At 34.6% G+C, this 72089-nt stretch overlaps 6 protein-coding genes across 20 annotated transcripts in view; 1 reads left to right on the top strand and 5 right to left on the bottom strand.

Annotated features, from left to right (window-relative positions):
* Window positions 1–18057: 18057 nt before the first annotated feature.
* LOC131637619 (Bowman-Birk type wound-induced trypsin inhibitor-like) lies at window positions 18058–18396 on the bottom strand. The gene has a single exon (XM_058908227.1). It carries the CDS (start codon window positions 18394–18396, stop codon window positions 18058–18060), a length of 339 nt encoding a protein of 112 aa, XP_058764210.1.
* Window positions 18397–21932: 3536 nt separating this feature from the next.
* LOC131637607 (uncharacterized) lies at window positions 21933–26126 on the top strand. The gene is made up of 3 exons (XM_058908203.1): window positions 21933–22146; window positions 25276–25330; window positions 25512–26126. Exons 1-3 carry the CDS (start codon window positions 21979–21981, stop codon window positions 25772–25774), a joined length of 486 nt encoding a protein of 161 aa, XP_058764186.1. The 5' UTR covers window positions 21933–21978; the 3' UTR covers window positions 25775–26126.
* Window positions 26127–32226: 6100 nt separating this feature from the next.
* Window positions 32227–35808, bottom strand: LOC131637620 (acyl-CoA hydrolase 2-like). Its single transcript, XM_058908228.1, has 17 exons — window positions 35790–35808; window positions 35503–35595; window positions 35340–35407; window positions 35175–35265; window positions 35057–35103; window positions 34814–34939; window positions 34642–34719; window positions 34470–34557; window positions 34285–34397; window positions 34105–34170; window positions 33964–34019; window positions 33763–33867; window positions 33600–33656; window positions 33421–33522; window positions 33269–33317; window positions 33095–33163; window positions 32227–33004 (listed from the first exon to the last, which is right to left on the bottom strand). Exons 1-17 carry the CDS (start codon window positions 35806–35808, stop codon window positions 32927–32929), a joined length of 1305 nt encoding a protein of 434 aa, XP_058764211.1. The 3' UTR covers window positions 32227–32926.
* A 96-nt stretch (window positions 35809–35904) lies between these two features.
* Window positions 35905–41358, bottom strand: LOC131637615 (acyl-CoA hydrolase 2-like). 13 transcript variants are annotated; one of them, XR_009294372.1, is made up of 18 exons: window positions 40960–41210; window positions 40667–40734; window positions 40502–40607; window positions 40388–40434; window positions 40162–40287; window positions 39978–40055; window positions 39807–39894; window positions 39541–39653; window positions 39355–39417; window positions 39215–39270; window positions 39012–39116; window positions 38849–38905; window positions 38450–38551; window positions 38297–38345; window positions 38127–38195; window positions 37939–38035; window positions 37337–37449; window positions 35905–37205 (listed from the first exon to the last, which is right to left on the bottom strand). XR_009294372.1 is itself a non-coding variant. In XM_058908218.1 (17 exons), the coding sequence occupies exons 1-16, from the start codon at window positions 41102–41104 to the stop codon at window positions 37958–37960; spliced, it is 1350 nt and encodes a 449-aa protein (XP_058764201.1). In that variant the 5' UTR covers window positions 41105–41210; the 3' UTR covers window positions 35907–37449; window positions 37939–37957. The 13 variants fall into 13 exon arrangements, 7 of the variants coding, with proteins under 7 accessions (XP_058764201.1, XP_058764205.1, XP_058764202.1 ...); XR_009294371.1 differs by having other exon boundaries at window positions 35906–37205; window positions 37888–38035; window positions 40960–41209; XR_009294370.1 differs by having other exon boundaries at window positions 35910–37103; window positions 37177–37205; window positions 37337–38035; window positions 40960–41209.
* Window positions 41359–46034: 4676 nt separating this feature from the next.
* LOC131637606 (acyl-CoA hydrolase 2-like) lies at window positions 46035–49143 on the bottom strand. Its single transcript, XM_058908202.1, has 17 exons — window positions 49128–49143; window positions 48765–48857; window positions 48608–48675; window positions 48453–48534; window positions 48317–48363; window positions 48077–48202; window positions 47837–47914; window positions 47670–47757; window positions 47483–47595; window positions 47305–47367; window positions 47165–47220; window positions 46911–47015; window positions 46761–46817; window positions 46527–46628; window positions 46378–46426; window positions 46208–46276; window positions 46035–46112 (listed from the first exon to the last, which is right to left on the bottom strand). The coding sequence occupies exons 1-17, from the start codon at window positions 49141–49143 to the stop codon at window positions 46035–46037; spliced, it is 1290 nt and encodes a 429-aa protein (XP_058764185.1).
* An 18178-nt stretch (window positions 49144–67321) lies between these two features.
* LOC131637625 (acyl-CoA hydrolase 2-like) overlaps window positions 67322–72089 on the bottom strand; it is a 7582-nt gene continuing 2814 nt past the window's right edge. The window contains exons 7-17 of one of the 3 annotated variants that reach the window (XM_058908232.1): window positions 72024–72089; window positions 71857–71944; window positions 71185–71297; window positions 69410–69472; window positions 69270–69325; window positions 69027–69131; window positions 68748–68804; window positions 68123–68224; window positions 67943–67991; window positions 67653–67721; window positions 67322–67563 (exon numbers count right to left, since the gene is read on the bottom strand). The exon at window positions 72024–72089 is cut by the window's right edge and continues 12 nt beyond it. In XM_058908232.1, coding sequence (XP_058764215.1) covers window positions 67486–67563; window positions 67653–67721; window positions 67943–67991; window positions 68123–68224; window positions 68748–68804; window positions 69027–69131; window positions 69270–69325; window positions 69410–69472; window positions 71185–71297; window positions 71857–71944; window positions 72024–72089 — 846 coding nt within the window. In that variant the 3' untranslated portion in view covers window positions 67322–67485. The other 2 variants (XM_058908233.1, XM_058908234.1) reach the window with 2 other exon arrangements.

Genomic DNA, 72089 nt, shown 5'->3' on the forward strand with positions numbered 1-72089 from the left:
AAGAGCAATGAGTGTTTCATAGACGCTTGGGTCATATTAGCATGAGAAAAATATCTCATCTAAATAAACTTGAGTTAGTCAGAGGTTTGCCTAAGATGAATTCTCTACAGATGCTCTTTGTGAAGCATGTCAGAAAGGAAAATTTTCTAAAACATCTTTTAAATTTAAAAGTGTTGTTTCCACCTCCAGACCTTTGGAGCTTCTACATATTGATTTGTTCGGTCCAGTAAAAACTGCATCTGTCAATGGTAATAAGTATGGACTTGTCATAGTTGATGACTATAATCGTTGGACATGGGTGATATTCCTAAACCATAAGGATGAGTCACATTACGTATTCATCACTTTCTATTCCAAAGTGCAAAATGAATTTGATTCTAAGATTGTTAGAGTCGGAAGTGATCATGGAGGTGAATTTGAAAACCAACAGTTTGAAGAACTATTCGATTGTAATGGCAAATATCATGATTTATCATGTTGTTGAAGCGGTAAAGCGGCAAACAAAAAGTAATAGGTTTATTATTACCGGGTGATATAGGTTATATCGTATCGTAGTCCACAGATATTGGTAGAGAAAAACTGCCGTCCAATGTTCTCGCGTTCTAAGTTTCATGATTGGGTGCGGAAAGGTAAATGCGGGAAAAGTAAATAAAAGCAAATAAACAATCTTAATAGTCTAAGAGAAATAGTTATGGAATTGCATTTCGTTCTACCCGTCGAATACTTAAATCTGAAGATCTATCGCTCAACACTCACAATACGCATCAAAATCACCAGGCATCATTCGAGACGCCGCATCAATGTCCATTTTTGCAACACCGACAAAAGCTCAACTGTATCATTTACATCGACGATTTCTCCACCGACACAAACAACACGGAGGCATTAAACTCGATACCCATTACGATTATTAGCTTCAAATCTATTTCTACAATTCATAAACTAATGGTTATCATTCCTAATCAAGATCTATGATGTCCATTTCTGCAACAACACAAATCCAGAGCATTTAAGCAAAAAGATCAAGAACAACAACAATGATAATTTGTAAAGTGTATATATAAATGATCCCAAGATCAACAAATGTACATACAATAACAGTAGAAATATACTCCCTCTGGCCTTATTTACAAGCAAAGATTCTCTTTTTAGGTTCATTGGATAATGAATGTATCTTGTCTTTTATGTAGACTAGATACATTCATTATTCAATGAACCTAAAAAGAGAATTTTGCTTATAAATCAGGCCGGAGTAGTACATACAAAACCCACCATTGGAATGAAACATAGGGAAGAAAGAAGATGAACCGGAAACTTTCACCGTGTCAAGGCAATCGAGACAAATCCATAGTCAAACGAGACAAATCCTAAACCTCTAAGTAATGATCATAGCTAGTGATGTAAGTGACTCACACTTGTGAAAAAACTATTATGATTCAAGTAACGATCATAGCTAGTGATGTAAGTGACTCACACTTGTGAAAAAACTATTATGATTCAAGTATAAGTGACTAAATTTCACACCGACTAGAAATCGAGGAAATTTTTAATATATACGAGAAAAGACTCACTCCTACTGCGTTTAGATTTTGCGTGAATAAAGTGTTTGTGTTTTAAATTTGGAACGTTTAGTCTATTGAAACTTCTAAACGTTTAGTCTATTAACCCTTATGGCACTCCCTATACTCTCTAACGACATTTTATATAAAAAAATTCTAATAATTATTTTCTACTCTTTGGTATAAATTGAGTTTAAAAAGAACAAAAATTTAATTAATATCACAACATTTTTGCCTAATTAAACATGTTTTTATTTCATGTTATTGTCACTAGTTGCAAGTTGCAACAATTCAACTCCTTATGGAGAAAAAGACGGAAGATGAATTTGACGTACTGGTCCCCTATGCTGAAATATATATATATATATATATATATATATATATATATATATATATATATATATATATATATATATATATATATATATATATATATATATATATATATATATATATATATATATATATATATATATATATATATATATATATATATATATATATATATATATATATATTCCTCCAAAAAGTGCTTTGAGTGGAGAATGAAGATGTTAGATAATTTTCTAAAAACAGAATGTGTAAGGTTAAAATGCTTTAATTAGAAAATCATAATAGATACTTTAAAGATGAGACATGTAAGGGCTAAGTAATTTGAATTGAAGACCAAAGTAAATAAAGAAAAAAACAGAGTCTAAGTGAATATCATCACACACATTATACATATGATGATATACATAACATAGTTATTATACTGAAATAAACTTTGCTCAATATTCTTAATGAGGTAGCTTCTTCACCTTTTTTGGTTTACTAATTACATCTTTCATAGCAGAAGCCATTGACATCATCGCAACCGCACAGTGAAGTACCAAGCTGTCCACAAACGCAGTTTCTGCAAGCTGAGTGACACGTTTTAACAAGATCAAAACAGCGACACTGAGGAGTAAGGGTGGCTACTTTGCAAATACATCTATCACAGCATACTGAGGTGTGCGGTCCACCATTGGAGAGCACTTGAGTTATCAACGATGTTGAGTCGAAACGAGCATTGAGAGATGGAGCTGTGAAGGACAAGAGGAAAAGCAACAAAGATAACCTCATCAATATTCTCTTCATGTTAAGCTCCATTATTACTCTCTCTCTCTCTTTCTGATTAATTTCTGTATTTCTTTTCCTTTTCCGTGTGAAGAGATATACAGCTACAAGGGTCAATTTATAATATAGTTTTTACGAATAAAAGAAAGATATTAAAATGATATTAAGATAAGAAAGTTATCATTGATTTTTTATTTTAAAATAGCAAAGTAAATTATATATTAATAAATATAAATTTAAAGTTTAGAAATCGAACAACTCAAATTAAGAGCATCGGTACTCAAAAATCCAAGCAAACAAAAAATTCAAAACTTAAACGATAAAACTTGGAGTGTGGGCATGAATTCACTTTCACGCTAGGCTAATAATCATAGTCATTCAGTGATTTACCAACCAACTTTCATGTCAAAAAATAACTTTATTCTGAATTTTCTATATCGTCTAAACCACTGAATGCCAGAATGTAAAAGTTTAAAGAGGATTGTTTTCCTTGTCCTAGACCCTAAAACAACTCAAGGACCCATAAGATCGAATGTGACAAAGACCTATACTAGCCCATCCAAGTAAAAAATCAATACGAGAAAGCTAACGCAATATCACACAAGACAAAAAGATGGCTAGTCGACTCCTCCTGGCCAATACAAAGCACACACCCAACGTTACTGGAACAAGACACGATTTGATGCCTCAGAAGATTTTGCCTAGATGGTAACTTGTTATGAAGTAGCTTCCAAGAGAATACAACTACTTTGAAAGGCGCATAGCTCTTCCAAACCTTGGAAAGTCCCCTCAAAACCCTCTCTGATCTTCCTTCCGGAAAGTTAGTTGTGACCAATAGGGTATTGTAATCATATCTAATCGAGAAGCACCTATTTAGATAAGGTTTCCAAATCGAAGAGTCTTCTTGGTCAACCTTGACCACTCCATTATTAAGACTAAGTAAACCCTATAAAACTTCATCCTCCCAACCCCGGAAAAATATCCTCCAACTAAAATTCCAAACCCAAACATCTCCTTCTCCAAACCCCAAGGAGCCCACCACTTGAAACTTCTTCTCTGAGATAAGGAACAACCATTCAAATGTGACACACAAAGGGGTTGACCCAACTTAAACATCATGCTAAAATCTGGTCCTTTGATCTTCCCTACCACCTTAACACAAGAAAAGGTGAACCAGTTCCTCGCTTGATCTGTCGGAACCAAGAAGAGAAACATTTTTACCCCAAGGAGACACCCACAAAATATTGCATGTCCTAAACTCCCCCCCCCCCCCCCCCCAAATTGTGAAACGAAACTATGTTGACCGTAGTGAACCAAGAAAATGTCTTTCTGTCATACCACAAAATTTGCCCAACATATTTATTCATATTTCAGTCCATCTGACTTTCAAATGCTCAAAGATACACAAGAAGGAAGCATGCAGTCTCTCTCCTAAACATCAGCCTCTAAATTAGGGTTTCTAATTTAATCAAGGAATTTGAACTTCTGATCCCTCAAGTGGATTCCATGGTCTCTCACATGATTCAAAGTATCCTCATGCCAAGTATCATGCCCTGATTCAAAAGATTGCTCACTCAATGGCCCAAACGATTAATAATCGACTAGTTGACCTAAAAGTCAAATTATGGTCAAATCACAGTCAAAGTTCCTAATTTTTGGTCAACATCCTCATTATGAAGTATCATTCATCATTTGATCAAAGGTTTGATCATGATTCATCAAGGAGAGCTCAGAAATCATCAAAATCCCAAGTTACTAATTTAGGGTTTTAACTAAAAGTCAACCCAACTTTGACTAATCATATCTCTCTCATACTTTATCAGAAATTACCCAATCAAAGCTCATTATCAAGGAAATTCAATTCTCTACAACTTTGATGTTGGGTCCAAGATCCAGAAATGCTTCCGCATAAGAGATATAAGTCAAAACATTACAGGTCCTTCTATGAGCTCGCAAAAAGCTGTTTTTTGTCAGGAGCTATATCATTAAGATAAAATCTCCAAATGCAAAATATGTTCCAAAGTGGATTGTAGGGGACATCTTGAGCTTTCCAAAAAGTCCTAGAACACTTCCATACCATAAAAAATGAGAGAGATATGCTTGGTACAAGGTGGTCAATTTTCAAGAAAAGTGTGAAACCTTAATTGGTAAAATACATACTTTTGAGTAATGGGCCTTAACATTTGTTTTGACCACGTGATCTTAAGTCCAAAGGAGGCCCAATGGTCAATTTATATTATTATTATGATATTTATCTTATTTTTATTTGATTTTTTATCATTTAAAAGTCAAATAAAATCAAATAAAAATCATCAAATAATTATATGATTGACACACCATATTTTTCCCTTGATTTATTCAGATCAAATACAACCTAATGGCTAGGATTAAATGGAGAATATACAAGAAATAGAATTGGTGCAAAAATAGAAAGATTTGGAGAAATTTTCATTCAAATATTCTCATATTTCCAAGTCACCAAATTTCATGATTTCTTTCCTTATTTCCAACCCTAATCTCACCCTCTATATAATCCTAAACATCACTCAATAGCAAGGACGAAAATTGGAGGAGAGGGCAAGGGTTCTCAATATTCAAAAATATCAAAGAAAATTGGAAAATTCGTGGAGATCATTCCAAGCATTGTCAAAGCCTTTCAATCGTTTCATTCCTCTCCTAAGGTGATATAAGGTAAGTATATTCGGTTTATAGCGTGGGAAAGCATCCATAATTCATATACCATGTTCATCATATTTCCATGCCTCTTGAATTTTGTTTTTCGCATATAGCTATAATATGATGAGATTTGATGATTTTTTTTGAGTTCATGAAATGTTTTAGAGGAGATTTGAACCACCTTTCATAAGCTTGGAGCCTAAATCGCATTATGCCATTGGTAGGGCATAACAAAGCTTCGGCCTCGAATCCACGTCTACGAGTATTTTCAGAGAAAAATAAGGCTTCCATTGAATTCGTAGCAGTCGGTTCAGTGGATCTGGGTGCTTTTGATTGTGGCTAACATGCTTCCTTTTAGTTTTGATTTTTCAGAATATTTTGCTACGAAAATTTTAACAGGTATCGTAGCTAACCAGTGGCAAATCTATAGCGAAATTCTGGGTCCAATGTTGAAGGAGATGAACAGTACCTCCTTGACTTTTTGACTGATGGCGTGGCAATTCCAGGCGTTTCGATTGGCCATTCAAACGAACTCATCCTCTCTCCAACCACAATTGGACAGTCAAAACGCACCTGGGGCCCGCGTGTAGAAAATACAATTTCATTTAATTTCTTTATCATGTTTTATTATATATTGATTATGGTTGGTTACTTATGCAACAAAGCTACGTGGATCAGCTGGCAATGTATGGGATCCTATTACCTGGAGGGCCTTGGATCGATTCTAGGTTCTTTCATATTTATTTTTTTATTTATTCCTAACCTCTCCTTTATCTTAATTATTTGTTTTATTAGCCATTTAACCCTTGATTATTCAGCCATTTAAATAACAATTAGGATTAATAGAATTAGGTTTTAATCTTTTTTTCTTTTCACATTTAATTTTAACTTAGGACAATTAGGATTTAATTTAATTCAAATTATATATCACAAAAAACTGGCAAAAATATTAGGATTAGGTTTTTACCCAATTTAATTAATTTAGGTTTTTTAGTCAAATGAGATTAAGTCGATTAATTAGGTTTTAACCAATAATTAATTAATTAGGGTTTAATTGATTAATTTTAATTTAGACTTTTAAGTTAGGATTAATTTTTATTAACGTTCTATTTTTTCATATTTTACTTATTTTTGATCCCTCTTATTTGTAACTGTCCAGGGTTTGTAACATTTTAACCTTTATTTTCGCGCCCAATTCTTCCTTTATTTTCCCTGCAGGTGTTTATTGTAATAGTTTAGGTTTATATATCTGCCTTTATTTTTCTGCCCACAGGTGTTTATTGTAATAGCGTAGGACTTTTAAATTCTGCCTTTAATTTTTGTTTATTTTAAACTGCGTGGTTAGTAACCTTAGGGAGTGATAAACCATCACTAATACTACAAGATAAATGTAATCGAAGTTAACCACGTGATTGTGCACCCACACACCTTTAGGGTAATCCCTTCTTGTTGCCTGTTGCCTTATTACTGTTGATTGTGCACCCACACACCTTTAGGGTAATCCCTTCTTGTTGCCTGTTGCCTTATTACTGTTGCCTTGTTGCCTCTAAGTATACTAAATAGTCAAGTCCCTTCGATTCCGAGGATACCTAAAGCAATGTTGCCTTAAAGTTATTGAAACTCCCTCGAAGCTGCCTTATAAAAATGATGGTCCCTCTCCCTCGAAGCTGCCTTATAAAAATGATGGTTCCTATTGCTAAGGTATTCTCGCATGATGCCTAAACAGAATGATTATTATATCCTTCCCTTAGACTACCTGCCCTCTTTATGGCAAGGGACAGTCTTATGGCGAACGATATCTCGATGACCCTTAAACTAGGGGTGATCAAAACCAAACCAACCCAATAGAAAACCGCAAACCAAACCAAACCAAACCAAACCGAAACCGCAAAAAACCGCATTTGGTTCGGATTAGTTTGAGTCACCTTTTAACAAAACCGCACGGTTTGGTTCGGTTTGCGGTTTGTGTTTTGTAAACCGAACCAAACCGAATCAAACCGCATTATGTTACAACCTAAATTTTACTTAACTCACATCCAACCAAAAATTAAACCTATTATACCTTAGCCTTATGATTACCAACAATTTTCTCATCCTTACACATATAATTTTAGTCCCGATCTTCTCAAATCTCTAATAACATTATCGCACCTTCTTTGCCACATACATCTTCCTTCTTCTTCTATAATCTCTACTCTCTTATATTCTTTCTTTTTTACCTTCTATTTTTATGTAAATGTTCCGTAATTCAGTTTCGTTTTTATCGCACATTTTCTTCTCTAATCTCTCAACACTTTTTTCTTTTTCTCCTTCACTAATCTCTTGTCTCTTATATTATTTTGTTTCATTATAATATTTTTTATATTGTTTTATGTTATTATTTTATATTTAATATTCCACTTTTTTCTAATTTAATTTTTACATATTAAATGGAAAATTGTTGTCAAAATATGACGAGTTTTGTTGTTATTTGATAGTGTATGAATGTCTAAATACAAAATTATGTTGTCATCTATATGTGTATTATGGCTCAATAGAATATTTGTAAAAAACCGAACCAACTGAACCGAACCAAACCGCATTAATTTGGTTTGGTTTGGTTCGGATTTTTTTTAAAAGCCAACCGAACCAAACCAAACCGCACGATTTTTTCTCTTGCGGTTCGGATGATTTTTTCCGTCAAAACCGCCCAAACCGCACCGCGAACACCCCTACCTTAAACATCCAATTGAAAGACTTCCTGCCCCCTTATGGTATGGATAGACCCTTTCGCCCGAAAGGCTAAAAGAACGAATTTTCAAACTTAGGGTAAGTAGCGTTTAATTGCTTGCTCAATTCAAATTCAAAATTCAAACTCTTTTTCCCACTAATTTTCAAATATTTTTCAAAAAGACTACGCTTATTTACAAGCTAAAGTTCTTATTCGAATTTCTATTCACACCCTCCTTTTTAAGCAATTCAAACATTTTGAAAACAAAAGTGAGCAAAGCAATTAAGAGCCCATGGATAACCATGGATGCAAAGGGTGCTTTACACCTTCCCTTTGTATAACTTACCCCCCGAACTCAAAATCTTTAAAAGGTCTTTTTCTGTTCTTTAAGCCTTTCTTATTGGATAAAATAAAAGTCGGTGGCGACTCTTGCTATCCGCAACATTTTCTTTAAAAGTCAGTTCACCGTATTACACTTTCCTTAGGGAAGGCACGTCCGAAAGCATACGCCATATCCACTTACTTAACAAAATAAGATATACCAATCTAAGATCCTTCACTCCTAAACCATTTGCCCTATTTACCTTTAAACACATCAGCCTACTCAACTCTGGCGACCTTTGCTCCACCTTTTAAACCCAAAAAAAAAACCTTCTCTGCATATTTACCAACTTTTTCTAGACCGAGCTCGACATCTTCATGAAAGACAACAAGAACTCTAGTATTGAATTCAACACAGGATTTAACAAGACCGATCTTCAGAGAGAATATTAGTGAAAGATTGGATTCAGTTCCCCCTCATTTGAGTGATTTCCATTATAAACAAACATGATTATAAATTAGTATTATCACAACTTAGTCTTAGATTTGCTTGCTTCTTACTAGATAATTTTCTTGCCTTACAACTTGTAGGGATTGATGCTTATAATATTAATCGTTGCACTAGCATATCTTTCATTATGTGACCATTGAGAACATTCTTCGTAATAACATAGCACAACAGGTCTTCATCAATGATGTATAAGTGATATGTTTTTCATCTAGGCACATTTCTGGTATAAATGATCGTGTATGTCTAAGTTTAGACAGTAATTTTTTCCTCGAGGTATAGATGATTGCCTTAGTCTTGGTACGGCTACTCCATTATTTGTACACATGTGATCATTATTTTTTCTAGGAACAGATGATAATTTCATTTATCAAATTGCGTAAAATCATTTGTCAAACTTGCTAACTTATGTACATATGATCATTTCTTTCATCTAGGTTCAAATGACCATTTAAAATTTAGGTTTATTGGTAAATCCTTTTAACTATGATACATATAATCAAACAAAATCGAGTATTATACAAATTTCAGTGCCAATAGTTCTTAATTATATTGTTATCATTAAAATTCTACAAAAATAAAGTTATTATTCTTCAAATCATATTTGATAGGAAAAGAAGGATAGAAAAAAAATGTTGAATTGATATTTTTAAATTAGAGTTGTCAAAATATAAGTTTTTTTATAAACAAAAAAATATACAAGACTCACCCATATTTTTCTTTAGAGGTGATATTGTATTGCAGATGTGGGAGATGGAATTGTTAATATCAAAGACTTAGTGATGGCATGACATATGATTAGCTTAAAGTTTAGAGGGTGTTTAAACTTTTATGAATGGAGCAAAGCTTCCTTTATTGTATCTTAATTAACTTGACTTGAGTTTTGTATCTTTGATTGACTACACCTAATGCTTCCTTTTCTCCTTTTAGAAATAATATATACCATTCATCATTCGTAAACACAAAACTCTGGGATGTCGGTATGCAAGTTGCAATGTACTCCTATTAGATAAATGTGCATGGATAATCTTGGTGGGATATTTCATGATATTTCCGTATCTTTGGCAGCGATGTGGATAATCTCCCTTATCCGCCCAACTCAACAAATCAGACTCCCACATGCAAGTTTGGAGTTCCACACGACACATGTGGATAATGCTCGTAGATTTTTTTTATAATAGATCAAAATATATTAAAAGAGGAAAAGTAAACAAAAATATACCCAAGATCAAAATATATTGGAATAAGTTAGTCTTTTATATTTTTTTTTCCTACAAGATGGTTCTTTATGTTTTTTTTTAATAAGTAAAGATGGTATTATAAAAAAGCACAAGAAGTGCTAACCAACAATTACAAGAGAGGAGTAAAGAAAAAACTCCCCCAACCCCCTATCACACATCATCTAATACAAACATATGGATTGACACACCAATCACCCCAAAAGATGGATTCTACTCCTTTAAAAGATGAAAGAAACCATTCCCAAGCAAAAAACTTAACCATACCTAAGGTGTCAATATCCCTCAAAGATACACCCTCAAACACAATTGCATTCCTACAATTCCAAACTCCCCAACAAAAAGCCAAGCCAAATAACCAACTAGTATCAACCTTAAATTTGGTTTTACAAGACGGATCCAAAAGAGAAAGACGATTGAAACAATTACCCAGAAAAAAGGTGTTACCCAATCCGAGCCAATCACACATCTTGGTCCACCAAAGAGAAGAAGTCGGACAAGAAGCAAAGAGGTGATCCAAATCCTCCTCCTCCACAACCCACAGAAAGGGCAAAGAATCTCCGAAGAAGCTAACAAAATGTTTCGCTTAACTAAATTAACCTTTGTTGGAAGTTAGTCAAGAAGAAGTCTCCAACCAAAAATTAAAAACTTACTAGGAATTTTGGCCTTCCAAAGGCGAACCAAGGCATTCACAAGGTCGACACTGAGACTACCACCCTGTCATACCCCAAAATTTGCCTTCCATATTCCAATCACAATGATTCAAAGTTCAAGAGATTCATCCAGTCATTCTCCTGAGCAAGAGTCTCCTAAAGCTAGGGTTTGGTACTCTCCTGAGGGAATTAACAAGACAAGATCCCTAATCAAGTTCTCCATGGCCCATGATGATCTAAGATGCCTCTATGATAAAAGTCAAGACCCAACTATAAAAGTTACCTGTTCAAACAAACTCCAAGATGCACAGTCAACTGATTAAACCTAAAAGTCAACCACAATCAAAGCATGGTCCAAACCTCTGATCATCGATCAAACATCAAGTACAAGGGTGTATATCCATAATTTGATCAAAGTTTGATCAGGATTTATCAGTAGAAACTCAGAGATGAACAAATACAAAAAGGTTCAAATTAGGGTCTCTCTAGGAGAAAGTCAACTCAACTTTGACTGGCCATAACTTTCACATGGAACATCAAAAATTCCCCACTCAAAGCCTATTTGGAAGGAAATTGGATTCCCTACAACTTTGTCTCTCACAAGCCAAGGCTAGAAATGATTCATTTGAGAGGTACAATGCAAACGATTATAGGTCCTTTTCAAGCATCCTCCAAAAGCAGTTTTTTTCAAAGAGGATATGATCAAGATAAAAGCCCCAAATGAAAAATATGTTCCAAAGTGGCTTATAGAGGACCTCTTGAGGTTTCCAAAAAGTCTTAGAACTCCTTCATATCTTAAAAATTGAGTGAGATATGCTTGGTTAAAGTTGGGTGATTTTGGAGGCAAAATATGAAACAAAGGAGGTTCAAATTGGGATTTTTAGCAAATGGGCCTATATTTTTATGATTCAACCTTGGTCCACAAGTCACTTATGTTACCCAAACCAAGTGCCACGAATTTACCTTTTTATTTAATTTCATATGATTTTTATTATTTAAAATAATATAATTGAAGGAAAAATCAAATATTGTGTTAAAATATTCACATGAGCCAATTCCAATCACATTTATGACATATTATCATATAATTTTCGTGGTATATTGATTGGGAAAAGATTGATATAAGATTTGGCCAAAATAGAAAGTTTTCATTTAAGATTTGAATCAACTTTACAAACTTTGCAAGATTGGGTTTCAAGAGGCCTTGGGCTATAATTTGTGACCTAATCTGTTGCCTATAAATACCTAACACATGCCACATGAATAAGGGTTGGAAATTCTGCAGAGAAAGCATATTCATGCACAAGAAATTTTCCAAAAAAAACTCACATTCGGTTTTTGCGAATTAGAAGGTTCCAACCATATTTAAAGGATGCAAAAGCTTCCTTGAGGGTCTCTGAAGGTGAATGGACATTGGCATAGCATCAACACCCCCAGATTGTTCTCCACCGAGCCAAGGTATGTGGTTTTAAAATTGTGGCCGATTAGAATAATTCATATGCATCCATGGTAAATTGATCGTATGTTCTGATTGTTCTTGGTGCCCTGAACGTTTCTGTTTGATTTATTTAGGGTTTGTATGCTTGAAACGCAAATCACCATTGATAGGTGAATTAGGGTTCTTAATTTTAATTTGGGGGTTTTTGTTAGAGGAAAAATTAGGACAAAACAAGGGTGTCTTCAGGTTCGCATGCTTCAGACGAGGGGTTTTGATGGGTTGCGAAATATTTATATGTACATATGTGGTAATCGCTATTTTCTAGGTGCATATGCTACGAAACAATTCGTAGCAGATTCGTAGCAAAACTTCTTAGGAATTTGCAGGTTCTTTTGGGACGATGATGATGTGTCATCATGGCACTGGCTTGTTTGAATTTTCGCGCGCGTTATTTCCATATTGTTTTGGTTTCTTACATATTTTATTGGATGCGTGGGGTAAGCAAACGAGTGCGTTTGGTGGGTTGGCAAGGTGAAAGAGCATTGAGTAAAGGGACGAGGGTTCGATCCCTCGCTCCCATGTTATTTTTATAAAAAGGTTTGTTCAGTTATCCCATGCGCTGCCAACCATATAGTCTACCGTACACCCTTAGTACCTGTCCATTGGATCAATAGCCATCTTAGATCTAACGCCCCAGGATAAATACCCATACCATGAACCTCAAACCAACCATATTGAATCATGACCCTAATAAACTAAATAATTTTAATTAGTTTATTTGTTTTAATCAAACCTTTTTAATATATTTTTGTTAATAATTATTTTTATAGATAAATATATATAATATTCATATTAAAATACAATTTGTTGTTTGTGTCGATTAAATCGATTAATCACTATGGTCAATAATAATTTTAATTAAAATGCTATTTAATTAAAATGTAATTAATTTCTATTTGGTTAAATGGTTTCAACTATTTCATTAGTTGCGATGATTAACTTTTCTATTTTTCCTTCCATTCTAATTCGTTGTTCTTTTTAATCGAATCAATCGATTACGAGGGGTAACGATACAAATTAATTCATAAAATTATAAAAATACCATTATTCATTATTAGTGATAATTGAATCAATCAATTAGAATTGGTAATGATACAACTATTAATCTGTTAACTATGGTAATTGAATCAATCGATTATCGCGGTTAATAGTATAAATTAAAATCAGGGTTGTACGCCCAAATCTAAAACATTCAAACACTGCGAATCAAACTACGGATTTTCATCCTTATTCAAAACTGCGATAGGCCATTCAAAAAGCCTCTAAAACCATCTCAAATCAAATTTCAACTCTAAGGGCGTACAACCCTTTCTCCGAACTACGTAGACTCTGATCCTCCATAAGGAGGTACGTAGGCACTTGGCAACAAGGCGAGCCCCTTCCCTCTAAATCTCTTTTTTTCCCGTTTCATTTCCCTTAATTATTTAACCCTCGAAAGCATAAACCTTACCTTAGTACTCTTAGCCATAAAACTGTTAACCTTAGATTCAAAGCCATAGGAAAGGGTTGAGGGTGCCTAACACCTTCCCTCGACCTGAATATAGTATCTTACCCTAATCTCTTAACTGCGTGAGGTTTCTTATTCGCCTTGGTAGAATAGGTGGCGACTCTAATCTTTAATTTTTAGGGCAGGTTGCTACACACCCCGAATTCGACCTTCCAACAACAATTCACAAGCCGCCTTCACTGAATAACCTGAAGAATGTTTCCACCAAATGTAAGTATCATCCAAATCATTTGTAGGCTTTCTTCCATCTAAAACCCGCATGAAATCCCCCACACTACCACATTCGCCTTCTTCTACAAAGAAATCGTCAAAGTTAACTCGCCATTCCCACACACCCGAAATCCAAAACCCGTTGTCAACCACTCTAGATCCGAGAGGCTCCGCAAACCGGTAAAGAGACGGAAAACGGTCACAAAGAGGAGGACCTCCCGTTAGCCATCTATCTAACCAAAAATCAATGTGCTCTCCATTTCCCAGCTTGCATATAATAGCAGATGGAAACCAATTCTCCAACGGACCACTTCCTCCCGAACCCACCGAGCAAAGATCTTTCCACCAAAGCGACGTCTTGTTTCTTTTATGAGTCACATAATTGGAAAGCATAGCTCTCCTTATATCACCGTACCTGCAAGAAAGAACGTTAGTCCATAAAAAGTTCTCCCCACTCAGAATCCTCCATCTCCACTTACTCAACAAGGCCTCATTAAACAAACCACAATGTTTGACTCCTAAACCTCCTTCCTTCTTAGAAAGACAAACTTTATCCCACCCAATCCAATTAATCTTCTTCTTATCCTCCGAACCTCCCCACAAAAAATTCCTTTGAATCTTAATCATTTCTTTAATAACCACTTTTGGCGCCTTAAAGAAAGAAAAAATAAAGATTGGAATGCTAGACAACACTGAATTTAAGAGCACAACTCGCCCACCAATCGATAAATGCTTAAATCTCCAAGACTCCAACCTTTTCCTTAACTTGGAAACCACCGGCCTCCAAACCTCCCTCCTCCTATGATTGCAACCCACTGGTATTCCCAAGAAAGAAAAGGAAGAAGTTCCTACCAAACAATTAAGAAAGGTAGATGCCTCTTGAAGAAAATATGTTTCTAGATTCACCCCCACCAACCTACTTTTAGAAAGATTAACTCGAAGACCAGAAACCAATTCGAAGCCCCTAAGCATGGCCTTTATACTCCATAAGTTATTCCACGATCCATCACCAATCAAGAGAGTGTCATCCGCAAATTGGAGAATCTCAAAATGAACATCATTACCCACCTTAAAACCAACATAATCACCCATGCTTGTTGCTTTCTTCATCAACGCCGTTAAACCTTCCGCTACTAAAAGGAAAAGAAACGAAGAAAGAGGATCCCCTTGACGAATCCCCCGAGAAACCACAAAGTATTTAGTCGGACTTCCATTCACTAGAATTGACATTGAACTAGTAAAAACCAAGGCTTTCATCCATTTTCTCCATCTAACACCAAAACCCATCCTTCTCAACAAGAATCTCAAGTAGTCCCACGAAACACAATCGTAAGCTTTCTCAAAATCTACCTTCACCATCATACAACTCCTTTTTTTCCCTCTTTGCCATATCCAAAATCTCATTAACAATCAAAACACCATCAAGCATATTCCTTTCCGCTAGAAAAGCCGATTGAGAATTCGAAATCAATTTACCAATCACCTTTTTCAACCTTTGAGCTAATAACTTAGACAAAATTCGGTACAAACTACCAATAAGGCAAATTGGTCTAAAATCATCCAAGTTATTAGGATTCTCCACCTTTGGAATGTTAACTAATGTGTTAGTGCGTGAGACACTTTTGATTCCTAAGGTCGAAAACCCTCAAGGGTTGGAGGAATTTCGTCCAATTTGTTTGATTGGAAGTATGTATAAAGTCATTTCTAAGTTCTTAGTATCAAGACTTAGAAGGGTAATAGGGAAGATTATCCAACAATCAAACAACCTTCATTCCGGGGAGACAAATTTTGGATGGTATCTTGTTGACGAATGAAATAATTAACTATGCTAAGAGAGAACACAAAAATTGTATGCTATTTAAGGTGGACTTTGCTCAAGCATATGATTGTGTGGATTGGAATTATTTGAGAGCGATTTTGAAGAAAGTTGGGTTTGGTCAAAGGTGGATGAGATGGTTAGAAGCTGGAATTTTCACAAATGAGATGTCGGTACTGATTAACGAAAGTCCAACAGGTGAATTTTCTGTTAAGCGTGGTTTGAGGCAAGGGGATCCCCTTTCCCCCTATTTGTTTGCTATTGCAGCAGAAGGTTTGGCTAGAATTGTCAACAAGGCAGTCGAAATTGGTAATTTTAAGGAATTTAAGGTGAATGAGGAGGAAGCTTTCAGTTTATTGCAGTTTGCGGACGACACGATAATAGTGGGGGAAGGAACCTGGAGTAACCTTTGGTCGTTGAAAGCAATTTTGCGAGGATTTGAAATGGTCTCTAGTTTACGAATTAACATGTGCAAGAGCAAAATATATGGGATATGGATTGAGGATTACTTTCTGCCAGCAGCTGCACAATTTCTTTCTTGCAGGATTGAACGAATTCCTTTCAAATTTCTTAGAATAGTTGTTGGTGGGAATCACGGAAGATTGGAATTTTGGAAGCCAATTGTTAACAGGCTGAAGGCTAAGATATCAACATGGAAGGGTAGATTGTTGTCAATGGGAGGACGTGCCACTTTGATCAATTTAGCGTTGTCAAACTTACCTGTCTATTACTTCTCATTCTTCAAAGTGCTGGCACAGATAATTCATGAAATTACGTGTATTCAAAGGAACTTTTTATTAATGGTTCGGTTGATAAATGTGGCATATCGTGGCTGAATTGGAATTTTGTTTGTCGATCTAAAGAAGAAGGTGGTTTGGGTATCAAAGATGTGAATTCTTTCAATCAAGCTTTGTTATGCAAATGGCTTTGGAGATTATGTGTTGACCCCAATGCTATCTGGGCGGCTCTGTTGAGGCAGCGTTACGGTGACTTGGGGAATTGCATCTGGAACGACATTGAAATAGGATCAAAGGAAAAACAACCTCTTTGGTGGCGAGATTTAATGTCATTTAAGGGGACTGAATCAAATAATGGTTTTAAGCATATTGTATCATGGAGGCTGGGTGATGGTGCGCTGATTCCTTTTTGGAATTCAAAATGGATTGGTAATACATCACTATTAAATCTCTTACCATATCTATATGTTGTTGTGTCCGACATGGGCTATACTGTTGCGAAAAATGGTTATTGGACGAACAATCGATGGAATTGGAAGATTGAGCGGAACTTGGATGTGAGTAATCCAGATTTAATGTTGCAAGCGAGGGAGTTGGGTGAACTATTGCTAAAAGTGCAGCCGATCCAGTTCAAAGATGACGTTTTAGTGTGGCCTTTTATAGAAGGAAACTGTTACTCTGTGAAATTATATTATGCTAGATTGGTGCAGGGCCAGTAGGAGAATTGGAGGAATGTGGCGATGATGAAAGCAGTGAAGAAGATCTGGAAGGCTAAAGTGCCTCAAAAGGAGAGGAATAATTACTAATGAGATTGATAAGGTGTGTGTTTTATGTAATGAATTGTCGGAGGAAGCTGACCACATTATGTGAAACTACAAGTTTGGCAACTTGTGCTGGATTGGTTAGGCATGGCTACAAGATCCTATAACAATCAAACATGCTGAGAGAATTTCTTGCATTTTCTAGAGTGTTTAAAAGGAAAAGTGTCAAGACGAAGGGAGGGGGCTGTTTGGTTGGCAACAACTTGGTGCATATGGAAGTTTAGAAATGGTAAAATCTTTAACAATGAAGAAGATGATGTGGAAGGCATTGTTATCAAAATCAAGATGTTTACTTGGTGGTGGCTTCAAATTGGAGCGAATAGATTAAATTGTAATTTCTACGAGTGGTGTAAATATCCGTTGGATTTTCTTTGATGATTTTGTCAGCTACTCATTGTATTTGGGTTTGAATACCTCTAATACTCATTGTTGAATATAATGTTGGTTATAAAAAAAAAAAAAAACATATGCTAAACTCAAACACTCACACACAACAAAGAGAGTGAGCAAGAGAAAATGAAACTCTTAATTGTATTTAATTTCTAAAAGGTATAGTTTACAAACATAACATACATGCCTTTATATAGGCTTTGATGAAAACAAGCTACACGGTCAAGCACTAGTTTTTATAGTGAACTTTTTCTCTTCACATGGTACATAATTATTGAAGTTCCTCGTTTATGTCCTTAGGTTGGAGCTTGAGCTTTAATTTGTGTTACAATTGTCATAGCAGAAGTCGGTGAAATCACGGCAAAGACACCATGTTGGATGTAACTTTGAACAAAAACAATCTTTGCAAGCAGAATGACATGTGGTTCCGGCATCAGCACAACGATATCGAGGAGGGTTAGAACCGGTGCTAAGGCACAATTCACAGCATGCTGTTGTTGTGGATTTGGCATTGTAATTTGTAGCCTTATCACCATTGGAAAGCACTTGAGTGATGAAAGATGTTGAATCGAGATGAGCATTAATTCCAATGACGTTTAAGAGGAAAAGCAACAAAGCTAACTTCATCATTGCTTTCTTCTTCATCGACTCCATTATTACTCTATACCTCGTTTTCTCTTTCTGCTTGATATAATTTAATATGAAGAGCCAAGTTTTACATGGCTCTATTCATAAATGAGTGCATATATTAAGGTAGAATAATAATGCTATATTTAAACAATTACATATTTGTTTTATCGTTTTAGTGGCCAGCCTCCGTTTTCGGTTTACGATACCAGTAGAGAATCTTTTTCTTTTTAAAACATACTGTATATATTTTTTTAAGAGTTTAATTTAAAAAATTTATTTCATCTATGTATTATAATTATTCAATGAAATTATTTAAAAAAAATAAAAATAAAAGTCAAAATATCAAACATATCAACAGTTTTGATTAAATGATAGTGTAAAATATATTTACATTGCGAGTACATTTTAATTAAATTCTTTTTATAATAGAAAATCTAATAATAATCTAATAAATCAGAGACCAGAATTTTATACATGACAACTCATCTAATCTTAATTTTTCATGTCAATTATGTGGATAATGTAATTCCTTGTGTCAGAGCATGTTGGTCGACAAAAGCAATGTGGTGTCGAAATAGCTGAGTGTGTTGAAGTTGTGTAGTTGTCGAAATGTCGAAGGGGTTAGCCTCGACAAGAATGAATAACAAGTGGCGAAATCGATCGTCGTGGTTGATTCTTGTTCATCAAGATTGATCGGAATTCTTCAAGTTCGGGTGTAATTCTAACATCTGGTATCAGAGCACTAGTTGTGTGATTCTTGGGAAGCATATTGCGATTAATCATCTGATAAATCATTTGAATGGACATTTTCCAGCGACTCTCCCAATTCTAAGGAATCAGAATTATGATAATTAGTGTAAACAGATGAAGATTGTTTTTTGCTATCAAGATCTTTGGGATCTTGTGAAGAAATAAATAACACCACTTGCTGAAAACACAACGGATGAACAAAAGGTTGCACACAAAGAATTGAAAAAGAAAGATTATAAAGCCCTCTTTATAATTCATCAATATGTTGATTCAGGTAATTTTGAAAAATTGAATGATGTTGAATCAACAAAAGAAGCATGAGAAATTTTGGAAAAAATCGTTTGGAGGCATTGAGAAGGTGAAAGAGGTGAGGTTACAAACTCACAAAAGAGCATATGAATTGCTTCAGATGGAAGAAAGTGAAAGCATAACTGATTTCTTCACTAGGGTTACAAAATTGGTGAATCAAATTAAGGTATGTCGAGAAGTGTTGACATTAAGATCACTTGTTACAAAGATCTTGAGGTCATTGGCTCCAAAGTTCGACCACGTGGTAGTTTCCATAGAAAAGTCGAAAGAGTTGTCAACACTAACAAAAGAAGAGCGTCGAGGTACACTTGAATCTCATGAACAAAGAATGGTTGAAAGAGCCGCAGGCAAGTTGAAAAGTGATATGGCTTTGCAGGTGCAATTAGTAAAAGAAAAGAAAGGCAATGGAAAATGGTTCGACAACAAAGGTAGAGGAGGCTACAACAATTCGACTGGTAGAGGAAACTAGCAAGATGGAAATTCGTCGAATCAAATAAGACCCTCATACCAAAGCAACCAAATAGATGGTGTTGTAGAAAGAGGAAGAGGTGGTAGTCGAAAACTTGACAAAAGTCACATTTTTCAGAAGTATGGACACTACTCTAGTGATTGTCTTAAAAAATAAAAAAATCAGGAGAGTGATGCAAAGCATGAAGAAGAAGAGATGTTGTTGATGGTCACAACAAGAGATAAAGAACGTTTCAAGGACCAATGGTACTTGAATCCAGGATGCTCATCACACATGACTGGTAGGAAAGATTGGTTTGTTAACATAAAACCCTCGATGAAGAACATGTTGAAATTTGCAAATGACAATACTCTAGCAGACGAAGGTATTAGTGATGTTCTGATAATGAGGAGAGATGCAAAAGGTCAGTAATTTCCAATGCATTGTATATACTAGGAATGAAAAGCAATTGGCTCGGCATTGGGTAGTTGGTCGAAAAGAATTATAAGGTATCTATTAAAGATAAGATAATGAGAGTTCTCGACTCAGGTGGATGGTTAATCTTGAAGGCTCATATGTCTCAGAATAGAACCTTCAAGATTGAACTAAATATGATGGAGTACAAGTGTCTTACAACTGCAGCTAGTAGATATTAATGGATATGACACTATAGGCTTGAGTATCTCAACTTTAAAGACATTAGAGATTTGAAAATAAATATGGTTTCAGGGTTACCAGAAATCGACATTCCAAATGAATTATGTGATGAATGTGTGCAGGCAAAGCAACACAAGAATAGCTTCAACAAAGATGCAGGAAGCAAGTCGAAGGTAATTCTTGAAATCATATTATGTGATGTGTGTGGTCCTATCCAAGTGGATTTAATTGGAGGTAACAAATACTTTATCACATTCATAGATGATTTTAGTTAAAAACTCTGGACTTACGTGATCAAGAAGAAAAGTAAAGTGATTGAGGTATTTTCCAAGTTTAAATTTATGGTCAAAAGAAAAAATGGTTGAAAGCTAAAGATTTTGAAGATTAATGGTGATGGAGAATATGTGTCGAAAGACTTTGACACATTATGTGTGAAAGAAAGGATTATGCAAGAGGTGGTGCCACCCTACACACCACAACAAAATGGAATTGCTGAAAGGAAGAATAGAACCTTCATGAATATGGTGAGAAGTATGTTGAAAGGAAAGCATTTACCTAAAGAATTTAGGGGAGAAGAAGTGTCGACTACAACATATATATTTTGAATAGATGTCCGACGAAGAAACTAGAAGGAATCACACTAGATGAATGTTGGCCTGATGTTAAGCCTAACTTAAGTCATCTGAAAGTATATGGATCTATAACACATAGACATATGCCTGATCAATTGAGAAGAAAACTTGATGACAAGTCGAGTCAAATGATCCTAATAAAATATATTTGACTAGTGGGATTCAAGTTGTTCGACCTAGTGAACAAACAATTTTAAAGTAAGTTGCTGGATTGGGGTTATGATTTCGTGTAAACGGTCAGATTCATTCCCCGTTCTTTACATTCTCCAATCTTCGGGTGATTGTTCTTTTATCATATTGGCTCCTCTGACGGGTTGGATTGAGTGTTGTTCTATTTTTAAACCAATTCAATATTTGTTTGTTTGGTGCTGTTTTGTGTGATGGGTCTTCTTCATCCTCAGATTTGTGCCTCGGTTGATGGGCCAGAAATGACTTCATTACTTGCTCATCAGTAAGTTTTTAGCTAATGGTTTTGTTACCGTGTTGGCGATCAATTTCATTAATCATTTCTACAATCTGGATTCATTTCTACGATCTAAATTCACTGCTAATCAGCCCGTTCTTCATATATTTTGCAATTTGGTTTCGCTCTCAATTGCGAGTAAGCAGGTTTTGCGCGTTTGATGGGTATGTATTTTAGTTTCATTGGGTTAGGTCTCATGTCCCCGAATTTTCTCTATATTTTTTTTTTTTTTTTATATATCAATGGCGTTTATTAAAAAAAAAATTCCTAGAACAAAACATGTAAGAGTAAAGAGTGAAATATAACCACTATTCAAGAAAGAGAAAAATCATTTCACTTCATCAGCTATGGAACAACCAGCCAAACCACACGTAACTGTCGCTCCAACTCAACACACTCTTCAAACTCAAATTCCCACATCCAAGAAGAGACCTTTCGACTCTCTTTCCAATTCCACTTCCAATTACTTCAAGATTCGTGCCCTAATTCGTGACCTTCGCCCTCATTTCATCCAGGTACGTACATATTACTACCCCTATTAAAGATTCTAGCTTTCCGTTCTTTTGTCCATTGTAGAGTGTTGTTAATATCAAATTTGTAATCTTTTTAGCTGTTCCAACTTTTTCATTTTTATTTTGGATTTAGGGCTGAATTTGTGTGAAAAAGATTCTAGCTTTCTGTTCTTTTGTTCATTGTAGAGTGTTGTTAATATCAAATTTGGTATGTGTGTGCTTACCAATGTTAGGGATTTTATTAGATCTTTAGGGTTTTCCATTGATTGTCAATAACATGTAAGTAGGACAAGTTATTTGCAGAAGGACAAGTTATAGGATAGTTAGGTTTTTCTAATCTCACTATCTTATGTATAGAATTTTCTTGGATTACTCTCTTTTTATGGCTTAGTATTGGTAGTGTATTGATTTTACGGTATGAAGACCTAGGTTAGGTTGCGTTTGGATACTTGGATTGTAAGCTTCTTCTTACTAACGTGATAAAGAGTTGATTTATTTTGGCATGATTTAAAGGAATTGATTGAAAAGGTAACGGTATTTGAGTGCGGTGTGCTTTCTAGAAGTAGAACCAATTTATGGAAATTAAGATATTATATATATGCGTTATATTGTTGGTTTTTATTTTACTTTAAACTTTTGCATCATCATAGGAGACCCGAAACCGTTGAAATTAAATGCTATTTCCTACGGGCCTTTTCTGGTCATACTTTGCTGACGTGTCCTAAAAATGAGTAAGGTACTAAGATGGGAAAACGAATGATTTGGTTGAGTTGCAATCTGTGTTAGAACAACCTAGGTTTTTCGGTGGCTTCCCAATCACAACCTGGGGTTTTCCAGCCTGTTTAGTCAGTGGCGGATTGGGGGATCGTTACAGCTTTTGCCCCAAAATGCTATTGCCTATTGCGGTGAAATGGGTGGCGGTATGACCGCTAACCGAGCCTTAGGGAAACAAGACGAGCAGTTTATGATCATACACATATACGAGTTCAAAAATAGAAGAATACACAAAATTAATCACATATTCTGTTCATAACTAACAGTCAAAGTTCTTTGTTACTTATTTTCAAAACTGATATAAAGCAAAAAAGAAAATATGCAGAGAGAATGGATGGGTTCTGTTGCAAAGAGAAGAGAGAATGTGACATCAACGCTGTTGGAGTTTATTTTCTCCAATCAGACTTTCTGTTTTTTGGGGATACAAAATGTCCAAAAAAACGTCTTTAAAATGAGGGTATTTTTGGGTTTTTATTTCATCTTCAGTGTTGCGGCCAGTGCATCCACGCTTTGGCCGCAATTTGGGGTGCTATGGCCACTGCTCTAAATCGCAATGTCTAAATCTGTACTGCAGTGCCCTGCCTTCACTGCTGTTAAATACGGCCATGGCACCGCCATGAAGGAATGACGTGGCAGGGTTTTTTGATGATAGCCATAGGCAATTTCTGAAGACTGAAGAGTACCCTCCATGGCAGTGTTATAGGCCGCAATAGCAAGTTTATACGGAAAACTTTTGACCTTATTCCATGTTCTGGAATCAACAACAATGCCTGCCTCTGCTATGCAATGCCTCAGTTGCGGTCACTGCAGGTGCAATTAAGTACATAGTTTCAGACCAGCTCCATCGCGTAAAGAGAGAAAATGAAGATTCATGAAGAAGAAAATAAATAGAAAATTATGGCCCCATTTCCTTCTTTGTTAATTATGAAGATAAATAGAAATTTTTTATATTTTACTAATTATTTGGTCTTAAATATTTAATAAATTGAATTTATTATTTATAGTTATACGCCATACTGTTGTTCTAGTTTCGGGTTTGGCTATCCGGGATTAACAACATAGCATATATTATATATGTTTATTATTCACAATCCTAAGCTAGTTGATCTCTTTTGCTTCAATTTATAAAAATAATTGATGAAGTCCTCAATTAGACATGAAGGTGACTAATCTTGAAAACTTATAGTTTAAAACTTTATTATCATAAACATATATCGAGGATAATATTATATACACAGAAATGGAAGGCTAGCGGGCAACCAGCTGCGCCGCTACCCAATAAAGAGAGGAATCTTGAAAACTTTGAAGATTCAAAATCTTTAATGCAAGTAGAAAACAGTAGAGGGTATCAACTGAACAGAGCAAACTAGTCCGCGCTTGCATATTGGGTAAATAACCCTCAAATTACAACTATTTGAAAGTAATAATTAGAGGGTCTAATAAAGACCCACAAAAGGGAAAAAAAAAACAACTACAGTCTTTCCTCACCCTCGAAGCCTGAATACTGCAAAACAAATGGGATAAGTATTGCATTGGATACGTATCGTAACCGATACTCTTGGTATACTCTCAAATGTGTCCTAGAAGTATTCAAATTGTGTTTTTACTTTTTGAACAATGCATTACATGATACATTTGAGATTTGATGTTGCATGGCTGGATATGACATTACATTTTTTAAACTATTTTTACAAGTCTTTTGTGACGCTTTTTTTAACCATTTATTTTTTACATTTTGAAAGGAAAAAAATCTCACCCCAATAAACATAGAAAATCTCCACAACCTCCTTTCGACATTACAGCGTCTGTGTTTATGTTGATGTTAAATATATTTTGATTTAGGTGAAAATCCTACAATTTTTGTTATGATCACAGCTATCTTTTCATTAACTGTGATCATTATAGATATATATTAATAAGAAATAATAAATGTTTCTTTCTTTACAAGTATTTTGCTTCTATATAAATTTTTTTGTTAACATATCAAAACTGAATATTATCTTGAATTTCAAAAATAATCTATACCTGTGTCGGTCGTATTGTCCCCGTCCCCGTGGTAAATATCTGAGCATTATAGTTCTTCAGTACACATTTTGGGACTTCCCTTTTTTTGTCTCTTTTCTTTCATGGTAGCAAGCGTATGCTCCTCTTAAGATGATGTATCATTAATTATGATAAACTCTTTCATTGACTATATGATGTACTGGATTATTATGTATTGAACTATTGAAGGATGATGTCTCAAATATTTGAACTTTTTCGTCATCTCATTCCCTTTATCTTGATTCATTAATGACTATTTCTTTGTTGCTAAAAATTCTATAACAAGTGCCTAATAATTGCGGTTTGATCTTGCAGGTTCTCCAAACTCCTGACTACAAAAACTGCAAGGCGTCACATGAAATTCGAGACAGTAAGTTGACCAAATTTTCAAATCATAGTTCAAATTACGAATACCAGTTATACTTCTGACGTGTTGAATACACTTTCTCCATGTTTAAAGTTTCTTATACTTATAGATTAGGTAGTAGTGTAAAATATATTTGTTTGTGTGGTTTCTTGAATTGCAATATGCTTTTGGCTTGTAATTGCAGAGCTGAAAACCATACTGAAGGTATACAATGATCTGAAAGCGGATGTAGCTTCAGTAGGGAAGCAGCAGCAACCTCAACGTTTCAAGTCGTCGGAGCAGACTCATGTAGCACGGCAATCCGTGGCTGAAGAAAGTCAGACATCCAGCACATACGTTATTGGAGGATCAGCTTTTGGCTGGAATTTCATCACTTTTCCAGTCGCCAATTCCGTCTATTATGGTAGGACGAAGGAACAATTTCGATCAGATAAAATGACCGAGTAATTCTTTGGTGCCATGGCGCAGTAAAGGACTTACCACCTGTGCAACCTGTCTGTCCATTGGAACACCTATTCATTGAACCGAAAGTATTGTGTATCAGCTTCCTTAAACTTACCTTTTTTTTGGAAGTTCTTTTGGCAGTGTCTGTTATATTTTTACTATTAGTTGCACTTCATCTTGAAAGCAAATCATATGATTTTTTTTTTTTACAAATTTACCGAAAGGTTTTTTCTTGTATCCTATGCAAGTTATCTTGCTCTTTTACAATGAACTCCTATTATATTATCCCATACTAAGATCATTTTAGCAGTGTTATTATTTACTCTATACTTTCTTTCTAATTTCCGGGCTCCTATTTTTCAGTCTAATAATATATGAAAAATATACATTCTTACATATGCTATTTCTATTTACAGTTTTTGAATCTTGAAAATGGAAATATATGAGTGTACTTTTTACAATATTCTATTTCTATTGTTCTGGTTTCAAACTGAATTAGATGAACATGAATTCTATTCAGATGAACATGAATTCTAAGAGTTTTCTCAATTGCACCACTTTGATGCGAGGCCTTAGGCCTTGCACTTTATCTTCATCACTTCTATCCCTTTCTCTAAGCATTAAAATGTTACTATTTAGAGGATATATGGTAGCACATCCATTATAAACTGAAAAAAACAATTATCGCAAATTTCTTATGGCAGTTCTTCTTCACACACTGCAGTTTTGATGAAAAATATACATATAATAAATAGATATTGTTTTTCTAAATAGTGATTTTTAAAAAAATTAAAAGTAAAACCAAATTTATTCATTAAACACTATGGAGCAGAGACCCGATGATGAAGACTATGTTGATGGTAAGGGAGATGAGGAAAGGGTCCTCATTTAAGGGCTGCGCTAAAAGAAGAGGATTTTTTATTACATCCTATATAGTTTAAAAGAATCCTTTAAAAAACTGAAATTGTCCCTCAGTTTTCAGAATTATATTTTTGAATGCACCCTTTGCATTATACAAAATCGAGCAAATTTGGTGTCACCCTCGAGTTAAATTAAAAAATATTTCGGAGATATATCTCTGGAAATGTAATATAATAAATTACTTCAAAACCATTACAAGAATAATTCCGTAGATGTAACTGTAGTGAAATTGTGTGGAAAATTGAAATTCTGTCACCTTTGCATGTCAGATTATTTCGGAGATGCATTTTCAGAAAAATCAAAAGTGAAATTGCTAAAAACAGAAACCTGCATGATCAATTTCATTTGCCATATTTTTCTTAAACCCTCTCCAAAAATTCTTCTATTCTCAATCAAGTTTTTCACTCTAAATCTCCAGTCTTGTGTTTCAACAAATCAAAAGGAGCTAAAGGAAGCGGAATTTAAGGTAAAGTTCATTCATTTCAACCCTCATTCCTCGTATTTATATGGTTTTGAAACAAAAAAAAGTCACACTTTTACCAGAAGTGTAGTTCCGAAATTTCTATGAACACGTCCAGAGATACATTTCTAGAAGCTGTCTGTGCGGATTTACCATCAATCTTTTTTCGTGTTTTGGATGTTTCTTAATTTTTATGTTTTTGTTTACATTAGGTATGCTGCATCCTGATGCTATCCCCAACCCTATTGTGTCTTAAGATGCTTCACTTGTCCTAGTGAAGGTTCTAGATATTCAGAACCATTTTATAAAAAACAAGAGTATGAATTTCGTGATGACATGTTGCAATGGATTCATACAGAGCCACCAAACTGGGGTTTGGTGTTGATTGGAAGGTTCGATAATGGTTCGGATAGAAGAAGTGCATTCGTGACATTTGGATGCGAAAGAAGTCGTAAATATAGACCTCCCCTCCGAAATTTCAAACGAGATGAAACCGGTTCAAGAAAATATGAATGCCTATTTAATTTGTGTGGTTATCGCTTGACAAATAATAAATGGAGATCTAATGTGATACGTGGTTTACATAACCATGATTTATATGCAAAGTTAGTCGGGCATCCAATTGTATGTCGCCTCTTGTCGAAAGAGAAAGAATGTGTTTCCGACATGACATTGAATTTGGTACCTCCCAAAAATATACTTCCGGCCTTGAAGCGCAAAAGACCTAGGAATATCTCAATATCAAGCAAGTGTACAATAGGCGCTATCCATACAAATTAGTGTTTAGGAGGGATAGAACCGAAATGCAACACCTCTTGAAACTTCTAAATGATAACAATTACGTATCTAGGCACCAGATATGCAAGGATGGAGAAACAATAAGAGATATATATTGGACTAATCCTGATTCCATAAAATTGTTCAATATGTTTCCCACCGTGCTTATAATTAATTCAACGTATTAGCCAAAAAGTACATACTTTCATTATTGAAAATTGTTGGTGTTATGTCTACTAAGAAGACATATTCTATCAGTTTTGCATTTCCAGAGTGCGAAAAAAAAAACAATTTTGCTTGGGCTTTAGAGGAGATGTTAGTTTTTATGCACAATTACATTAGAGGAGATGCTTAATCCCTACACCGCCTCCACCGAAAATCCCATTCATTGAGGAGATGCCAGATTTTATGCACAATTACATTGAACGGGTCGTCAATGTCAAGGGTGACGGTAACTGTGGTTTTCGGGTTGTTTCTGCTTTACTCAGTAAAGAGGAAGAGGATCACACACTTGTCCGTCATACTCTTATCCAAAAGTTGAGGAGCAATAACGAATTATACACACGGGTGTTCTGGAATAAAGAAAAAGTTAAAGAAATTTATCACTCTCTTGTACCTTGCATTAGTGAACATGCACCGGAGGATAAATGGACGCGATTCCTTAAGATGGGTCATTTCATAGAAAATGCGTATGAGAGTATGTATTGATCTTACAAGATACGGTTTCTCGTAAAAAAAATTCACACTGCGCACTGCTCCACCACCAAATCCCAGTGATTGTATCATCTGTATTAGGTGGGTTTCATATCAGTGACATTTTATTCAAGTGTATTTGAAACCGAGATGCCCTATACCACTTTCATCACCGAAATGAAATGCTCATTATACAATCAAATTTGAGACCTTCACGAACCAATTTATTGAAAGGATGCAAGAGTACATCAAATTCAGCAAGGTTGAAAAAGAAGAAAAAAATAAAGAAAAGTCAAAGGGGGTACCACCTATAGATTTGGCCAGCGACAATTATTTCGGTTCATTTAAGTAGTTATTTATCATTTTATTGTAAGTGACATTTCATTAATGTGTCATGGTTTCTAATATATACATTTTGTAGTTTGTCAAAAAAAATCTTCATTCAATACAAGTTTCTGCTTGTTCTGTTTTTGTTTGCTATGCTAGGAAAGATTCCGAAAATACACTTTCGAAATAAAGGAATAAAGGGTGGTTCCGGAGTTACATTTTCGAAACGTTTTCTCTTGCAAGATGGGATTTGTGAGGTCCACGTTAGCCTTCAACTACTATAAATCAGCTCACTTAGCATATTGTTTCATACCAAAACCCCAAAAGACAGAATATATCATTTGTCATGTTGGAGATGTTCACTTTACCGACAATACACTATTAAGAGAATTTAAGATCACAGAGTACACTCCTCTTGAAGATCTGCAATACACACTGCATGACCTTCTACTGAGGAGGAATTCATGGAGGGAGCATCTCAATTTTTATTGTTATCTTTATTGTTAACATTGCATTAGAGTTGGTTTAAAAGTTGCAATCAAGGAGGAATTCATGGAGGGAGCATCTCAATTTATATGTTGCTGTAGGGATGAGCTTCTATTTAAATTCGTAGGCATCACAGTAGGATCCAATCCAAGAAGATGTGACTCTTGGAATCATGTGGTTCGCTCTCTCAAAATTAAACTTTCAAATTGGAAGGCACGATTTTTATCTATAGGGGGAAGAGTAACATTATTGAACTCTGTTTTATCAAGCATCCCGATTTATACAATGTCCTTCTATCGAGCGCCGGTCAGAATTATCAAGGAGATTATTCAAATTCAGAGTAGATTCCTATGGTGTGGAAATGAAGACAAAAAATGTATTAGCTGGGTTAGCTGGGACAATATCTGTAAACCGAAGGTGGAAGGGGGTCTTGGTATCAAACATATTGGAGCTTTCAACAAAGCTTTATTGTGCAAGTGGAAATGGCGGGTTCTTAGTGAAGAGGGAACTTTATGGAAACAAATTCTGGTTACGAGATATAGTGATGTGATAAAGGCTATTCTATTGGGTTTTGAATCTAAGGCAAACCAAAAGGCTTCAACTTGGTGGAAAGATCTCATGCAGATTAACATGGAAAAAACTAACATGTTTGACTATTTTGCAGGTAGCATTACTTGTGGCCTTGGAAAGGGTAATTCGATCCTGTTCTGGATCAGTCAATGGTTCGGTGGGTCTCCCCTAAAAGATTGCTTTCCCACTCTTTTCAGTTTGACACAAGTTCCATTTGGAAAGGTGAACGAGATGGGAGAATGGATCGCAGAGGAGTGGCAGTGGGATTTTAGGATAGATGCAGATGCAATTCTTGATAATCCGGTGGCACCCTCGAAAGCGTTAGAGCTGTTGGAACTTTCAACAATCCAAAAACCGTTGGTTGATGAAGAGGACACATACAAGTGGTGGCCTTGTCTAGATGGTTTGTTTTCTGTTAAAACCTGCTACACTTTGCTGCGCAACAATCATCTGAAGGTCGCGACAAATGGGTTTTCGCTTTGGGCTCTGAATCAATTTTGGCTCTCAAACGTTCCTTCAAAGCTCAAAATTTTTGGATGGAGATTTGTCCTCAATCGTCTTCCAACGAAGAATCAGTTGGTAAAGAGAAACATCATTCACAATGAAAATGACAAGGTATGTCCTCTTTGCGGTGTTGAGGGTGAAGATCGTGATCATCTTTTCTTTTTGTGTGATTTTTCGAGGAAAATCTGGCTGTGCATTTCTGTTTGGTTGGATGTAAAGGGGCTTGATGGGTTACAGGGGCTTAACCATTTTGATTTTTTCTGCAATTCTCTAGCTGGGAGGATTAAACAGAAGCAAGTCTCAATGTTTTGGTTAGCCACTTTGTGGTCTGTTTGGTTGGCTAGAAACAACCTCTTATTCAAGGGTATCTTGGTTGTTTTAGATGATATAGCGGAAAACATTAAATTTGTGTCTTGGCCTTGGTTTTCCATTGGTAACAAGGGGGTAAAATGTCCCTTGTGGTACAATTGATTCCATGCACCATTAACTTGTTTTTCTTCTTGCTGATTGTATTTTTCTTGAGTACTATTTGTACTCCTTTATGATACATCTCTTTTGCTTATCAAAAAAAAAAAAGAATTGGATTTAGGTTCCCGTTTGACGTGAGTAAGTGTTAAAGTTGAATTAAAGTCTCACATTGTTTAATTTTATGAATTGTTGGGTGTTGAAGTTGTATTAAAGTCCTACATTTCATATGTTAAGAGAAAAATAAATCATAGACAAAAAAAGGAACACAATCACAACACAAAACATAACGTAGAAACTCTCAAACCGGAGGAAAAATCACAGTCATTGTCAATAGACAATGAGAGAATAACATAATATATGAAAATTATTACAACACATAATATAACCTCAACTAACTCAGACCCCCAGTACACGAACACCCTCCAAAACAAATATTTAACTACATCTCACAACACTCTAGTATAAGAGTATAAGAAAACAAAGAAAATCAAATGCAAACTTAAAGTGCTTTTGATTGATGCATTTGGTAATGAAGAATTTAAATCCTATATATAAGTTTGGACTTCATCTTCCTTCAAAAAGTTAAGCGATGCGGGACTTTAAAGAACGTGTATCCTATATATAGCCTTGAAATCCCTCTTCATTCTGAAAATTAAGTGATGTGAGACTTCATCAACATGTTTATTTTCAACAAGTCCCAACAATCTCCACCTTGATTGAAAATATTACATAAACTTTTATTGTCTTCACCGACAATCATACTCAACTATAACGAATATAGTCACTTGAAGCTACAACACTCCAAGAGTTTTCACATTGTCTTCACCGACAGTCATAGTTTTAAAAACTATCATACTCTACCTAAAGAGTATAGTCACTTGAAGCTACACCACTCCAAGAATTTTCACATTGTCTTCACCTACGATCATAGATTTAAAAACTATCATACTCTCTCACGAAAAATATATTTCACTTAAAGACAAACCACTTCAAGAATTTCACATTGTCATCACCAACCATCATATGTTTTATCATGAAGAATAAACTTCACTTGAAGTTAAATCACTCCAAAAATTTCACATGTCAAAAACTAGGTTGAAAACTTATGGGGCTACTTCCTAGTTGGCAGGAAGCTCTTGTGGTCCTGGCGCGTTAGTTCCATTAGTGCTCTGGATTCTCTCTGACTCCCCAAGAGTAGTATCAGAGCCGCAGTTCAGCTTGGTGGGTGAACGGGAGCTGGATCCGACGTTGGATCCTATTATAGGATGTGAGGGACTTAGATATGTGGGGAAGAATCTTAAGTGCAAGTGTGAGTGATTAAATTTCCACATTGCTTATGAATGAGTGAAATGTTGAATTTATAAGAAAGAGAACTCATATACCTAACACGTTAAGGTTTTAGGTAGAGACGTGACGTGTCTCTCTCTTATGATCCTAGAGCATTGGTTCCATTTGTACTCCCGACTACCCCGGAGTCCCCAACACCGTAGTCGGATTAAGAATTGCGATGTGAGAATTAAACTCAAACTCATGCTTGACATGAGGATGTCTGTTAAAGATGTATATGAGTCTCAAATTGTTTAAGTTCATGAAACATTTTTAAATGTATAAGTGTGTTTGAACAATTTCATCTATTAAGCAGTTTCTGGATGAAAACTAAACTCATTTAAGAAGTTGAACTAGATCTCAGGATAAAAAAAAACACTATATAATCTGAAAAGTTACTGCTATAATCATTACATTAAATGACAGGAAATAATCTCCCGGACTATTCTTGTTTCTTATTTCTTATTACTACTCACTGACTGCATCCATACATAATCTAGTCACATGTAATCAATTTTCATATAACACCTGCATCAAAAGAGAACTAAAAAGAAAACCACTTATCATGTGAATTTTCAGTTGTTCAAACCTCAGGAGTTTTTACTTATTTTTTTGGCAGAAATTCACAGCTTAGAGTTAGTAGCTGATCTTTTCGGAATATATTTCATCGTAAGGCCTTCTTGAACCAATGATATAAGTAGCTGCAATTCAACAATGAAAAATCTTAGACTAGCTGAACTAAGGAAAAGAAATGGAGATAGAGGTATAGATGAAATGATGTGATCCTTTACCTCTCCCTTCTGATTGAACATTTGGCCTGTAACAAAGCTGCGCGCATTAAAGGAGGTAGGACTTAAGATCTGAAGAACAAATTTTGTTCAGACTATTAACAAATTTACAACACTCTACAAACAATTTTGTTGTTGCAGGTTTACTTTCCCAAAATAATGAAAACACTCACTCACCACATATAACACCCATTCATCAGCTCTAAAAGGTCTGTGAAACCACATGCTGAAAGAAAAAGTACAAATTGAAACATCAAATACTAATAAGCTACAAATCTTGAAAATTTTGCTAGGCAGGTTTGTAAAATCAAAAGGACTGTGATTCTTACGAGTGGTCCAAACTCAAGGCGCGCATCTTTATACCCCTCCCGCGATGAGGATTCTTACTTACATGAAGAAATATTAGATCAGAAGTAAATGCAGCCACACACCTGCAATCAAACCAAACGTAGATTGTTTGATATATGAATTTTAACATAAACTCAACACTTTCAAAGATATGTAATACCTATGCAAGGCCTGATCATCTGACAACTTTCCCTTTGATCTAAACCAGAATCTCAAACTGCATTCAACTTTCAAATAAGTTTAGATGATGATTAACAGAAGAATGAAAGCAAGGGATTGCTGTATAAATGTAAGCAAAAATCAGGTGACAGCACCCAACCAACCTAGGAGGAGTCTTGGTCTGATTTGTAGCAGGTATAGGTTCACAGAACCGTATCTCTATCGGCCAGGGAATGAATTCAGATGTAGCAACTTTGTTGCGGTAAGTTCTGAAGCAACCAAATTTGTAAATACATCATAGAAAATCATCATATAGACACTCACACGCACATCCTTATCTGGATATGCAGGATAATAAATCTTACCTTGGAAGACGAGGATCAGTAAGACGTTGCTCTCTTAACTCTTCCATTGATAAAAGCTATAACAGAAAGCAAAATCTATTAGTCCAAATTCCGAAGCAGCATTTGGCCTTTTTTTCATTAAATAAAACTTGTGTTACTTGCCTCATCTGGAGCAGGGACAGATGGCATAGACACTTCCTGGTGGTGATGAAACCCTGATTCCTCTTTCTGTAGAATTAACATAAGAACAAAAATAAATGTACCTACTAGAAATCATCGACTAGTTATATTTTTAAATCATGAAAAACTGAAACTGCAACTACAACGAAGAACGAGGAATACCTGAAATGAAGCAAGCAAAGTGAATATGACCTTTTCCTTTTGAATGGCATCCACTTTCCTAGTAGCAAAACACCTCCCATCACGCAGACGCTTAACTTTATATTGAATTGGTACTGAAACAAGAAAGATCATACAATGTATGACTATTGTAAGCAAACTATAGTAGTTAACATAAACATGCTTACTGTTAAAATCCCCTTCTCGAAGAAAATACGAATGCAAGCTATGCGCAACTTTTAGACGATCAACAGACTTTGAAGCTGCAGCCAGTGCCTGGGGATTACGCATTACCTCATAAGAAGTCTAACATTAGAAAGTACTATTATATGTAGAAGAAAAAATAATTTTACCGCACACCTGTCCAACTAACTGCCCTCCAATCACGTTTCCATAGTTTGGAGCATATGAAGGGGTTATTCCTTGAAAAATATCTACCTTTGAAAGAGAAAGAGTTGAAAAATGTAAAAGGCTTAATGCTGTAGTAACAGAAATCAATTATAACATATCATGTGTGTTATTTATTAAGCACCTCTATTGGTTCCAAATGCAATATATGCTCTACAAGTGAGCCTGTCGCAAGAGATTTTTCTGCACTACCGATAGACTTTGCCTGCAACAGTGTCGAGTGCTTGCTGGGAAGCACTAGACAAGATAGCTGCATAGCAAGCAAAATAAAAAAAAAAAAAAAAAAGAGTTGCTGTTATTTTATTTACAACTATGTCATGTTGATATCGGAAGGCAATAATATGGCAATAAACCGAAAATGGAGAACCTTAGTCAAAGCTACGATATCAGCACGGTGAACTGCATTCGATAAACCTGCAAGTTGCAAGTTCATATTAAAGAGCAGTTTTGAACATAGCTGCATAAGCGCGAAGTTTATTATTTACCAGTAATGGTAGATCCAAAATAGTCATGTCTTTTAAGATGAAAATCTTGATCCTTTTCATCATTGGCGATACCAGGTCTAATAACTCGAGCCTGCAAACCAAGAAACCAAAACGTTAGACACAAAACAGTAAAAATTTATAGAATAATTCAAGTACTGAGCATACCTCTCCTTCCGAAATGAAGTAAAGACCTTCCCCGGGCTCACCCTCGCGAACAACATACTCTCCTGCCTCTACACAACAACCAACCATTCAAGAACTGAAAACATTACTGCATGCAGAACAAAGTATAATTATCAAAATTAAAATATCATTAGTGATTAATTACCATAGTTTTTGATGATAACATGTTGAGATAAATTTTTTAAAGACGACGTAGGAAGCCTCTGAAGCAGAGGAACACGACCGAGGAACTCCAAAACTGCAACAAGATCAAACAAACTGAACCAAACTAACTGAAATTCAAATGCATACAAAATAAAGGTTTAAATGTAATTTTAAATATTTATTAAAAAATAACAAAATTTTGATATTTCATTTTAAAGACCATCTACCTAGACCAATTTAATGACATAGCCTATATTACATTAACAAAATATTTGCAGTGAGTCTCACCTTCTTCTTCTGTTGCCATTAAACTGAGATAATGGATTCAAGGATTAATATAGTGATTTTTTTAGATATTAACGCCTTTGCTAAGATTTTAAAACAAAGCCATAGATTTCAAATTATTATCCTCGGATTATGTCTATAAACAACAACATTTTTTTAATAATTTAAAATATAAATAAAATTATTATAGATATGAATAAATATGGTTGACAATGTGTATTTATAATAAAATATTTATTAAATATGTATATTTTATAAATGTTACTTTTATTCATTAAACGGTTACATTTTAATTTTCTTAATAAAATTAAATTTTTAGTTAATTTATATTAATATAATAAAATTAAGTAAATTATTGATTTTTTGTTTTTTTATAGAGACTAATCTTAATGCATCAATTTTTTTCCATCAAAATTTTTCTTTTTTTCTTCAATTCCAACAAAATCCTCACCGTCCATCTACTACTCTGTGCCACTTCAAATGTTAGGTTCACTGAATTTGAAGATTAGTATGAAGATAATAGTAGAGTTGGAAATTGGGAGTGCTCTAAATGCATGACATACTACAAACTTTTAGAAACAGATGGGTTTTAACATTAGATTTGAATTTGAAAGTACTCTAATTTTGAATGTCTGGATTTTAATTTTACTGAAACACTACATTATTTTGATACGTCTTTAAAAACAGTTCATTTAGTGGATCTGCAAAAATATTCACTTAAAAGGATATGAATTCGAGTTCATAACATCTTATTCACCTTTTAAGAGATAAATTATAATCACGAGACTATTACACTAAAAAAATTTACTCTAATACCTTTATAATTATACAATCATTTGAAACGTATATAAAGTAAGAATATTGTATATTTATTTGCGAACTATTTCTTATAAGAATTTTTTTTTCAACATACCTTATATTATATAAAACAGTAAAATTGAGTTGATAAAAAATACATCATTTCTCCATGATTAACACACCATTTTTTTTAATGACAAATAAATTATAGTAATAGAAAGACAAAAACAAATACAATTAAAAAGTGTAGTTATAAAGGCACAAGATGTGCACTACAAGCTCATCAACAAGTACAAGGCTAGAGAAAATAAAATAAATAAACATATAAAAAGAAAAAGGACAAATATAGTAACAATAACAACCAAAGCTACCAGTAGAAGAATCAGGTTAGATCTCAGAAAAACAAACCACTATCAACAAAACAGGAGTCTCCGCATCCAGCTTAGGACCACACCTCAAGGGAACCGGAAGACACACTCGAAGCGCTATTGGCTCATGCAAAGAATAGGATCTTCTACCCTATAGGAGAAAGAACAAGCACACCTCAACGACATACCAAGAAACCATTTCTAGGCAAGCGAGATGCACTTACCTTCCAAAGCCTCCTCGCTATTCGGCATCCTGAAAAGATTAAATATTTTCTGGTTTTCCAAAGAGTCCACACCACTAAATGTTAAATCATGATAAGACTACCTCTAATCCTAGCCAAGTATCCGAGGGAGGTAAAAAGCTCGTACAAAGATACAATTCACCTGGTAAGACAACTATCTTCCTCAGCCACCGAAAAATCCTATACCACAAAGAAGTAGAGATAGAACAAGAGACAAACAAGTGGGAAGCCGGCTATAAAGACCCAACACATAACCTACAGGAACAACCAGCATGATTCAAAACAACCCACTTGATACGAAGATTCTCCCTAGTTATGACCTTATCTTAAAGCAACTGCCAAGAAAAGTAATGGATTCTTTGTATGTGCAAATATACGCTGTCAAACTGGTAGGAAGTGTTAAAAGTAAGAATATCGATCACACAAAGATTGTATTAACTTAAGTTCATTTTCAAGTCAAAAGTTGTGAATAGTCATGAGCAGAAAATAATAATAGTTGGATTTTTCACTGGTTTAGAATGAATAGTATTATCTAAATGTAAGGAGGTTTAACAGAATTGAGAGCATGTTGAGCAAGGATCTATTTAATGAGTTTCACCTAGCTTGTTATTGTGATGAGGATATATTGTGACAACTGAGATCACAACGTGACCTAGTGGTGTATGCCTACAACAGATTAAATGCATCAAATACCTATGTAACAAATTCCTAAGTCTCACAGTAACATTAGTGCATGTCTTTTACTTATTTTTTTGGCAGAAGTTCACAACTTAGAGTTAGCGGCTGATCTTTCCGGAATATACTTCATCGTCAGGCCTTCTTGAACCAATGAAACAAGAAGCTGCAATTCAACAATGGAAAAACTTAGACAAGCTGAACCAAGGAAAAGAAACGGAGATAGAGGTAATAGATGAAATGATGTGATCCTTTACCTCTCCCTTCTGATTGAACATTTGGCCTGTAACGAAGCCGCGCATATTAAAGGAGGTAGGACTAAAGATCTGTAAAACAAATTTGGTTCATGGTATTAATAACTTTACAACACACCATACACAATATTGTTGTTGCAGGTTTACTTTCCCAAAATAATGAAGATGCTCACCACATATAGCACCCAGTCATCAGCTCTAAAAGGTCTGTGAAACCACATGCTGAAAGAAAAATAACAATTGAAACATCAAATAATAAGCTACAAAGCCTGGAAACTTGCTAGGCAGGCGCAGGTCGGTAAAACCAAAAGGACCGTGATACTTACGAGTGGTTCAAACTCAAGGCACGCAACTTTATACCCCTCCCGCGGTGAGGATTCATACTTACATTAAGAAATATTAGATCAGAAGTAAATGCAGCCACACATCTGCAATGCAAACCATACTCAGATTGTTTGATAAAGACCATTTGTAAGCCATAAGCTCAAAGGGTTCTTCTAGTTAACGGAACTTGTTAAATGTAAAACCAGTCATGTGCATTCACCGTACAACTCGCAACTTAAGGCTTTGGGATTCGTAACTTAGATGCATATGTACAATAAAATCAAATTTTCTGCAATCTCACTTTTCACAAATTCTTCAATCAAGTTCTTTCTCATAGCAAAAGTTTTTCATGACAAAACAAATTTTAACATAAACACAACACTTTCAAAGATATGTAGTACCTATGCAAGGCCTGATCATCTGACAACTTTCCCTTTGATCTAAACCAGTATCTCAAACTGCATTCAAATTTCGAATAAGTTTAGATAATGATTTACAGAAGAACGAAAGCATAGGATTGCTGTATAAATGTAAGCACAAATTGGAGAAGAGGTCTCAGCTAACCTAGGAGGAGTCTTGGTCTGATTTGTAGCAGGTCTAGGTTCACAGAATCGTATCTCTATCGGCCAGGGAATGAATTCAGCTGTAGCAACTTTGTTGCGGTAAGTTCTGAAGCAACCAAATTTGTAAATACAGCATAGAAAATCATCATATAGACACACACACACACACATCCTTATCTGGATATCCAGGATAATAAATCTTACCTTGGAAGACGAGGATCAGTAAGACGTTGCTCTCTTAACTCTTCCATTGATAAAAGCTATAACAGAAAGCAAAATCTATTAGTCCAAATTTCAAAGCAGCATTTGGCCTTTTTCTTTTGAATAAACATTGTATTAGTTGCCTCATCTGGAGTAGGGACTGATGGCATAGACACTTCCTGGTGTTGAAACCCAAATTCCTCAGTCTGCAGAATTAAGGTAAGAACAAAAATAAATGTACCTCGAATATAAACTAGAAATCATCAACTAGCAATATTTTTAAATCATGAAAAACTGAAACTGCAACTACGATGAAGAATGATGAGTACCTGAAAAGAAGCCAGCAAAGTGAATATGACCTTCTCCTTTTGAATGGCATTAACTTTCCTCGTAGCAAAACTCCTCCCATCACGCAGACGCTTAACTTTATATTGAATTGGTACTGAAACAGGAAAGAGCACACAATGTATAACATTTTCACAATTATAAGCAAACAAATGAATTAGCCGAATTCATAACACACATTTTATTGAAGAAAATATTGCTTGATTTACTTAAACATGATCTGTCATCTTAAAAGACATAACATGCTTACTTTTAGAATCCCCTGCACGAAGAAAATACGCATGCAAGCTATGAGCAACTTTTAGACGATCAACAGACTTTGATGCTGCAGCCAGTGCCTGGGGATTACACATTACCTCATAAGAAGCCTACCCTAGAAAATACTGTATGAAGAATACAAAGTAATAATTTTATTGCACACCTGTCCAACTAACTGTCCCCCGAACACGTTCCCATACTTTTGAGCATATGAAGGGGTTATTTCTTGAAAAATATCTACCTTCGAAAGAGAAAGAGTTGAAAGATTTAAAAGGCTTAATGCTTCCAGGACAATATATTTTCATTCTCTAATTCAGTTAAAACATATCATGTGTGTAATTGAGCACCATTATTGGTTCCAAATGCAATATACGCTCTACAAGTGAGCATGTCTCATGAGATTTTTCTGCACTACCAATAGACTTTGCCAGCAAAAGTGCCGAGTGTTCGCGGGGAAGCACTAGACATGATAGCTGCATTGCAAACAAAAGAAAAAGTTGCTACCATTTTATTTACAATTATACCATGTTGATATTGGAAAACAGTAGAGCAATAAACGAAAAAAAGGAGAACCTTAGTCAAAGCTACGACATCAGCATGGTGAACTGCATTTGATAATCCTGCAAGTTGCAAGTTCACATTAAAGAGCTGTTTTGAACATAGCTGCATAAGCATGAAGTTTATTACCAGCAATACCAGATCCAAAATAATCATATCTTTTAAGCCTAAAATCTAGATCGTTTTCGTCATCGGCGAAATCAGGTCTAATAACCTCAGCCTGCAAACCAAGAAACTGATCATTATGATCAAAACAGTAAAACTTTAAGATCAAAAGAAAGAAAATGAGCATACTTCTCCTTCCCAAATGATGTAAAGACCTTCTCCGGGCTCTCCCTTGTGAGCAACATACTCTCCCTTCTCTACACAAGAAACAACCATTCAGGAACTGAAAACATTAATGCATATAGAATTTGAACCCCGGGCTTTAATTTAACCCTTTTCAAACCGGTTGAATTACCGAATAACAGAACATTTAGTTCGAAACATTTTCGCTCATAAATAATTCATTGAATGAAGTTGAATTAAACAACGGAGCAAGGTAAAATTAACAGAATTAAAATCTCAATAGTGATATATTTAATTACCATAGCTTTTAACAATCAAAAGTTGAGATAAATTCTTTAAAGACGATGAAGGAAGCCTGTGAAGAAGAGGAACACAAGCGAGGAACTCCAACACTGAAACAAGATTAACCAAACCAAATAATTCTAACTGAAATTTAATATTCATATCATATCATAGATATCAATAATTGAAATTAGAAAAGAAAAATTAGTTATAAAATAAGCATGAAAATTCTAAACAAAAAAATAAAACTATAAAAAAGTATTATAGTGAGGTTCACCTTCTTCCGTTGCCATTACAGTGAGAGAATGATTATGGAGATAATAAAGTTGGAAGTGGACAAGGATTTGTTACCTAACTTTTAGAAATAACATTAGATTTGAAAGTGCTCTAATTTATATATTTTGATTTGCTCTTATTTTGTCATTACCCCCTTTTTCATCGGTGTTTTAGTTGACATTAGTGGTTAAACTTAGCATATTTATATTGTTATAGAAATCAAACTAAATCAATTTAATTGTTTAATAATAATAATAATAATAATAATAATAATAATAATAATAATAATAATAATAATAATAATTATTATTATTATTATTATTATTATTATAATTATAATTATTATTATTATTATTATTATTATTATTATTATTATTATTATTATTATTATTATTATTATTATTATGTATATAAAATTTCAAACAAAGACTTACTGAGTATGTAAATGATGTTTCAAAAAAATTTATCTGAAATGATCTTTGCTTCATTCTTGTGGTTAGCAAGTATAGTAATGGTCAGCCTAGTACCATTGAGAGTCTTTTAGATTAATCCAAATTCATTAATACTATAGTTGTCTTATTTTAGAACTTGGAGTTGTCTAACTGATGTCCAAATTTTATATCCGAAGCAAGTTAAACTCGTTAGTAGAACATATAAATGTGTATTCATTGGATATGCATTAAACAACAATGCTTACAAGTTTTATGACCTAAATGTTAAACTGGTCATAAAATCAAATGATGTTGAATTCCATGAAGACAAATTTCCTTTTAAATCGAGAAATAGTGGGAGCACTGAATCGAATCACATTCCCGTGATAAGAAGCATTGAAAGCAATTATGAAGTAGAAATAGAACTTTAACCAAGTAAAAATAGTAAGATTTATTAAAGACTATGGGTTCAATTATGCATCCTATACAATATAAGAAGATCCAATAATTTTTAAGAAGTCATGTCATCTCTGGATGCACATTTATGGCAAGAAGCTATTAACGATGAGATAGATTTTCTAGAGTCTAACAAGACCTGACACTTGTCTTCTGGTTGCAAACCAATCGGTAGTAAATGAGTTTTGAAAAAGAAACTAAAACCTAAAAGAATAGTTGATAAATACAAGGCTCGCCTTGTAGGCAAATATTTTAGACAAAGAGAAAATATAGATTTCTTCAATACTTTTTTTCTAGTCATTAGAATTACATCCATTATGGTAGTGATTTCAATTGGTGTTATTTATAATTTAATAGTACACTAAATGGATGTTTAAATAGCTTTTTTAAATGGTGACTTAAGAGAACAAATCTATATGGGCCAACTAAAAGGGTTTGTGATTCATGGGAAAGAAAACAAGGTCGATAAGTTAAATAAGTATATGTATGGTCTAAAACAAGCTCCAAAGTTATGATGTGAAAATTTTGATAACTTGATGATATCGAATGAGTAAAAAGTAAATTAAAGTGACAAATGTGTTTATTACAAATCTGAAAACAACATTTGCAATACTATATTTCTATGTAGATAACTTACTCGTATTTAGATCAAACATTCAAGTCGTTAATGATGTGAAATCATTGTTGTGAAACAAATTTGATATGAAAGACCTCGAAGAAAACTAATGTGATTCTTATAATCAATATCATCATATTAAGGGAATATATTTGGATCAATCTCTTTATGTGGAGAAGTTCTAAAATAAATTTAACTACTTTGAATGTAAACTTGCATTCACACCATACAATCCTAATGTAAAACTATTTAAAAACAATGGTAATAATGTTAGACAAAATGATGATGTGAGTATCATTGACAATCTTAGGTATGTCATTGATTGTACTAGACTCGACATTACATATGTTGTAGGATTGTTTTTGAGGTTTACTAGTATACCGAGAAATGAGCATTGGCAAGTCATTGAGAGAGTTATGAGATACCTGAAAAGGACCATGGATGATGTTCTACATTATTAGAGATTTCTGGTTGTACTTGAAGGATACAACGATGCGTATTAGAATACATCATCACATGATTATGAAACAACTAAGGACTATATATTCAGTATAGTTGGAGGAGTTGTATCTTACAAATCAAAGAAACCGACTATCTTGGCTCAATCCACAATAGAGTCTGGAATCATAGCAATAGCAACAACTAGTAAAGAAGCAAGTTGGTTAAAATGCATGTTTGTTGAGATCTCTTTGTGGGGAAAAACTTATGCCAAATGTATTAATCCACTACGATATTACCTTGACTATTGGAAAAAAATGAGAACCGTTATTATAATGGTAAAAGGCGTCAAATAAGGAGAAAATACAACATTATTAGAGACGGTAGCTTTAAAGGAGTTATAAGAGTGGATCATGTTCACAATGATGAAAACTTAACAAATCTTTTGACAAAAGGATTAACTAAAGAGAAAGTTTATACATCCAAAAAATTGATCATGATGGTAACCTTAAAGGATGGTAAATCTCAAGAATTAGGTTCAATGGGTAATAACAAGTTCTTAGTAATATGAGATGATCGTGCTAGTATAGATAAAGAGAAGCATTAATCTTGAAGCGATAAAAGGATGAGACAATAGTAACTCTTAATAAGATTTGTACTATGTACGAGTGAAGTGTCTAGCTACATGAATACTTTTAATAGACTCAGTTGTATGATTCTAAAATTTAGGTCGGTTCTTATGGAATTTTGAGACAAAATTATTACCGTCTTCACTAAATAGGAATAAATCTGCCATTAAAGCACATGCTTTTACAATACACCCTAAAAAAATATTATGTACGAGTTTGATGTATGAGATATAATAAAAAAATTGTGTCACTCTTGTTAAATTGGAATTCTACTTGCTATGCAAAGGTTCAAGTCGTAGACCACTTTGTTTATGCACATTATTAGATAATTTTGTTTATGCTCAATCTTAGAAATATTTGACGTTACTTCTTAAACAGTTTTCAAAATTCAAGTGAGAAATTGTTGAAACATGTCAATATTTTTTAATATGGAGATGAATTTGAAAAAAAAAATTCTGAAGTCCCACGCTGTTAGAAATCTATGTGTGTTTGTGTTTCAATTGAGAAAACTGTAAGTCTCACATCGCTTAGATTACATACATTCAATATCATACTTCGTTATATAAGGAATGTACATGTTTCATTTTAAAACAGACCAAAAATTTCTTTTGAGTTTTTTCTTTTCCACTCTCTTTATTCAATATTTTTCGAATTGTCGAAGAGTCAATTTCTCTCCTTTTCTTTCTACTCGTTGAATTTTGCTAGTATTTTCATGAATTCTCTTAGACTTTTGTTTGAATGTTTAGAGAAGAGAGGGCTTAGAAATAAAGAATTTTTAAAAACATATAGAGAATTCTTTAACAATTTTTCAAAGAATGATTATATATAGAATGATAAAAGAATGTTTATCGTTAACATATTTTTAATTTTCTGAATACTATAACAAAATAGGTTATATTTAAACAATATGTCTAAGCCTTTCACACCCCTAATTTAATACAATTTTTTAATTCCCTAAATTATAGAAATTTTGATTTTTGAATTAAAAATAAATTTTCTAAAACCCTCTTCACTTAAAGCCTTCAACTCTTTTAATTCAATCTTTTCCTTTTTTCTAAGTCTTCACCTCCCTTCTCCTTAAAACTCTGAAACAAAATCTTAGAGAATTATTTGAATTTCTTAGTGTTTGAGAAATTATCAAGTTTTTTATTCTTTTTGAAGAATTATTTGAAACTCTCTTTGAGAAATTATTTTGAGTGATCAAACAAACATTATTGAATTTTCTTTGAAAAAATTTAAATTTGTTCTCGTTTAAAAAATTATTACAACTGATCTTTCTACTAGATACTACGAGTATTATTTGTACAATATTTAATCGTCCTTTGTAGCATCAAATATTGTATTTCTAGATCTTTGTCTACCATGTAAGTAGTTAGTGTAACAAACGGGCATCTCCATCTCCTTGAGGTTCGTCCTACAAAAGCGGAGCAGAGCAGCCTAAAACATTGTCTTGCCCAAAAAAAAAGAGTGGGGCGCGAGGCGGGCCCGTAGTCATTTCACATTTTTAGTCTAAAAATTGAAAATTTTTATGTTAATGCTCGCGCACGCAAAAACCGGCAAAGAAACGGAGCAGTGTGAACAAACATATTAGAGGGTGGGTGCGAGCCTAAAACTTTGGTCCGTTCCGCAAAAAAATGTAAGCAAAACGGACATGTCCAATGGGTCAGACCCATTTTGCCACCCCTAAAGTAGTAATAGGTTAATATAGAATTGAGTTGTTTTACAGTAGAGATGTTGTGGTTGATCATCAGCCTAGCACAATTTTAAACAGCGACACAAATCGTCTTAAAAAGCAACCTGATCCGCAATTACGCCTGCTAATTTCTTGGTGACATTTTTTCAAAATTATAAAACAACCAAAGAAAAGACAATTTCTCCAAAAAATAAATAAATGCATATGCTATAGAAAACTCACTTTATAATCTCAAAAGCTAGCTACATCAATAATCATTATACTGAATGATCACAAGAAATAATGGCACAGGTTATATCTTGGTTTTTTTATTACAACTACTGACTACACCCAAGAATAGTCTATAACTACCTATAAAGAATTATCAATAATCATTCTTCCTTCTGTTCGTATAGAAGGGGAATTATTTTAACAGATTTGTATAACCCATGATTTAATGCTAATGAAAGTTTTTCTATAAGACCTGCATCAAAAGAGAACTAAAAAGAAAAATGATGTGGATTTTCAGAAGTTCAAAACTTAAGAGTTTGTTAATATTTTTGTTGGTGATAGTTCATAACTTAGAGTTGGTGGCTGGTCTTTTGGGAATATGCTTCCTCGTCAGGCCTTCTTGAACCAATGAAACAAGAAGCTGCAATTCAACAATTGATAAACTTGGACAAGCTGAACCAAGAAAAAGAACACACAAACATATGAAAAGGAAGATGAAACGATGTAATCACTTACCTCTCCTTTCTGATTGAACATTTGGCCTGTAACAAAGCCGCGCGCATTAAAGGCGGTAGGACTAAAGATCTGTAGAACAAATTTGGTTCAGGGTATAAACAACTTTACAACACACCACACACAGTTTTGTAGTTGCAGGTTTACTTTTCCAAAATAATGAAGACACTCACCACATATAGCACCCAGTCATCAGCTCTAAAAGGTCTATGAAACCACATGCTGAAAGAAAAATAACAATTGAAACATCAAATACTAATAAGCTACAAAGCTTGAAAATTTTCTAGGAAGGCGGTAAAACCAAAAGGACTTTGATACTTACGAGTGGTCCAAACTCAAGACACTCATCTTTAAACCCCTCCGACGGTGGGGATTCATACTTACTTGAAGAAATATTATATCAGAAGTAAATGCAGCCACACACCTGCAATACAAACCATACGCAGATTATTTGATATAAGACCATTGATAAGCCGATTGTTCGAACTTTTTGGCTAGTTGGTCCGGACGTGTAATTGAGTCACTTGTCTAAGTGGTTATAAAAGAAATGTAGTACCTATGCAAGGCCTCATCATCTGGCAACTTTCCCTTTGCTCTAAACCAGTATCTCAAACTGCATTCAAATTTTAAACAAGTTTAGACAATATGTAGTACCATTAAGAATCCCAGATATCAAGCCGAAATTAGGAGAGAGCACCCAGCTAACCTAGGAGGAGACTTGGTCTGATTTGTTTCAAGTGTAGAATCACATAACCTTATCTCTACGGGCCAGTGAATGGATTGAGCTGTAGCAACTTCGTTACGGTAAGTTCTGAAACAACAAAGTTTGTAAATATGGGCATATGGCATAGAAAATCATCTTATCCACACATACTCATGTCAGGAATTGATTTAAATAAAAAATAAACAAATATAAAAAACCATTGCATCAAACAAGATATGCAGGATTATAAATCTTACATTGGAAGACGGGGATCCGTAAGAAGCTGCTCTAGTAACTCTTCCATTGATACAAGCTACAACAAGAAGCAAAATCTATTAGTCCAAAATTCCTAGCAGCATTTAGCCTTTTTTTATTGAATAAAAGTTTTGTTGCTTGCCTCATCTGGATTAGGAACAGATGGCATAGACACTTCCTGGTGTTGAAACCCTAACTCCTCTTTCTGTAGAATTAAGTTAATAACAAAAATAAATGTACCTTGAATATTAACTAGAAATCATCAAATAGCAATATTTTTAAATCATGAAAAACTGAAACTGCAACTACATGAGGAATACCTGAAATGAAGCCAGCAAAGTGAATATGACATTTCCCTTTTGAATGGCATCCACTTTCCTCATAGAAAAGTTTGTTCCATCACGCAAACGCTTAACTTTATATTGAATTGGTACTGAAACATGAAAGAGCATACAATGTTATACATAAAAGCACTGTCAACAAAGTTCAGTGATTAAACATGCTTACTGTTAAAATCCCCCGGAAGAAGAAAATACGCATGCAAGCTATGAACAACTTTTAAACAATGAACAGACTTTGATGCTGCAGCCAGTGCCTGGGGATTACACATTACCTCATAAGAAGTCTACCCTTAGAAAGTACTATATGAAGAATACAAAGTAATTTTACGATACCTGTCCAACTAACTGTCCCCCAAACACATTATCAGACTTTGGAGCATCTGGAGGGGTTATTCCTTGAAAATTATCTACCTTCCAAAGAGAAAGAGTGGAAAGATGTAAAAGGCTTAATTCTTTTGCATTAAAAAAATATATAAGACTTATTATCATCAAAGATAAACGCGGACATGATTTTTTCATTCTCTAGTAACATATATCAATCAATTATAACATTTCGTGTGTGTTATCGAGCACCTCTATTGGTTCCAAATGCAATATATGCTCTACAGGTGAGCATGTCTCAAGAGATTTTTCTGCACTACCGATAAACTTTGGCTGCAACAGCACCAAGTGCTCATGCGGCAGCACTAGACATGATAGCTGCATAGCAAAGAAAAACAAAAATTGCTACAAGATTGAAAAAAAAAACATTTATTTACAATTATATCATGTTGATATTGGAAGGAAGTAAGCAATAAACCGAAAATGGAGAACCTTAGTCAAAGCTACGACATCTGCATGGTGAACTGCATTAGATAAACCTGCAAGTTGCAAGTTCACATTAGTCTTCTGTTATTATAGTTATGAACATAGCTGCATAAGCATGAAGTTTATTATTTACCAGTAATGCTAGATCCGAAATAGTCATATTTTTTAAGTTGAAAATCTTGATCTTTTTCATCATCGGTGATATCAGATTCAATAACCTCAGCCTGCAAACCAAGAAACTGAATGTTAAGCACAAAACGTAAAATTTTAAATGATAACATTGCATGAACAACATACCAATCCTTCTGAAACGAAGTAAATACCATCTCCAGATTCTCCTTTGCGAAGAACATACTCTCCAGGCTCTTCACAAGAACCAGCCATGCAAGAACAGAAAATGTTAATTACGTGAAGTTGAAGTAAACAACGAAACCATTCAAAATTATACATTTACCATAGTTTTTTATCATCACATGTTGAGATAAATGCTTTAAAGACGATGTAGGAAGCTTCTGAAGCAGAGGAACACAAGCGAGGAACTCCAACACTGAAACAAGATCAAACACGAGAAATTCTTGCATGGTAACTATCATAAATCTATATTCTTATTTTAATTTTAATTTATTTTTTATTTGAATACTGGTTGTGACAATTCTACTCATATCATCGTTAAGAAAATTGACTTTAAAATAAGATGAAAAAAAAATTCATTTCATAAAGTAAGTAGAGGACTAAAAATATCTAAAACTAAAAAAAAGTGAAATCTCAACAGAAAATAAACTAACTAAGAAGAAAATATTTTTGGCGAGGCTCTCACCTTCTTTCCTCGTCATTATAGAGAGACAATGGAATTAAGGATTTTGAATTTTTGTGATTTTTATATAAAACAACAACAAAATTTTAATGATTTCAGATATAAATACAATTTAATTACAATCATTATAATTAATTGATTTATATTTTTTTATGTTTTTAAAATTTTTATGATTTTTAATGTGGTGTGAAAATACACTTATTCAAGTGGTGTAATCGATTGACATGGGGAGTGTAACCACCGGTTACATCTTAGTGAAAAACACTTGTGAAAGAAGAAAAAAGTACTTTAGGAGTTGGCGTAACTCATAATGCATACGTGTAAATCAATTACATCTGATGACATTTTTACATTTTGTATCAGCGGTAACTAGTTGACGGTTTGTGTTAACTGGTTAACGGTTTGTGTTAAAGGATTACAGCCCCACGTTTTTGTTTTTGTTTTTCAATTGTGTATTTTGTGTCTCAGTCACTTTGTAACACTTGTATAAATATCTTGGAGACATCCTCATAAATTGTAATGAAGATTATCATTCTCACCCTCAATTATCTTTCTCTATTTTTCTTCTCTCTCACTACATTTTTTTTACCCAATTGGTGAACCGAATCAAGGCGTGTGCAGAAATTGGTTCTGAGCAGAATGTTGTGTCGAAGGATCTTGTGACGTTGATCAAAGATGGGATTCAAAGCTCTCTTGAGGCTCATGAGCAATGGATGTTGAAGACAAATAACGACAAGGCAGGGGCGGAGATCGCTTTGCAAGCACGGTTCAATGAGAAGAACAAGAAGTCGAAATAAAATGGCCCATGAAGAGTAAAGGAATTTTTCAAAATTTTTGTGAAAAAGTGTCTCAAAATTCAAACAATTTGACTTGTCAAAAGGGCGAGAGCAGCTGCAACAAAAATGTGAGGCGAAAGAGGAAAGTTTGACATATGCAAGACACAATATTACAATTGTCAAAAGTTCGATCATTATGCAAGAGATTGCAACGCAAACAAGAGAGAATCTCAAGGAAATGAAATCAAGTTTGCAAGGCAAGAGGTGGATGAAGATAATACATTCTTGGTTATGATCACTGAAGGCGGATGCAACAGGTTGCAGGGCAGCAGCAGTTTCGGGAATGCTGCATAAATGTTTGTGGAAGAAAACATTATGGTGACTGTCAAAGAATGATTACAGTGCAACGAAGAATGGTACTTGGATTCTGGTTATTCAATGCATTTGATAGGGATGAAGGATTGGTTTGTTAAGATCAATCAAACCACAAAGAGGTTGAGACTTCGTGAACTAAATGATCAAAAATTAACATAATGATATACAAACATATTTTGGCCAGAGCTATACTGTATTAGAACACCGATTGAAAGACAACATTGTCATACCCCAAAAATTTGCCCTCATATATTTGCAAATGTCATTTGATTTTGAATAAGTGACACAACATAGTTGGTAAGGACTTAAGGTTAAAAGGTGCAAAGGTGCAAGAGCGAGAGGTCCCGGGTTCGGATATCACTTCTAACATTTCTCTTAATTTTTTTTTGATTTTAGTCCTAACTTTATTTTCATTTATTTAATAATCACAAAAATCACAAAAAATAAGTTTTTCATTATTTAAATAGTATTATAAAAATATATATATTTTTTCATTTGAGTTACAATTTTATGCATTTTATAGTTCAAAAAACCAAAAAAGGAAAGTTTTAATTTTTATTGGTTATTTCATCTATTTTTGTCTTAGTGATAATAAATTAGGAAAAATTAATATAATTCGATTAATATAGTAAGAATCTAAAATCAAATTAATTTTGATTTAAATTTTTAATTATGTTGATTGAAGTTAACTTTATTCTATTCTATTCTAACCTAATTTTTATTCTTATATAAACTAACATTTTGCGTACAGAACGGGGGAGTTTTTCTAACCCTACTTTTTCTACTCTGTAAATAAACCCTTGTCACGTTTGTAACCTATCCACTGTATTCATCCATCACTAACCTTTTCACTATTCTTTCCAACATAACACCATAACAAAACTTTCCAATAATCTCACAAATCATGAACTCCAAATCAAGACAACAACATCATCATAATTAAATATAAGCTTTTTTTATGTAAACATAAAAATTGATTAACCATACAATATCCATGTGGTTTATGTTTTTTTTTTTGCAGAAAATAAAGAGGAAGAAGTGAAGCTGGAAACCGAAACTTCGACGCCGCCGTAGACTGCACGCGAAGCCTCGCACTCCTCCAGGTCCCTCCACGGCCAAGCCAATACCGTGACGACCTCCGCCGGGAACGCAACAAGTCCGACAACCCATTCGCCGCCGTCTGAAGCAGCGTCTCCGGTACCGCATCCCACACATCGTCCGCGGTCAGTCGGTAACGTGCCCCTTTTTCCTTTGAATCAATTATAGTTCTCTGCTAGTGTCTGTTTTACTATCTTTTGCACAGGATCTGAAAAATTGTTGGCCGACAAGGAAGGAGAGATGAAGGGAATTGATCTTTCCCTTTTGGTGTCTCACGATGAAGAGAATTGAGTTATTGTTCTTGTTTTTTTTTAATTCTTTTTAGTGCCATGTGTCGCCATTTGTATGGCCTTTATCTTATAATTTTTTTATAAAGAATGGTGTGAGGGACAATGGGGAGAGACATGCTTCACGTTCTCCCTATTTGTTTTTTTTTTGTTTTTTATGGATATGTTTACTAATATTAAAAAAAATATATTCTTATTAAAAAAAAAAATCATTTAATTTAAATATTAAAAAACACAAAAAATATTTGTTTACTTTTTAAACGCTTCTTCTTTATAGTTCATGTGTTAATTGCTAGATTTATTTTAGTTAATTTAAATACTTGTTCTTATTTTGTTCATTTTCTCATCCATATTCTATGTATCATTCTTACCATTTTTTGTTTATTGCGAGGTACATTCGAGTTATTGAGCTCTTCTTGCGAATATTCGCAAATTCATCTTCAATCTCCTACCATCCAGATCTAACGCACACAAAACTGAAAGTTTACCATGCACCCTCAAAGGCTGCCATCATGAACCAAAGCTAAGTTATTTCTTTATTTTATTTTCATTATTTCTTTTATCTTTAAATATATTTATCCATCCTTTTTATTTTTCTTTTATTATAACCCTTTTTCTTTATTTATTTTTATTTCTTTAATAAAATAGCTTTATATGACAATTTTATACTTAGTTATTTTTTATCGAAAACTCAATTTTTTTTAATTAATTCTATTAGTATTTATTTACATATTTAAAATCCCATTTAATTTTTAACCAATAATTAGTTAATTTGGTTTTTTTATTTATTTATTTTATTAACCATGGTTAACTTGTGCCCTAATCAGGGTTTGCGAAGATCATGCCTACACTGAAATTTTCTTTTTGTTGTGCAATTTTTCAGGGTTAGCAACAGGATTAATCCCGACTACGCGCCTGACGCAAAAACCCGAAGGGCTAACCTCAAAGGCGCCCTATCAACCATATCAGATCAAATCAGAGCTAAGTACCTTGCCTACTTTATTATTTTAAATTTGTTTATTCTTTATTTTAGGGCCAATTCCGTTCGCCTTTGAATTAGCCATACACTCATTTATTTGTCTATTGGTTTGCATTTTCAGGGTTATTGATCGCCAAAGCGTCGAGTTTGGTAACCCTAAACCTTAACCTTATATTATGACTTTTATTATTACTTGTATCACACCCTGATTAAGGGATCCACTGGTTTCATTGTCCCCTCTCCCATATTACTGTTGCTTTTTATTATTTGCGTGGCTAGTAATTTAGGGAGTGATAACCTCGAATTAAACCTAGAATGACTAATTACAAGATAAATAACTGAATCGAATCACGTGATTGGTGCACACACGCACACTTTTGGGTAACCCCCTCTGTTGCCTTGTTGCCTTGTTGCCTTGTTGCCTTGTTGCCTGTTGCCTTGTGTTTTTGCAGAATAAGCCATGTCCCTCGAATACGAGGATACCTCAGCCTGTTGCCTCGATAATTAAAGGTCACGACCCTAAATGATGCTGCCTTCGATACACAAATGACCTCGACCCTCGGAAGTTGCCTACGGAAAAAGGCTGAGGTATCTTCTGGCTGCCTACGAAAAATGGCTTATTCTGATCCTTGCCTTAGATTACCTGCCCTTCTATGGCATGGGACAGTCTCATGGCAAAGGATGCTTCGACGACCCTTCAACCTCCAAACGAAAGGCTTCCTGCCCTCTTATGGCAAGGATAGACCCTTTCATTCTGAAAGGCTAAAAAGAGACCTATCATCTAAGTTTAAGGTAATTGCCCCTAATTGCCTTGCAATGCTCATCTTTAATATTCTTTCTCACAATTCTTTGAAAACTGGCTACGCTCATTTACGAGCTAAAGTCACTTTTTTCTTTCATCTACTTCTTCCAAAAAACAAACGAGCAAGCAAAGCAATTAAGAGCCCATGGAAAACCATGGATGCAAAGGGTGCCTTACACCTTCCCTTTGCATAAATTACCCCCCGAACTTAGATTTCTTTAAAAAAGGTTTTTTTCTGTTTCTTTTTGCCTTTCTGATTTAGTTTGGATAAAATAAAAGTCGGTGGCGACTCATGCTTAACCGCGACATTTTCAATTATAAAAAGTCAGTTCACCGTGTTACAGAACTGGCGACTCTGCTGGGGATGCTTTCGATTAAAAGAGGGGTTACCTTAAAAGTTTAGGATTCACTTTAAATGTTTCCTATTGTTTGCTTTGTTTGTTTTATTTTTCAGGGGCGTTTTGGGAATTAACTGAAGGACGAATCCTATTCCCGGATTCAAGTACATCTAAGATAGGAAGTGGCATAGTCATGGCGACCTCCCTTGTGTATGCTTGGGATTGGTCAATATGAGAGTTCACGCTTAAGTTAGGCCTCTATGGGTGTTTGCATGCTTCTCTTGTATGAGGGAGGTTCGTGCCGATGTCTGTGGGTGAGTCGGAGCTTAAGGACCTTTAGTTACCTTTAACCCATCCTGACTTTTAGGAACGTAGTGGGGGGACTACTCTTGATGTATGTTGAGAGCATAGTCGCTACCCGATACTACAACTCAGATAGGTTCTTTCTCAAAGTATCATTGCATGGTATGTATGTATCATGTTCGAGGGTGCTTTAGAAGGGCTGACAATTCTGGGTCACTTGGTAGAACCCGCTGCTGAAATCTCCTTATCCATAGAAATACCCTTGGGAAGGACACCTGATCAGACCCCATGCAAGCCTTAGGCCAAAAATTGTGTGACTTGTGTGACTTGTTTGTGTTTACTACTAACCTTCATTTCCTCGCAGGTTTTGTTGAAAGGATTTGTTTGTCCTTACCATCTCGCACCAAGTCTAATGAACTCCATTCGCATAACATCATGACATCATGACATCATAAGCATAACATGATTTAACTAACCCTTTCAAGGATCGTAGGAATTTAGGGCGCACAATTTCAGGTGCCTTTATCAAAGACTGAATTCCTATCAAGGGGCAAGAGGATTTATTTTCCTCTGGCCACATACCTTCCAATTCAGAAGGTTCAACACCTACCAAGGGGCAAGAGGATTTATTTTCCTCTAGCCATATACCTTCAAGTTCAAAGATATCCTGAATCAGAGGCTATGACCCACTGGATATGGTGAGCTTGATTCCCATAGAAGAACACCAAAAATCAGAGTTCTTCAAACGAAGAAGCGACCAGATCATTTTTAAACGTTGCTAACTAAATTTCCAGAGATCCTTGAAAATAATTGCATCTGCATTCATAACATTGCATTACAGGTTTCCACCACAGGTTTCTCACCTCCTCGCTGTTTATTTCAGCATCATGAATCTCAAGCAATCAGTCAAAGACCTTCAAGCTCAGAATGCCCAGTTTCAAGATTTGATCTTGAACTTGTCCAAGGGGCAAGAAGAATTAAAGGCGCTCCTATTCTTGGGGTACAATTACAATACGAGATGCGCTTATTATTCGAACAATCCTGGTTATGGTGTAAAGGATGGTAGACCATTGAGGCGTGCCATTAAAGATTTAATCATGACACTCAAATCAGAAAAGACCACGACAATGAAATCACGACAACTGAGTCACGATAATGGAATCACGACAACTGAGTCACGATAATGGAATCACGACAACTGAGTCACGATAATGGAATCACGACAACTGAGTCACAACAATCGATTCACTCATATGATCCAGAAGCTCAGGGCAATCGAACCAACGAATTCTAACACCTACTATAAACCCAATGCGAAGTGCGCGTACCATTCCAACAGTCTTGGACATTACACAAACAATTGCTGGACATTAAAGAATAAGATTCAAGATCTGATCAATGACAGAGAAATCAAATCCAACCCTCCTGAAACCCCTGTGGTGATCCCCGCTCCTATGCCTACTCATGGCAAGACTAATTGACGTCTAGACGGACAAACTTTTGGATCATTAGATATACTTTCGTTTGCAAGTCTCCTTTTTGTTTGTTTAAACATTTGACTCATGATAGACATTATCTGTTTTAGTAATCATCATCAGTGCATTGCATATATTTGTCTTGAAAAAATCATTTCGCTATCACTCATTTTAATTGCATCTCTACTTTGCATATGTTTTACGATACTCAACTCCTGCTAAAGCTGTAAGCCTTTTGAGGGAGGATGACGAAAACAATACCGCAACCTCATACAATATGCTTTTGAACAGACTATGCTGACGATGTACAGGCATTGTTTCAATTCCTAAACAGTGGAGATATAAGGATATTAATCCCTCGTCAACCCCTTTGAGCCTAAGAAGTAGAAGTGTCTTTCTTGTACTAATCAAAACCCTTGATCATAACCTGGGGCAGGGTAGTTCTTAGTTAATTTGGCTGTGCATTCTATTTCAAGAGAAATATTCAATTCCCTTCAACAAAGGTTTCAATCACAAGCGTTCATCCGCACACATCAAAGAAGTGTTGGAGATGTCAATCAAAAGATAATGATGGTTCATCAATCATTAAGTAAGGCAGTCAATATCTTTCAAAAAAAAAAATGAAAAAACATATATACAAAGAAAAGCCTGCTAAGTCAAAATCAAAAGATGACTTAGGCAAAATCAAGGCATCCCGCTGACTGTAAGCTCAAAATAAACAGTTCAGGCAAAAGTTAGGGATATCAAAAAAATGAAAAAGCCAATAAATTCATGAACAACACAATGTTGTGACTACCAAAAGGAAGAAGTGATTGCCATCCCAAAAAGTTCTCTTTACTTCCGAACCATCATCATTGTCAAAGGTGCAAATCCAAAAGTTTCTTGGAACCTGAAAGCATAAGTTGGATTAACTGAGCTTAGGACTGAAGAACATCACGAAGATTGGGATGGGTACAATCAAATTTTGAGCCTTTATCCTTTATTTCTTAAACCGTGAACCAAGCCACGTTACAACCCTTGAAAGTCCTAATTGAAGCATGGTTAGTTCGAAAGCATATTGTTACAACAAAAGGTATCCTGACTCCTTAAGGTTTACCAAAAATGCTGAGCTGATATTTCGTTTTTACAAACATCACATTATTACAAATATCATATTTTTTACAAGTGTCATGTTTTACATCTCATGCTTTAATGTTTTTCAAAAAAAACCAAGACAAACGTATGCATTGCATCTCATGAATTCATTATTAAACATATTCTGCTACATAATTTCAAATGTTAGCATCAGAAAAAAACTTGCACAGGGTATAACTAATGACTGAAAGTTATCCCGACAGACAAGATTACGTATACAAGGGGCATGACATGTTTTGTCCAATCAATCTGGGGCAATCAAATCAAGAGTCCGAGAATCTCTCATGGATGCTCGAACAATTAGGGGCACGCATCCAAGTATATCTAAAGCTACTCCCCAATCAACATGTGACATTATCTTCAGCCAATGATCACTAGGGGCATGTCACCCATAGTGCACGTCTCATAAGGTCCTCGCGAGGCGAATCTTTTCAAAGTTCCTACTAGCAAGGGCAAATCTGTGCAAGTCCAGTTTGACATCTTGATCAATACTCAGCAGTGTGTCCTAGTCAAATCCAGGAATGGTAGTTACTATAATACTGGGGGCAACTTTCAAGACACCCATGTCCCCCCACAGAGCCGGGTTCACAAGATCATATCCCCACAGAGTAATCATTAAGAAGATATCTTCAAACGCTCTCGACAAATACATGGCTCCCCAACAAAGTTTACATCTTCAACACTGCTGGTTCTCCAACACTTTGCTCTCTTCCAAATACTTTTGTCCCCAATCAGGGTCCATCAAGTTACTGATCATCCCCAAGCAAGGATCATAAATTCCCAGCTGAGCATCTTCAAATAAAATCAGACATCAAAGACAAATAGATTTATTTTCTCAATCAAGACATCATAAATCATATTCACATATCATGTGTCATAAACATATTCATACATCGCATACATACTGGACTCACGCATAACATACAAAGTTTCTCATTTATTTTGAGGGACTCTTTACATAATACATGCGTCATGACATTGCATAAAGACTAACTACACCTATTGCAGGATACAGATACCGACAAATTAACGAAATCTCCAACTTTCCAAGATCTAATTCAGCTACTACGAACGGTACTGACACGGTCAACGCTCAGAGATCTAATTCTATCATCACGAACGGTGTAGACACGATTAATGACCAACTAAGTCTAATTCAGCTACTACGAACGGTACTGACACGACAAAAGATCTAATTCAGCTACTACGAACGGTACTGACACGGTCAACGCTCAGAGATCTAATTCTATCATCACGAACGGTGTAGACACGATTAATGACCAACCAAGTCTAATTCAGCTACTACGAACGGTACTGACACGACAAAAGATCTAATTCAGCTACTACGAACGGTACTGACACGGTCAACGCTCAGAGATCTAATTCTATCATCACGAACGGTGTAGACACGATTAATGACCAACTAAGTCTAATTCAGCTACTACGAACGGTACTGACACGACAAAAGATCTAATTCGGTTACTACGAACGGTACTGACACGGTCAACTCTCAGAGATCTAATTCTATCATCACGAACGGTGTAGACACGATTAATGACCAACTAAGTCTAATTCAGCTACTACGAACGGTACTGACACGACAAAAGATCTAATTCGGTTACTACGAACGGTACTGACACGGTCAACTCTCAGAGATCTAATTCTATCATCACGAACGGTGTAGACACGATCAACTATTTCCTAAGTCTAATTCAGTTATTACGAACGATACTGACACGACAAAAAGATCTAATTCAGTTACTACGAACGGTGCTGACACGATCAACCTTCAAAGATCTAATTCTATCATCACGAACGGTGTAGACACGATCATCCTCCAAAGTCTAATTCAGTTACTACGAACGGTGCTGACACGACCAACTCTCCATAAATCTAATTCATCTACTATACGATCAACATTCAAACAACTACTTCTCAAACACTTCAGTCTCGACACCTGGATGGCATCTTCAAGCCTATCTCCAACAAATATTCCTCAATACAAAAAAAATTCAGCCTAACGCACGACATTCCAGACATCTACGGATGCAAATTGGATTCAGTCTAACGCACGACACATCCCTCAGCCTAACACACGGTTTTCCAGACATCTGCTGATGCAAACTAGACCCAGTCTAACGAACGACTCAACCTAAGTCTATTCTCCAGAAACGGCCTAACGTACGACGTTTTCTGACTCTACAAATCTATCAAGTTGGATGGCATCTTTAAGCCCATCATACATATTTTCCAAAAACCTGGATGGCATCTTCACACCCATCTCCGACAAAAGTCCCTTCATCATCAGCTAGGGCAAATTTCTTGGTATTCTAGTGTTCAATCATCTTCCACCTTCAGATACCGACTGGCATACAAACCACTCTACATCTTCAGGTTTAAGACAATTGAACAGGGGCAGCTGTCATACCCCAAAAATTTGCCCTCATATATTTGCAAATGTCATTTGATTTTGAATAAGTGACACAACATAGTTGGTAAGGACTTAAGGTTAAAAGGTGCAAAGGTGCAAGAGCGAGAGGTCCCGGGTTCGGATATCACTTCTAACATTTCTCTTAATTTTTTTTTGATTTTAGTCCTAACTTTATTTTCATTTATTTAATAATCACAAAAATCACAAAAAATAAGTTTTTCATTATTTAAATAGTATTATAAAAATATATATATTTTTTCATTTGAGTTACAATTTTATGCATTTTATAGTTCAAAAAACCAAAAAAGGAAAGTTTTAATTTTTATTGGTTATTTCATCTATTTTTGTCTTAGTGATAATAAATTAGGAAAAATTAATATAATTCGATTAATATAGTAAGAATCTAAAATCAAATTAATTTTGATTTAAATTTTTAATTATGTTGATTGAAGTTAACTTTATTCTATTCTATTCTAACCTAATTTTTATTCTTATATAAACTAACATTTTGCGTACAGAACGGGGGAGTTTTTCTAACCCTACTTTTTCTACTCTGTAAATAAACCCTTGTCACGTTTGTAACCTATCCACTGTATTCATCCATCACTAACCTTTTCACTATTCTTTCCAACATAACACCATAACAAAACTTTCCAATAATCTCACAAATCATGAACTCCAAATCAAGACAACAACATCATCATAATTAAATATAAGCTTTTTTTATGTAAACATAAAAATTGATTAACCATACAATATCCATGTGGTTTATGTTTTTTTTTTTGCAGAAAATAAAGAGGAAGAAGTGAAGCTGGAAACCGAAACTTCGACGCCGCCGTAGACTGCACGCGAAGCCTCGCACTCCTCCAGGTCCCTCCACGGCCAAGCCAATACCGTGACGACCTCCGCCGGGAACGCAACAAGTCCGACAACCCATTCGCCGCCGTCTGAAGCAGCGTCTCCGGTACCGCATCCCACACATCGTCCGCGGTCAGTCGGTAACGTGCCCCTTTTTCCTTTGAATCAATTATAGTTCTCTGCTAGTGTCTGTTTTACTATCTTTTGCACAGGATCTGAAAAATTGTTGGCCGACAAGGAAGGAGAGATGAAGGGAATTGATCTTTCCCTTTTGGTGTCTCACGATGAAGAGAATTGAGTTATTGTTCTTGTTTTTTTTTAATTCTTTTTAGTGCCATGTGTCGCCATTTGTATGGCCTTTATCTTATAATTTTTTTATAAAGAATGGTGTGAGGGACAATGGGGAGAGACATGCTTCACGTTCTCCCTATTTGTTTTTTTTTTGTTTTTTATGGATATGTTTACTAATATTAAAAAAAATATATTCTTATTAAAAAAAAAAATCATTTAATTTAAATATTAAAAAACACAAAAAATATTTGTTTACTTTTTAAACGCTTCTTCTTTATAGTTCATGTGTTAATTGCTAGATTTATTTTAGTTAATTTAAATACTTGTTCTTATTTTGTTCATTTTCTCATCCATATTCTATGTATCATTCTTACCATTTTTTGTTTATTGCGAGGTACATTCGAGTTATTGAGCTCTTCTTGCGAATATTCGCAAATTCATCTTCAATCTCCTACCATCCAGATCTAACGCACACAAAACTGAAAGTTTACCATGCACCCTCAAAGGCTGCCATCATGAACCAAAGCTAAGTTATTTCTTTATTTTATTTTCATTATTTCTTTTATCTTTAAATATATTTATCCATCCTTTTTATTTTTCTTTTATTATAACCCTTTTTCTTTATTTATTTTTATTTCTTTAATAAAATAGCTTTATATGACAATTTTATACTTAGTTATTTTTTATCGAAAACTCAATTTTTTTTAATTAATTCTATTAGTATTTATTTACATATTTAAAATCCCATTTAATTTTTAACCAATAATTAGTTAATTTGGTTTTTTTATTTATTTATTTTATTAACCATGGTTAACTTGTGCCCTAATCAGGGTTTGCGAAGATCATGCCTACACTGAAATTTTCTTTTTGTTGTGCAATTTTTCAGGGTTAGCAACAGGATTAATCCCGACTACGCGCCTGACGCAAAAACCCGAAGGGCTAACCTCAAAGGCGCCCTATCAACCATATCATATCAAATCAGAGCTAAGTACCTTGCCTACTTTATTATTTTAAATTTGTTTATTCTTTATTTTAGGGCCAATTCCGTTCGCCTTTGAATTAGCCATACACTCATTTATTTGTCTATTGGTTTGCATTTTCAGGGTTATTGATCGCCAAAGCGTCGAGTTTGGTAACCCTAAACCTTAACCTTATATTATGACTTTTATTATTACTTGTATCACACCCTGATTAAGGGATCCACTGGTTTCATTGTCCCCTCTCCCATATTACTGTTGCTTTTTATTATTTGCGTGGCTAGTAATTTAGGGAGTGATAACCTCGAATTAAACCTAGAATGACTAATTACAAGATAAATAACTGAATCGAATCACGTGATTGGTGCACACACGCACACTTTTGGGTAACCCCCTCTGTTGCCTTGTTGCCTTGTTGCCTTGTTGCCTTGTTGCCTGTTGCCTTGTGTTTTTGCAGAATAAGCCATGTCCCTCGAATACGAGGATACCTCAGCCTGTTGCCTCGATAATTAAAGGTCACGACCCTAAATGATGCTGCCTTCGATACACAAATGACCTCGACCCTCGGAAGTTGCCTACGGAAAAAGGCTGAGGTATCTTCTGGCTGCCTACGAAAAATGGCTTATTCTGATCCTTGCCTTAGATTACCTGCCCTTCTATGGCATAGGACAGTCTCATGGCAAAGGATGCTTCGACGACCCTTCAACCTCCAAACGAAAGGCTTCCTGCCCTCTTATGGCAAGGATAGACCCTTTCATTCTGAAAGGCTAAAAAGAGACCTATCATCTAAGTTTAAGGTAATTGCCCCTAATTGCCTTGCAATGCTCATCTTTAATATTCTTTCTCACAATTCTTTGAAAACTGGCTACGCTCATTTACGAGCTAAAGTCACTTTTTTCTTTCATCTACTTCTTCCAAAAAACAAACGAGCAAGCAAAGCAATTAAGAGCCCATGGAAAACCATGGATGCAAAGGGTGCCTTACACCTTCCCTTTGCATAAATTACCCCCCGAACTTAGATTTCTTTAAAAAAGGTTTTTTTCTGTTTCTTTTTGCCTTTCTGATTTAGTTTGGATAAAATAAATGTCGGTGGCGACTCATGCTTAACCGCGACATTTTCAATTATAAAAAGTCAGTTCACCGTGTTACAAACATCCTTTATTCACAATTGGTTGAAAACATCTATAGGGCGGGGTCAAATTTTATTTATCACGAAGTTAAGCGAGCAGAGAAACTTATATTAGATGGTTCAAAGTATGGTAGTACACTTAGAAACACGTATGGTCCTCCATAGGGGTGATCGTATCCGAACCAATCCAAAAGCAAAACCGCAAATCGAACCAATCCAAACCGAAACCGCAAAAAACCGCGTTTGGTTTGGATGATTTTGGATGGTTTTTGGACTGAACCGCACGGTTTGGTTTGGTTTGCGGTTTTTATTTCACGAAACCGAACGGAACCGAACCAAACCGCATATTTAACTTAAGTTTTAAATTTTTATAATTAATTTATTATCTTTCCAAATTCAATTGCACACAGCCACATCTAACGTTTTGAATTTTAATAATTAATTTATTAACTTAAGTTTTGGCATAATCCACTTAGTTTTTGTATTATATATATATATATATATATATATATATATATATATATATATATATATATATATATATATATATATATATAACTCTCTACGGTCTAATATATGTATTTTTAGTTCTCTACTGTTCTTGTAATATAATTTCTTTTGTATGGTATAATATCATATATTATATTGTCATATTGACATTGAATTACTTTCCTTTTTCCTTTTATTTCAGTACATTTTTATTTTATAGTGTAAACCGCAGTCAACCGAACCGATTTTAACCGCATTGGTTTGGTTTGATTTGGTTTGGATGACTTTTTAAAAATCAACCGAACCAAACCGAACCGCATGCATTTTTATCTCGCGGTTAGGATGGCTTTTATGCTCAAAACCGAACCAAACCGCACCGCGAACACCCCTAGTCCTCCATGTGCTTTTTTTAATTGCAAATAAAATGAAGGTTGTTACACAGATACAATGATGAGATTTACACTCACTGGAAATGGCTCCGGTATGATGATGATGGTGTGATGAAGGATGATAAATCAAGTATCTCTATTATGACCGAATGGAAAGTAATTCAAGAGAGATTTATGAAAGTTGATGATAACATGAAATTGCATATCAAAGAGCAGTTGAAGAAGATTGTCTATCCAGAAACCACATATTTGAAACCACCCTCGAAACCAGTTAAAACGAAGGGTTCCCATAAAAAGGCCAAACTGACCTAAAGTGACAACTCTACAAAATGATTTCCTTCTTACTTTGAACATGTTGAATCACATCTTGTGGATTCTCCAACTCCTAAATCTAAAAATAAAATATTTTCAAAGGTGCTCACATAAAAATGTTCTGATTTTAAAAACCACCTAAACCCGAAGTAAAAATATTGTTTTCGAGAAACCATGTATTGTCATATCAATACACACCTTATTATAAACACTTTTTATAAGATGTCTCATTTCAGGAAAGCGCATCCAGCTTTCCACTGGTGGCGGACCGCTAACACAAGAAACAAGAGCATCGTGAATTGCATCATAATGTTTTTGTTCTCGTATACTGATGTGTACGATTTTCTATACACCTTGAACTCTTAGAGAAGTTTTTGGCAGACAAATGTATGATTTTCCTCTCCTTTATCGAGCAAACCCAATTTTTTTTTTGAAAACTATAGTTTTCGTCATCTTTAACATCTACAATCTGCTTAATGTATATGTACATAATAACCAACATCTCTTCAATATGGATGATTTTTGGTAACAGTGGTGAGGGATATGATTTGGAGTGTCATGTATCAAAGATATCACCAAAGTGGACGAAACCTTTCGCAAAAGTGGCTTAAACTTGGCCGAATCACTTTCTAGAAAGAATGGAAGAGTTCACCAAATTGAGTGACATTGAAAGAGAATCAAATAAGGAAAAGTCAAAGATTTCACCACCCATAGAATAGATTTAGGTGATGACACATATTTTTTATACGTTTTAGTTTTTATCTAACTACGTATTTAGATGGCGACTAATTTCATCTAACCAATATAATCTAGCTACAATTTGGTACATATGTAACGTATATTCAACATTAATTGTGGAACAATTTGGGTCAAATTTAAGAAAATTCTCACACATTAATACCCCCTTCCTGCATAAAATACCTATTCATGATAAAATAGGTTTTGTATGAACAAAGGGTCAATGGGTCGTGTCTGGAGATGCACTTCCAATTTAGCCCCATTTTAACTACAAAAACTACCAAACATGAGTATTTCGGAGATGCATCTCCGTAAAAAACTTATTTTTGAAAATATCAAGGTGGGTCCGAAAATGCATATTCATATTAGCCTCTAAGACATAATAGGATTTCTAACGTCCATAATGATCTAAAACTTGTATAAACATGGGGTCTCTCATCTCATGTTGTTATAAAATTATACCTCACTAGAATGTGCATATATTGGCATGTCACATTTGTCTACTTCAATGGCGCAAACCTTTCACTTGAATTTAAGGTCACAAAGTACACCTCTCTTGTAGATATGAAATTCATACTGAAAAATCTCCTACAATACTCAGATAATCAAAAAATGTGAAGCTCGAGTACCGTTAACCCTCTATTGGCAAAGAATAGAAGATTCAGTTTAACAAGTTTGAGTTGAAGACGAAAGAAGATTTAAGAGTTATATGGAGTACATTTCATTGTTAAGAAACAAATGGTCTAATTGAATTGGGTGTAATAATTGCAAGACCGACCGAAGATATTCTAATGATGTTGCAACATCCTGATGAAATGTAATATTAAATTTTTGATATCGATTATCTACGTAATGTTACCTATTTTGATGTTAATTTATATTTTTCTTCAACTTTCTACATTTGTTAATCGTTTTAGTTTTAACTAATTAATAGAGTGTATTCCGGGGTTGCATCTCCGTAAAAAATCTCTGAGTTTTGAAATAATGTTATTACTGAGATCCACCTTTAGATTAACCTTAATATAGATACAGAGATGTATCTCCAAATACGTTTTTTGGGCAATGCGGGGTGGCTCGGAAAGCATTGGGGTGCGTAATATACGTGTGAACTAGAGATAGATCTCCAAAATCTAGGGATATTTACGACTTTTCAATATGATGAACTAGCACCTCATGAAGTGAATAAAGTAATGCCCACCATTAATCCCTCAAACCTCCATCCCTTCCAACAATCAATTCTCATTCTCCATCATCCTCATTCTCAATCAGGCTCTAGCCCATCCCTACCCTTAAGTCCAAACATTTCCTTTCAGTCAATTTCTTTTCCCACCCTTGTAATTTCTCACAAACTCTCCGACGAAATTTCAAAAATGCCCTTAAAATTTGAAGATGCTTCTCCAGACGCATCTTTTTTTTACAAGATTGATAGCAAATGAGTGAGTCACCCTATTATAATTATTTCGGAGATGCATATCCGAAAAATACCTTATTTTCTTAACAAAAAGTAATATTTTCGAATATGCATATCCGAAAGTTACTTATTGTATTTTTTTTAATTTAGTATTGGGTATATCCAAATAGGAAGACCTGGAAGTCATGCTCATGCATCGACAATGCAACAAATATGTAAATATCAACAATTTCTCTATCGAGAAAAACAATTAGAGATCAGAAAAACGATTAAAAATATGAAAATACAACAAAAAATCAAATAAAATCAAATTAAGTGTCTACAAATTTTTCCGAAATTTTTCAAAAATATGAAAAACAAGAAATAAATCAAATAAAATAGAAAAACAAGGATTTTAGGGTTTTTAGGGTTTTTAGGGTGGTGTCACGTGTTTTGAATTATTTCAAAATACAGGATTTTGACCCTTGATTTTTTTCTGATTAAATAACACAGTAAAATTTTGATTCAAAATCAATTTTTTCGAAAATTGAGTTTTTGGCGCTAGATTGTAAAGGCCAAATACGCAGAAATACAATGGCCAAAAGTACAACTCCTATGACTCTAATATTGTTTAAAATCGATAAGAGTCCCTAACAGCAACGTTAATTTCAATGAAAAACGTGTAGTAAATAAGATAAGGTATATTTTCGAGTATGCATCTCCGAATTCATCCTGAAAATTTCCGGAGATGCATCTCTGAACCAATTTTTAGCAAAAACAATGTATGATGCATCTCGAACATTTTCTATGGACAATTTTAGATTTTCAGTGGTGTGGGGGACACCATAAAATTGGGAAAAGAAATTGTCATCCCTCCATGCTGCTAAAAGGAAGAATTGTGATACTAGATCTTAGTCATCACAAAATGAAAAGTGATATATGATCCATCGACTCAAATCTCTCAATCCACATAAAACCATACTAATGGCAGAGACTATATCATGCTCGAGCAATTTTATTAATCAGATGTATGGTTAGGTCTCATTGTCATATAAATCAAGTCTCCCAATTTTGTATACGAGAGAAAACATTTAAACTCAAATATAGAGTTCATTACAAACACAATCAAGAAAGATTTCCTATTGATGAAGGCTTGTAGTTACCATACAATTGTACTTTTCAATATTTTCCCTCTCAGTAGGCCCCTGTAATTACCATACATTTGTTAATGAACCATTAGCTTAGACATTAGTTTATTTATTCCTTGCATAAATAAACATGTTTTCAACTAAATGTCTAAACTCTTTCCCAACAGTGCCTTCACCTTTTCCCACATTCACAAAGTATACCAATTGACATTGATAAATCCGTCCATTTCTCCCCATCATCCTTCTCTCAAGCAAATCCATCATCCTCTACGATGGAAGCTTTCAAATCCTATTCATCCCCTTCTCATCATCTTCCTTTTTCTACCCCCAAGTAAGCTTACCATTGTTCCTTCTTATAGTAGCATAGTCATTGAAGTAAATATTCCTCATTTATTAGGATTTCCAGTAAGCATAGCATTGTTCCTTATCTCATAATTATATTTATAAAATGGTCTAAACAATCTTAAACGCCATAATCTTAAAATAATATACTACAATTATTTTATATATTAAAAACAAAATAATATTTGTCTGAATTATTCAACATATAAGTGTCGAACTACTATGTGTATCCAACACTACAACACCTCCAGAATAGAGCTTTCTTCTATTACTTTTTTTAATAATTTTTTTGGTAAAAATTCATAACTTAGAGTTGGTGGCTGATCTTTTGGGAATGCGCTTCCTTGCCAAGCCTTCTTGAACCAATGAAATAAGTAGCTGCAATTCAACAATAGAAAATCTTAGACTAGCTAAACTAAAGAAATGGAGATAGAGGTAATAGATGAAATGATGTAATAATCCTTTACCTCTCCATTCTGATTGAACATTTGGCCTGTAACAAAGCCGCGCGCATTAGAGGCGGTAGGACTAAAGATCTGTAGAACAAATTCGGTTTGGGGTATTAACAACTTTACAACACACCACACACAATTTTGTGAATAATTTAAATTTAGTAAAAGTCAACTACTTAACTAGTTAAATAATTAATGACCTAATAAAATATACTTGGAAAGTTTAATTGTTATTAAAAAATTGTTTTCACCAAGAATTTTATTGTTGTAGGTTGTGACATTCCCAAAATAATGAAAACACTCACCACATATAGTACCCAGTCATCAGCTCTTATAGGTCTGTGAAACCACATGCTGAAATGAAAATAAAAATTGAAACATCAAATACTGAGCTACAAAGCTTGAAAACTTGCTAGGCATGCCTCACATTTAATCATTTTAATATATAAATAACTAATTTTACAACCAAAGACTGTGGTACTTACGAGTGGTCCAAACTCAAGAGACCAATCTTTAAACCCCTCCGACGGTGGGGATTCATACTTACATGAAGAAATACTAGATCAGAAGCAAATGCAGCCACACACCTGAAATTCAAACCATACACAAATTGTTTGATATAAGACCATTGATAAGCCTATTGTTTAAACTTATGGGATATTTGGTTTGGATGTGACGTAACAGTTGAATTTCAGCAAAGTAAAATGGACCAGTGCATTGGTAAGCCATAAGCTCAAAAGGGTTCTTGTTAAAGGAACTTGATAGATATAAAAATCAGTCATGCACATTCACCTAATAACTTCCAACATAAGCAGTTGGGAGTTGGATCTTGACACAGGTTCGGCTTAGATGCATATGTACAATAAAATCGAATTTCCCGCAATCTCAATTTTCACAACCTCTTCAATCAAGTTCTCTCATAACAGAAGTTTTCCCTGACAACAAATTTTAACATAAACTCAACACTTTCAAGCACAAGGCTCCTTTGCTTTCCCTTTGCTCTAAACAAATTTAGTACATCAGTAAAAACCCTCCCAGTTCACGCATTTGCCAATTTCACTAAACTGTTTGAAATCAAATATCTAACAATAAATAAAAGATATGTAGTACCTATGCAAGGCCTCATCATCTGACAACTTTCCCTTTGCTCTAAACCAGAATTTCAAACTGCATTCATATTTTAAACAAGTTAATTTGATATGCAGTAAATTAAGACTCCAAGAGAGGCTATCAGAAAATGATTTACAAAGGTAGGAAAGCAAAGGATTTGCTGCATTCCTAAAGGTACACTGATGCTTTCCTCTGTCCTCTTTCCAAATCTTCCATAAAAAATAGCATAAAATACTGGTATAAATGTAAGAAAAAAATAGGAGAGAGCACCCAGCTAACCTAGGAGGAGACTTGGTCTGATTTGTTGAAGGACTAGGTTCACAGAACCGTATCTCTATGGGCCAGGGAATGAATTTAGCTGTAGCAACTTTGTTCCGGTAAGTTCTGAAGCAACGAAATTTATAAATACATCATAGAAAATCATCATATAGACACACCCTTATCTGGATTGGTTTAAATGAAAAATAAACAAATATAGAAAACTATTGCATCAAATAGGATATGTAGAATAATAAATCTTACCTTGGAAGACGGGGATCAGTAAGACGTAGCTCTCGTAACGCTTCCATTGATACAAGCTATAAAAGAGAGCAAAATCTATTAGTCCAAATTTCAAAGCAGCATTTGGCCTTTTTTTATCGAATAAAAATTTTGTTACTTGCCTCATCTGGAGTAGGGACTGATGGCATAGGCGCTTCCTGGTGTTGAAACCCTAACTCCTCCTTCTGTAGAATTAAGGTTATAACATAAATAAATGTACCTCGAATATAAAGTAGAATTCATCCCCTAGTGTTAGAGCATATGATGAAAGAACACGTGCCAATCGACTAAAGACAAAGATTGGCATCTTTGCATATATGAAACATAAACCATGTTATATTTTTAAACCATGTAAAACTGAAACTGCACCAACAATGAGTCATATCTAAGTAGATAAGGTCCGTAATATAACTCCCTATCACCTATAAAGTTTAAAGATAGATTGTTCACCTCTAAATATCTCTCAATGGTTTGACCTGTAGTTTTTTTTCTTAAAATATAGATACCAGAAAAGGAAACTCATTGGTTTATATTCTTCCGATTGAATTGACAATGCTAGACAGCATCTCATTTACTATTGTTGATATTGCATCGAAACTCCTATTCCTGGCAGAATTTAATCCAATCAAGGATCTAGGTAGTCAATAGCGACCTAGAGCGTCCCTATATCCGCGATGCCAAGCCGAGGTTATCCGTGGAAGCGAGGTCGGTGGCGGTCCGGAATTGGGTAATAGGCGCTCCTAGGGTTTTTCGTGGGTCGTGGCCAGGAGCGGACTCTTGGCCACTTTCCTGTTTGTCACTTGAAAAATCAAAATTACTCCTTAAAATTAGAACATTTTAATGGTAATTTGTGCTTTTAGCTTTCCTTTGAGTTCTAAGCTGTTTAAACTAGCCGCTCATTTTGTTCAAGGCTTCAAGCATGTCGTTCCCTCCGTTCATCCTCCATTTATATAGTTGCACCATCTGAGTGTTCCCAAATGGCATTTCATCTTTTAATTCCCAGCAGAAACTAGTCTGAACTATGAAATATTAAGTTAAACTGCTTGGTTGCACTATCTGCTGTTCCCAAATGGCATTTCATTTGTTATTATCTATGAAGTGCCGACACGCCATTCAGAAGGCGTGTCGCCGCGTCGGACACGTGTCGGACACAGATACTCGTACGACACGTATATGACACATTTTTGCAGTGTCCAACAAAAAAATAATAATTTAATTGCAGCGGACACGGATACGACACCGTGTTTCAAATAAAGGACACACCCAACTCAAAAAAATATTAGATTTTTTTTAAAAAAAAAAAAAAACAGGCCCAACTCAATAATTATCATATTTTGATTTATAAAAATAATAGGATTTTTTTTACCTTTCATATTTCACTTCTCCAGTATAAAAATAACACAATTAGGATTCCTTTTTTTTCTTCTTATTCCTTGGTTTAGAGGCTGATTTTATCAATATGAAGTGACTATGATAGGATTTGTATTATTTTTTGTTTTGGTGGATTTATGTCTTTTTTTGTTGATTGAAAGTATTGACTTTAAATATATATAAATTTTGCTTCTCGTTTTAAACTCTATAAATTCTCATTTTAAACTCTATAAATTGTGCTCATACATTGCATTATTATATTAATATATAAAATATATATATAGCCGTGTCCATGTCCTATGTTTTCTATATTAGCGGTGTCCTCGTGTCCGTATCCGTGTCGTGTCCTGTGTCCGTGTCCGAGTCCAGGCTTCATAGGTTATTATGCACTATTCATTAAAGAATGATAAGAAAATCCATATATGAATTAGAAAGAGTGTATAACTTGACCTAATTTACAGCGAAATAAATAAATAAAAATGACTGAAAACTTATCCTAGTCCAAGTCAAGAAAAATGAGGATTACCTGAAACGAAGCCAACAAAGTGAATATAACGTTTCCTTTTTGAATGGCATCCACTTTCCTCGTAGCAAAGCTCTTCCCATCACGCAGACGCTTAACTCTATATATAATTGGTACTGGAATAGGAAAGAGCATATAATGTATAACATTTTCACTATTTTAAACAAACAAATGGTTTAGCCGTACGCATAACATACATTTTATGTTAATGATGACAATGAATTGTGTGTTCTAAATTTTCTATTTTGAAGAAAATATTGCTTGGTTTTTCTTAAACATGATCTATCATCTTAAAAAGACAGAACCTTTATTAGAAGAACCTAATGAAGTCAACATAAACCAAACTCGAGGATTATTGAGACACTGACTATTTTAACAACAAAACATTGAAGTTACTTGATAGCACTAAGTTTGGCTATCAACAAAAAGAACTTGAAATTACTTCCACGTAAGATGGTGATGAAAATCCAGGAGTTGGATTTGTCAAGAATAAAAATTGTAAACTGCCAACTAAAATTAAAACTGCAGCCATTTAAAATGTAATTTATAAACAACATACTAAAAAAACTAGCTTATACAAATCAAATTTAACAGGTGGATAGAGAAAAGAAAAATGGATCAGAGGTAAATTACACCAGAGCACTGTCAACAAAGTTCAGGATTAAATGTGCTTACTGTTAACATCCCCCGCAAGAAGAAAATATGTATGCAAGCTATGAACAACCTTTAGACAATCAACAGACTTTGATGCTGCAGCCAGTGCCTGGGGATTACACATTACCTCATAAGAAGTCTACCCTTAGAAAGTACTATACCAAAAATACAAAGTAATTTTATCATACCTGACCAACTAATTGTCCCCCAAACACGTTCCCAAATTTTGGAGCATCTGGAAGGGTTATACCTTG

The sequence above is a fragment of the Vicia villosa genome, unplaced genomic scaffold (assembly GCF_029867415.1).
Source record: "Vicia villosa cultivar HV-30 ecotype Madison, WI unplaced genomic scaffold, Vvil1.0 ctg.002056F_1_1, whole genome shotgun sequence".
Classification (NCBI taxonomy): Eukaryota; Viridiplantae; Streptophyta; class Magnoliopsida; order Fabales; family Fabaceae; genus Vicia; species Vicia villosa.

Coding starts and splice junctions, on each gene's coding strand:
- LOC131637620 (XM_058908228.1), bottom strand. Junction 35,266..35,339: donor ACTTCATTTCGGAAGGAGAG/GTATGCTCAGTA, acceptor CTTGGTTTGCAG/GCTCGAGTTATTAGACCTGG. Junction 33,164..33,268: donor ATGAATGGGTGTTATATGTG/GTGAGTGAGTGT, acceptor TTTGTTCTTCAG/ATCTTAAGTCCTACCTCCTT.
- LOC131637619 (XM_058908227.1), bottom strand. CDS start 18,396: ATGGAGTCGATGAAGAAGAAAGCAATGATGAAGTTAGCTTTGTTGCTT.
- LOC131637606 (XM_058908202.1), bottom strand. Junction 47,221..47,304: donor CTGTTCCTAATCCAGATGAG/GCAAGCAACAAA, acceptor TTCTTGTTGTAG/CTTGTATCAATGGAAGAGTT. Junction 47,016..47,164: donor ACGGATCCCCGTCTTCCAAT/GTAAGATTTATA, acceptor TTGTTGTTTCAG/AACTTACCGTAACGAAGTTG.
- LOC131637615 (XM_058908218.1), bottom strand. CDS start 41,104: ATGAATATTAAATTTCAGTTAGAATTATTTGGTTTGGTTAATCTTGTT. Junction 38,906..39,011: donor CAGACCAAGACTCCTCCTAG/GTTAGCTGAGAC, acceptor ATTTGAATGCAG/TTTGAGATACTGGTTTAGAT. Junction 38,196..38,296: donor ATGACTGGGTGCTATATGTG/GTGAGCATCTTC, acceptor TTTGTTTTACAG/ATCTTTAGTCCTACCTCCTT.
- LOC131637607 (XM_058908203.1), top strand. CDS start 21,979: ATGGAACAACCAGCCAAACCACACGTAACTGTCGCTCCAACTCAACAC. Junction 22,147..25,275: donor TTCGCCCTCATTTCATCCAG/GTACGTACATAT, acceptor TTGATCTTGCAG/GTTCTCCAAACTCCTGACTA. Junction 25,331..25,511: donor GTCACATGAAATTCGAGACA/GTAAGTTGACCA, acceptor TTGTAATTGCAG/AGCTGAAAACCATACTGAAG.